General features: G+C 34.9%; 1 protein-coding gene and 1 long non-coding RNA gene across 4 annotated transcripts; one reads left to right on the forward strand and one right to left on the reverse strand.

Moving 5' to 3' along the window:
- Nucleotides 1-6,279: 6,279 nt before the first annotated feature.
- On the forward strand, nucleotides 6,280-46,980 carry LOC145676178 (uncharacterized). 3 transcript variants are annotated; one of them, XM_081747084.1, is made up of 2 exons: nucleotides 6,280-6,426; nucleotides 43,126-45,734. In XM_081747084.1, exons 1-2 carry the CDS (start codon nucleotides 6,407-6,409, stop codon nucleotides 44,066-44,068), a joined length of 963 nt encoding a protein of 320 aa, XP_081603210.1. In that variant the 5' UTR covers nucleotides 6,280-6,406; the 3' UTR covers nucleotides 44,069-45,734. The 3 variants fall into 3 exon arrangements, with proteins under 3 accessions (XP_081603210.1, XP_081603211.1, XP_081603209.1); XM_081747085.1 differs by lacking the exon at nucleotides 6,280-6,426 and adding an exon at nucleotides 33,560-34,507 and having other exon boundaries at nucleotides 43,126-46,980; XM_081747083.1 differs by lacking the exon at nucleotides 6,280-6,426 and adding an exon at nucleotides 33,560-34,487 and having other exon boundaries at nucleotides 43,126-45,710.
- LOC145676179 (uncharacterized) lies at nucleotides 18,602-28,234 on the reverse strand. The gene is made up of 3 exons (XR_014129313.1): nucleotides 26,510-28,234; nucleotides 21,251-21,419; nucleotides 18,602-19,298 (listed from the first exon to the last, which is right to left on the reverse strand). It is a non-coding gene; the product is annotated as an uncharacterized LOC145676179 (long non-coding RNA).
- Nucleotides 46,981-72,089: the final 25,109 nt, after the last annotated feature.

The raw sequence follows: 72,089 nt of genomic DNA on the forward strand, positions 1-72,089 counted from the left end.
ACATTTAAACACGAGCATAGGCAAGGACGGTCATGCCAGGTGGCTTGCGAATTAACAGAGGCAACGCATTGAGAGTTGCCTGTTATTATTTATTATACAACGTACTTTACTTTATGATAGGAACAACGAGGAAGGCGTTACTTGTTGTTATTTATTCTACTAAGTTCCCTATGTTGTGAGTATATTTATTCTACTCATTTCTTTATTTCCTTGTGTAAAAGACTCCTAGTAACCTCTGAATGGGGTCGAGAAGAAATCGAAAACGAAACATTAGTGTCGAATATGAATTATTTTTGATGTATAAAATGAACACAGATACTCCCAAAGTCTACTTTCTATCCTCAAAAACACTACATGAGAAATAGGGTGAAAAGTAAAATATCACAAATGACCGAGGAAACTGTGAAATGCATAATTTGGAAGTCTGAAAAACAGCTGACTCGGTGAAAACGCTTGAAAAAACATTAGCAACGTAGTATCTTAGTCACTGTGAGTGCACTTCGATTAAAGTTTGAGTTCTATGGCGGTTGAGTGTTGGGAAAAATATTCCAAAAATAGATTATCTTCTGGATTTTTATAACTGCACATTCATTGAAATGCACATCATAAGGGGAAGGGGATTCATCCTATCTTACTCGAGCGAATAACGAGTATTTCAGTTAGTTGTTCATATAATGGAACCGAGAGTTAATCATAAAATTAGTTGATTTGTGTTTTAATGAGCTTGAATTTTTTCATTCACAGTTGACAGCAGGCCGGTAGCCAGCCCAAAAGATGTAGGGGGGCCCGGCTGAAGTTAAGTGGGTCCCGATCAAAAAATATTATAGTTCATCACCATATTATAGTTCATTTGCAAGCCTGCCGCGAAAATTTTAGGGGGGTCCGCAAAAATTTAGGGGGGGGCGCCTAGACCCCCCTGGATACGGGCCTGGTTGACAGCAAAAATGTCAGTGAATATTACAGATAATATGTTAATTCCTGAGAGTCAGCTACGACTAAACATATGACATATGTAATGAAAATATGATAATTTCTAGGATATAAATACAGTACAAAACCTCAAATCCGAAATAATTGGGGCTGAAGCCTGTTCGGATTACCCGGGAAATAATATTACGTACTTATTTCGTCACTGAATTGGCGGTAAAACAACGACTGAGGTTAGACAGGGTGGCCCAGTGGTCGAAAGGGCAGTGACCTTGACTGGCGAGTGTATACTCGTGTCCAAAATGATTGGAACAACACCCGTCAGCCACTTCAAACGACGTGATGTTCATGCTACGCTGGCTTGGAATTGCCTCCGCGGGAAGATTTTCTAATCTTCGACAGTTAAAGATAACTGACTTCAAGTGAAAAATCAATGTTTGTTTAATCTTGTGTTGTTATTTTTCGTGTGAATCTTAATCCAGTTAACCTAAAATGATTTCATTGTTTTGGATTTTTTTAAATACGTAAGTAAACGTAAACTATTTCCTATTTTATCTAAACTTAACTGTATTTTATAACGTTTTGAATAAGCATTAAGTCTAAATATGTTAAAACCTTTAAAAAAACTAAATTTGTCTGATTAAATCTATTTTTTTTTTCCAGCTGTAGTTATTTTTTCCCCTGAGAACGTGTTCGGATTTGCCGGGTTTTCGGATTTCCGGGGTTCGGATTTGAGGGGTTGTACTGTAAATGTAATTGAACGCTTTATAAAATTTATCAATTCTCTTCCACAACTTAACCATAAATAATTTGTATTATTAAAAGCCTGAATAACAGTATATGCTATGCTGCTTCAAAATATAAAATTTCTCACTAAGATAGCTGGAAGATGATTTCATTATCACATGACGTAATTTACGCTATTATCCATAACCGATTTCCAAAATAAAATGCTATTTCTTTTTCAAAGCAAAGAGATTCAGGTATATATGAATTTTTGAGACCAATACAATTAGTTTATTAGTAACCTATTGTAACATAAAGATATTTTAACTATAATGACACGGAATTACTAATAATAATGTATATTTCATATACTCTTTGTCTGCTTCTTATGGGAAGAATTTATTTTATAACAAATAATTATTAAAATTGATAAAAAAGTATTAAAAAACAATTTATATCATGTAGATTGGAATTATAGAAATAAACAAATACAATAAACTTTTGGTAACTGTGAGTTACCAATATTATATGTGCGTGAATATGTGCGACAAACAATAGTAAGTAGTGTAGAACACTTAGCAATTTGAACTTCAAGATATACAAGAAGAAACTACTGTAATAGAAACATCTGTTCGTTACGAGACGAGATTGCAATTTCATGATACCTTTTCGAAAGGAAAAGGGGTAAAATATTTATTCCGAGCAAAGTTAATAATAAAAATATGAAATTGTAAATTAGAGCTAAGTGAAGGAGGTCTAATTTAAAACTTAATATTTTTGCATAAACAACACAGAAATTTATAAATTTAACTAAAAGAAAAGTACACAAAAAAGAAAGATACAAGTCGATAGATTTCATATCTTATTAAGCGTAAAAAAGTGATATAGATGGTTGTCAATCCAAATGCGCACGGAATGTAGAAAACTTTCTTTCTTTCCTAAACTAAACGTAATGTTGTCCGTTTGTACGCTAACCCTGTCAAGGAATAAGATGAAAGTAACGCTGCACTACCAAAGTGCTTATCGTGCGTTTTTTTTTTAATTTTATCATAACGAAGGTCAGGATTTACGCTCATCCATATAACATTCTTCAGGTCAGTGAAATCTATCGATTGGCCTGTTTCATATAACACAAGGAGCAGTTGATAAGGTATATACTGTAGAAAGCAATAAGTTAAAAAGATAAAAATATATACATACGTGATGACACGTGTTCAAGGAACTTTCTGAGAGTCGCGGCATCACGTTGGTAGATGCTTATACTAAATAATTTCGGTATTGGCGGAGGTTCCACAATTTTGACTTTGCAACGATGTTCCGTGGCAATCTTCATCATGTCCTGCAAGTTTTCCAACAGACTTGTCACAGGTAATTGCTGTAATTAAAAGAAAGTTGTTAATAAGGGAAATAAAATTAAAATAGGAAAAACTAATGGGCCAATTTATCTCAAATCAACCAAAAGTAAAAGCATTTTAAAAATTCATGGTGTCTTTTATTGTACATTGAAAGACATGTTTGCGATAGGTATTTCCAAAAATAAATTTTTTCCAGCCCTTATAGATAATTAGCAATTAAGACTAAAAGTCAAAACTTAAAAACTGCTGATTTTGTGTTTTATTGTTCATTTTAGTCACCATAAGAGATATGAAGCTTAAATTTCACATCCGCATGTAAATTTGTCTGAAGATTTCAAATCTGCGATCAGAAGTAATGAATGTTGTATAGCAGCATTTATGGTCCCAAGTCTAAGCCCCCGAATGAGCATATGGTGAAAGTTGCACATGTATGAAATTTTAGCACAAGGCAGGGCCGTACTGCAACCAAGGGGCCCACCGGGAAGGTACTTTCTAGGGGGGGCCACTCACATATACATACTGCCTTCTCCCCCATTAATTACTGACAAAATTCTTACCATAAAATATTACATGAGTCACTCCTATCTAATTCATGGACCCTTTTGAACGCGTTGATAAAGGGTCAATCCTAAAAGTTTTTGATGGGGCCCCTGTTGTTATTTTCCCACTTCAGGGGCCCCAATGGTCTTAGTCAGGCCCTGTATATTTTCTATACGGAAAACAACGGTGCTGTGAGATGTAAATTATTATTTAATTTCAAGTTATGGCATCATTTGAGTCTTGAATTTAGCTGAGAACTTTATATTAGCAAAATTATGAAGCTGAGTTGGAAACCATAAACATTTCAAGGGTTGAATTCCGAAAAATGTGAAATTGTTTTTCGCAACATAATGAGCTGGCAAATCTGGTCTGATATTAGCTGACTGTATTGCTGGTACTAGATATGTTATCATTAGACTTCGGATTTTTGCATTTTTGCATGTTTTTTTCTTAATGTGATATTGATATGCTCTTTAAACAGAAATTTGTTTGAGGTGTTTTGAAATAAAATAGCAGAGTTCTATAGTGCATATTTTGGAGATAAGTGCATGTTTATGTCGTTAATGCATATAAATGCGTATGTAAAGATACAACCAAATTGAAAATTTTTGACGTCCAACAACTTTCCTCATAAATGGAATTTCAAGTTTGTAATATAGACTCAAGATCTTGAAATGGTTCATTGTTGTTGTTTAGAATATCTTCCAAGGTTATATGAAAGGAGAAGAAGAAAGGGGTGAGTGATTCATGCTTCCGGTAATGATGCAAGACTGTCACCTTTTTGAAAGAAGATATAAATAACGGTGTCAAATCAACTACAATAAAATTTCCACGTCACCCATCTCATAAATTGTGTGGTCCTGTGACAGTATAAGAATACCAAAAAAAAAAAAATTCCATTTAGTTGCAGTGCGACATCTTCAAATTTGAATTTTAACTACCTCAGAATTTTATCCCATTTTTGACCACCCAAGAAAAAAACCCTGTACCATCCTAATAAACGAGGGAGGACCATTTCAAAATTTCGGACACCTCGATCATATTTAAATTCAAATTTTAATTAACTCAGAATTGTGTAGAATTTTTTAGCATTTTTGTACCACGAAGAATAAATTTTGTAGAATTGAAATAAATCAGCGACGGTCATTTAAAAATTTGGCCACTTGGATCATCTGTAGTGACATATTTTCAAATTTGAATTTCAACTATGTTGGTGGTACAAAAATCTAAAAAAAAAAATAGGGAAAATTCAAATCTAGTTAGAATTCAAATTTAAAGATATCACACTACTGGTGATCGAAGTGGCCAAAATTTTGAAATGGCCCTCCTTTCTCAACTTGAAAGGTACAAAATTTTTGATGGTACAAAAATTTACGGAAATCGAATAAAATTCTGAGCTAATTAAAATTCGAATTTGAAGATGTCGTATTACAGGTGATCGAAGTGCACAAATTTTGAAATGCCCCCCCCCCCCCCGTTCATTAGAATGCAATGGAACAAAATTTTTTCTTGGGTGGACAAAATGGACGTAAATTGGTCAAAATTCTGAGCAAGTTAAATTTCGAATTTGAAAGCGTCACACTAGGTGATCGAAGTGGCCGAAATTTTGAAATGGCTCTCTTTTGTTAATTTGAATAGTACATTTTTTTTTCTTAGGTGGAGAAAAATTGACAAAAATTGGACAAACATGTCGCACTACAACTAAATGGTCCAGAAAAATCTTCTAGAAGTTATCTTTTGAAACAATGGATTGAAGTTGAGAGACGTTAACAATTTTGCAAAGTGTATGCTAAACAAATAATATTTTCAAAGTAAGTAAGCTAGTTTTCAGAAGAGGTAATTTTTATTTTGTTCGACAGCAAAAGCTCAAACTTCAGCAGCACTTTTTTTTTTTTTTTTTTTTTGCCTTCTTATATTTTCACAGCAGTTTCAAGTCTGGTAAGGAGTTTATACAGCAATGAAACAACCCAGATGTGTGTGTACGTGTTTTCATATTCGACAGAGTTCATTCCAAAGAAAACGTTGAAAAATGTATTTCAGAAAGAAAGAAACAACCCTTATTAAAATTAGCTCTAATTTGATTAAAATATTTGCTTTACAAAATCTAAAACTTGTCACAGCAGTTACTTTCCGAGATAAGTTCTTAAGTTTTTCTGTAAGGAGTTTATGAGAGCATTTAAGTATAAGCTTGTGTTGCTTTGATACGTACCTCGGTTTCTCTAAAGGGAACTTTCCTACTAACAAGTAACACTTCCGAAGTGTAACACTCTTATTTTGATAAAATTTGGCAGGTAGATACTACACATGAAATAAACGAATATGTGTTTTTTTTTCTGCGGAAATCGCTTTTAAAACCCAAAATTTTGAAAGCTTATGACCGAAATGCAAGAACAAGTAAACCGAAGTGAATGAAATTGTGCACAGATATTACAGACGGAAAATGAGGGAATACGGGTTACGTATATTCCCGGAGAAAACGGTTGGGTGGGACACGGACCCCTTGAGACATTTCTCTTAAGTTCAAGAAAGAAAAAAAAATCAAGAACTTGAAAACTCTCGATCAGCTGATTAGTTAAATAAACTTGTATATGGAAACATTGGCTCTGTAGGTCAATGTCAGGGTTCCGATATTCGTTTGTTCGAAGTGATTAAAACGCCATCTATCTTTTGTAATCTACTCGTACTTATTGCGTTTCCATTAGATTGGAATATGAGGTAAGCAGAGATAGGAGCCTAGAAATTGTGTCCGTTAAATTGATAAATAGTTAAATGTGATTTCGGTATAGTGATTGGATATTAGTGCTCCTATACGGAAGGTAGCCGGAATAATATTGTAAATTTATGTAAGTGCCATTGATATGCAGCTCGTCAGGAAATTGTAAGTACTAAATTTTAATCTATTTTTTTTCTTTCCATTTCGGCCCAACTGTTACAACTTTTTGGTGAGTGGTATGTCTTTTGTCACTAGATTAATGTATAAATTATTTTTGGGGATTAAATTCAATTTGTGTAAATATTTGATATATCAAACCTTTCAAAGTATAACCAGTAAATTTAATTTGGAATATAAAATTAGTGGAATGCGAATGTATGAAAATTTCCGGACTACCATTTAAAAAGGGAAAGGGTTCTAGTTAATATTGAGCAATGTTGTTTTGTGTTAGCACAGTTATATTGTTATTGTTGAATTTACATATATATTGAAGAAATTATATAATAAATTGTTCGAGTTGAAGTAGATTTATAATTTCCAAGAAAAAGGATTACTTGCCCAATCTATTCCGCATTAAGGGGAAGCCTAAAATGCCCTTTCATAGGTAGTGGATTACTTGGTAACAAGACTGCCGCTACACCCTCCAAACCTTTGATCACGAAATAGCAAAAGTATTAGTAACAGTATGTCAGATGTGTGTAAACGACATGAAGAATTGCAACGAAACTTTGTTTATGTACAATACGCAAAAAATAAACTAATAATTTTTTTTTCTGCGGAAAAACTGTTTTAGGAGAGCAAAAGCTCCCACCCAAAGTTTTGAAAGTTGACGCCCGAAAGACAAAAATAAGTGAACCGAAGTAAACGAAATTATACACATATTGTAGACACAATATGAGGAAATACATGTTTCGTATTTTCCTGAAAAGAAAAAAAAAACTGTTGAGTGGCGGAAGGAGTGCACCGAAGCAAATTAAATTGTATGTAGATATTGGATATGTAAAATGTGGCCATTCGTGTTTCACAAGTGCCTCTATCCGATTTCTTCAAATTTGGCAGACCAATTACAAGCACAAACAGTATATCGTATTTTATAGTATTTCAGGAGGCACCTTTAACTCTTACAATGTTTTTCCGCATAAACAAAAACAGGTATCGATTTATTTCCAGTTTGCTGTTGATATGCCAAATTTGATGCAAAACGGATAGGGACACTAGAGAAATACGAAAGGCCTTATTTTATATAGGGTCTATGTAATATCTACACATAATTTCATTTTCTTTGGTCCACTCCTTCCTGCGCTATTACGGTAATATTTACTATTTTTCGGATGGGCCCTAGGCTCCAATATCTGTGCACAATGTTATTCAATTCGGTGCACTTCTCCTTGCCTTTTGGGCCCCAAGTTTCAAAATTTTGGGTGGTGGCTTTTGCCCCATAAATCCTTTTTTCCGCAGAAAATTAAAAAAAAGTATTCGTTTATTTTTTGCGTATTGTCCCTACACAATGTGTCGTTCCAATTCTTCATGTCCTTTAAGCACTTTTGACATACTGTTATTAGCACTTTTGATACTTCACGATCAAAATTTTGGAGGAGTCTGTGTCCCACCTAAACTGTTTTCTTTTTTCTTTTCAGGAAAAGAAGAAACCCATATTCCCTCATTTCATGTCTACAATATCTGTGCACAATTTCATTCACTTCGCTTCACTTCCTCTGGCCTTTCGGGCCTCACATTTCAAAAGTTTGGATGGGGGCTTTTGCCCCCATCTCCTAAAGCCGTTTTTTTAAATAAAATTTAAAAAAAACGTATTCGTTTATTTTTTGACTATTGTACATACACAAAGTTCGTTGTAATTCTTCACGTCCTTTACACACATCTGACATACTGTTACTAGCACTTTTGATATTTCGTGATAAAAGCTTCGGAGGGGTCGGTACGCCACCTAACCGTTTCTTCCAGCAAAATACGAAACACGTATTCCCTTATTTTATGTCTACAATATGTGTGTACAATTTTGTTGACTTCGGTTCACTTCTTTTTTGCCGTTCGGGCGTCCACTTTTAAAATTTTTGGTAGGGATTTTCCCCCTAAAACCGTTTTTCCGCAGAAAATTAAAAAAAACACGTATTCGTTTATTTCATGTGCAGTATCTACCTGCCAAATTTTATCAAAATCGGAATGTTACACTTCGGAAGTGTTATTTGTAAGTATTCTGTTATGTCTTCGAGAACTTTATCTTCTTCCCATTCATGCTCCGTGTCTCGCTGAAATCACTTTATTCCATTTAAAGTATCAATATTATACAGTGTAAATTATTGCTGTTTGAAACAGAGAATGTTACGGTAGAATAAAATATTCTAGGGTTTACATATAATTGGATACAAAAAGTAATTTCAAGTGAATTTATTTTCTTTTAAACAAGAACATAAAGTTTTTGAATACAGCCTTTTAATACAGTAACAATTGCCTTCAACAGACCCCTTATTAAACGGAAATTTATTTTAATTGGAGATATTTTACAGTCCCATGAAGTTAAAGCTAAAAAAAATATTTTAAATTCTCTTGATTAGGCGGAACCTGTGTTGAGAACAATGAATGTTAAAATACATTTTTACGGAATTTTTCAAGTTCCGGAATGCAGCGTTTAGAAAACTTTTAGACATTCTGTGAGAGGTTAGGTATATGAACTACGTTATTTGTAAAGGTCTTCGTTTACTTATTACTCTACACATTTAACCTTTAGTCCACTGCCATGTAAGGCCCTAGATACGGTGCGAGTTTTTGAACGAAGTGCAATTTACATAGTTATTTTCAAATACCAATAACTCGTTCTCTAGCTGATCTAGAGACATGGAACAATTAGGGCAATATACACAATAGATCAAAAGGGATCCAGTAGTACAAAGAGGAGCGCTGAGAAGGGCATAGCATCTACTTTTTGTCTTGGCCTTTGAAACCGTATGTAGGCTTTTTTTTTTCACTGTAAGTTTTATGTGTATTAATTCGTAGCATAAATAAATGCTGTAATTGAATACGGTAGGCCTATGTACATTCTATATATGTCCATTGTATGTATGTGCCTTGTTTAGTTTTTAAGCACAGATCTATCTCCGTTAACTCTAGAACATTTAAGGGAAATTTTTGCGTTTCCTGTTCAATTTTATTAGGCGGGTTTCATTATATGGTTTTAAGCCAAAAATGTTTATTTATTCCTCTGAGTATATTTATTTTTATTCTCAGATACTTGGCGCATTCTTTTTTATTTGCATACTATATATATATATATATATATATATATATATATATATATATATATATATAGGGGTCTATATAAAAGGAGATGTTTTTTAATTTCACATACGGTACTGGCTGTGAACTGTTTTTAACTAGAAGAAACAAAATGTGTTCAAGTGGCCTTGTACGCTTGCAGAGCTGAAAACATTACAAGTGACTTTTCGTTTATCAATACTAATTTCTGTTCTATTTCAAAGATCATAACGAGATTACAAGAGCGATAATTAGGACTTTGTAGTGCATTTGAGCTGTTTGATTCAATAACGAAACAGAAGCCACCAAGACCAATCGGACAAGCATTTCTTTGAAACTCACATTCAATAGACGCGAAAAATCTATGCATAAAATTCTTGTTTAATGTAAATAAAGTGTTCCTGGGAACAACGTCGCACGAATTCCAGATTTACAATTTTGATTCCAGATTTCCAGATTTACAATTCCGGAAACTACACAGTTGTGTATTGTAGCATGAATGCATCATAGTTATACACCAAGTATATGTATTTCAAGTAATACAATTTTTTTCTCTGAAGATAATGAAATTCCTCATTTAACTTTAGCTTTTGATTTGTGCATATTTACAATTTTTAGTGCATATCTGCATATTTTCAGTGCATGTTTTCGTGATTTTTAGCGCATATTTGCATGCATAATTTGCCGTTTTTTAGTGCATATCGGTCCGAAGTCTAGTTATCATACAGTCCGTTACTCCCGTATACAAGGAATGCGTGACGTGTGCCTTTTGGTACATATACCGCTACTTGCGATACGAGTACCCACTAAAAATTTCGCTGTCCATGGCCCACCGGGAAATTTCTTAATTTTACCGCCTGGCCAGTACGCTCCTGGCACAAGGGTAAGAAAAGCCGATAAAAAAGAAGAAGAGGAAAGAAAGAAATGAGAAGTAAAAAGAGCACACACAAACACATACACGTCCAAGTGGAGTGTCTTGTTCGACGACGGTAAGCACGGCTCTCCATGGAAATTAGGAACGTCTCTCAAGGAGGAAGGAGGTGAGTCAAAGATCGACACAGAAGAGCAGTCGCGAACACGCACACAATTTTATGTACTCGACATATGATTTATGTGAACAAAAGGTGTAGAAGTGGGTGACTCATCAAAGCACAGGGCAACTGCTATAGGTATGAACGTTTTATTTGAAGAGAATAATACATGTAACACAAAAACAAGGACTAACAAATGATTTTTCAAAGTATCCATCCTAAAAGAGGAATACAGAGAGGTTTAAATTTTCCCCCTAAAAGTTAAGGCGAACGTCGTTACTTCACTTACAGAAAATAACTGTGGCGTCCACCAATTCCTTAAAAGAAATTATAATGGGCAAGTATAGGCATGGGTACGGCGTGACGTCATGCATCCCCTACATTTTCAGATTCGCTGTTACCCCTGCCAAAGAATAGTGTATCTCCAAATACTTGCCGTTAGAAAAATGAAGCTTGATTAAATAAATCTAAATTCGAAATGAGAAGGGTCTCGATACATGTATCCTTAAGTATATAGCAGTGTAGTATGTAACATATATATATATATATATATATATATATATATATATATATATATATATATATATATATAGGAACTGTACCAAAAGTGGGCCCCCATTTTGTTTTTTCCATATATCTAAGAAAGTATCAATCAGAAAAAAATGCTATTCAGGCTGAAAATAATATGATATGTAATTGTTTTGCTTGTTTCTTCCCATCACAATCAAGGCAAAAATGGGTTGAGAAAAAATGGATTTTCATATGGACTGCATTTTCGGCATTCGAAAAAACTGTTCCAAAACCGGGCCCCTTTAAATTTAGATAAATTACCCAAAGCGAAAACCTGTATTACTTTAAATGAGTTACGTATTTAAGCTAAAAACAACATCCTAAACACTGGGGATTGAATTAAAATGAAATATGAATGTTTAAAAGACATTATTAGAAGAAATTGAAACAAATTCCGAAAAGTAAAGAACACATTAAAATTGAACTTAAAACTTAAATATTCCACATTCTAGTGACCAAAATGCAATCTGAAAATATTTTTCTTAACTCCAGCACAACCTTTCAAATAGATTAAACTTATAAACTGAAAATGTCTAAACTTAAATATTCCACATTTTACTGGCGGAAATAGCAAATCAAAATGTCTTTTTTATTTCTTTTTTAAACTCCAGAACAATCTTTCATATAGACTAAACTTGAAGACTGAAACTTTCAAAACTGAAATATTCAATATTCTACTGGTAGAAATAAGAAATCTAAACATCTCTCTTTCTCCAACCTACTTATCCTAAAAAAAAAAAAAAAAAAAAAAAAAAATCCTCAAACTTCAGAACCAAAAATTCCAAATTAAACGTGATAAATGAAATGTTTCACAAAGTTAAGATTGCTAATACTGGCAAAAGTCACAAATATAAATGACTTTGCCAGTCTCCTCACAATCTACATGGGCCCACTAAGAGCACATGACACAATGGACCCACAGTTCAACTCTCGTATAACTCGAAAAATTTTCAGTGCAGAACATGCATGTGGCATCGTCATCCGTGGACGATGTTTTCCCAGGTGGAACGTTTAAAGTTGAGAATATTGTTGATGCTTCCTTATATCAGAGATTGAGCCACAATCAGAATCGTCTTCCTTGGCTCTTCCTCTCACCTTCAGCTGTCTTTTACTTTCCTGGATCATAGGATCTTGATAATGACTTAACACTGCCATGCCCTCGACCACGATATTGTGTTATTAGTTTCAGCTTTGTTTTGGGCATTTTGGTCCTCTTTAAAATTGTAGATAAATTGCACGAATTATGAGAATTTGGTATGAAACATATCTTTTACTTTTGCACAACATAGTAGGGGCTCGCTTTAGGATTGACAAGGGGGCCCACTTTACGACCATACATGTTTTTACTTTCGCTGCAAATAATTTGTCAATCCTACGTCTAAATTACTAGCTAATTACATAGAACATACCTCTTATCATTAAGATTAAATAAATACATAGTTGGCTCACTTATCTCTTTACTAACTATGGAAAACAATGCTTGCTCGTCGGAGCTTCAAAACTTTCCACTGCATGAAAACTCGTCAGATGTTGATTGCAGAACAAAGGATTAACTGATCAACACAGGAACTAGCGCTGCATGCAAAGTAACGTTAAACTACAATTCAGCTTATTTCTAGCATTCTACGCCAATACCCGGAGCAGCAATTGAGGGGGCCCGCTTTATGGACCCGGGCCCGGGTTTGGTACAGTTCCTCTATATATATATATATGAAATAAATTTGTATGTCTTAACATGTACTCTAAAGAACTGATGACCGTTAGAAAACAAATGAGGGTTTGCATATGTATACCTGCTGTGGGTGACCATGCAACTATCATAAAATGGACACTTATATTATATAAGTTTCTGAACATAAATTCTCTTTTTACTAGTGTTCGGCAGAACAAGAGTTCATGTTTCATGGAGCATAATCGAATGCATAGGTATGTGATAATCTGATAATTACAGTAGAAACAGGAAGATTGTTTAAATTTTTTATTTACATTATTGATAATTGCGGTTGTCATTATAACTAAGAATGATATTTCTAGGAAGTGTTGGTTATTGGCGTACTTCGATATTTGTTGTCTCTCGTTGTACCTGTATTGCAAGTAATCGACGTTGAGAGTCACGATGATAGTTACAAGTAAAAAAAGAAAAAAAACTTGGTATTAGAGTCCCAATTTCGTCACAAATTTAGGGATAGTAACATGTCTGTGTGGTATTACTCCAAAGTTTACATCATTATGAAATCAGCGACGTACAAAAAGTAAATCTACGTAAATTAGGACAATACAAAGAAGTTTATGAAGTTAATTACTTTATATTTCATAACGATAAATGTTACTAAAAAAATCTACTCCTTCATTCCAGCTTACTGCATGTCACTTAAACTTGGAAAAAATATAGGAAATAAAGTATTTTTGAAGTTCATATGGTGCAAGTAAAGTATCTGCAAGCACATCTCAATGGGTCAACAGATCTGTAAAAACCATTTGTGTGAAGAGAATTTAAAGGATTATCGCAAATTTTACATAGGTTTTGGTATGCATGTGTCAAAAAATCATTCCAAATCGGTTTATCGTACAACTTGATAACGTAAGATAATTTGGACACGAACGATCAGAAAAAAGGGGGGTATTTTTTAAGTTATTATTGTTTCTTTTCCTTTTCCCCAATTTAAACAACTATGTACTAGTTCTTTTTATCCTCATACCTAAGTAGAAAAAACATCCCGAGGCATGGATATGTATTTTATTTTTCATTTTTTTCTTTTTTGGAAAATTATGCTAGACCCATACACTAATTTAATATAAACTAACCTAACAAAAACGAACCGGACCTAACCCAAACTAACCTAACCTACCCTAAACTAACCTAATGTGAACAGAAATTAGCACAATTGTAACATCTTTTAGAGAAAAGAGCTATAGCCCTTCTGCTAAGCATAGGCCGAAAAAAAATTCAAAACATGTGAAATTAACTTTTTTTTTGAAGACTTTACTTCGAAAACGTGGTAACATATCACGTATGATCATGTAGATGCTTCCAAAAGACTGAAATGATCATAATACCATTTACGTATAACAATTGTTATTTCAAACCGTTTTAGAGCTACAAACCATAAGGGTAGTGATTGTTATATTGCTTAAAATGACGTAGTTGTATTAAATTTTTATAATGATTGTTGCTTTCCTTTGCATCTATAGCATTACCATAATAGTTTTTTGTGGTTTTAAATTACAACAAATCGCAGTTTTACATTATTGTAAGCAGTGTTCCCCACTTAAATAAATTGCTACATATTATTCTAAATATAGAAAAATAGTACAAATAACGTAGGTAAACTGCAAAATATTTTCAAATTACTCGTAAATTGTTTTAGGATGCAAAAATGTTTTCAAAAGTCGACGTTTGTCATAGTTTTTGGGTTACTTGTAATATTAATGTCAAAGTTTTCGTTCCAGTAATAAATGTTAATGTAAATTGTTACTTAAATGAAATATAACTGTTACCTTTTCAGTAACACAAGTTGTTCCGCCTATGTATTAAGTCTGGTGTATGCTTTAGATTAAAACCGGGCTTAACAAAAAGTTCTAATTATGCTAGGGCGGCTAAAAGGAACGTGGAGTTACTAATGATAGCGAAATCTGAAGCACGTGTCGGTCGTTCTTCTGTACCCACACAGGGATTCGAACTCGGTACCACGCAAACCAAAGTCTGGAGTACTAGCCGCTAGACCAAATGGGGGGTACTTAACATTGTGTTGATTTAAATCATTTAGTCATTGTTACCATATCCGAAGATCAAAAAGTAGTGTGTCTATGCTCCATAAGTAGCGAATTTGAAGTAGCCCTATTTGCAGACCACATGTGTAGAAATGAAAAGGTACATGACATCAGGGATGAGCAGGAGGTAGGTCCTGCGGGTCCAAACTCTATCCTCCCTTGAAATCCCGACATTTCTGTAAATTTTACCTAATTTTATGGGCGATTTTACAAATTTTAATACACTTTGTCTTCATATTGAATTTGAACTACCCCGAAAAGTTTTGGACCACCTCCCTCGAAATAAATTTCTGCTTACGTCTCTGCATGATATCATTGAAATTCTATGGTTAATCAAAGCAGAATAAAAAATATTTCATTTTTAAATTGTTTTATACTTCTCATAAACGACTGCGAACAGTTGTATGAAGAGTGAAATAAGATTTACGAAAGGAAACAAATTATTGCTTTGTCCTATTTAGTTGAGTAACAATAACACTTTGGCCCCCAAAGCTGATTTCGTCGCCAACGAGGGGAGACATTTTTCTAGCATACAAACATATAGGTTTGCAGTATCAATGACAATTTATTTAAATTATAGCACTAAATTTTTCAAATTCTTTCGTATTATCCGTTATTCAATTCTGAGAGTAGAAATTTTGTAAACCGGACTAGTTTTCCGAGGCCTTTATGGGTGAGGATGCCTGAGCACTGTCCCAGTTGCTCCTGCCTAGTTACGACACTAGATGTATGCTTATATACGGTACTGTATTACGATATTATAAACTTGTATAAGAAACTAAATATACTTAAAATGAGACGCGAACTATGCGAAACATCGGACTTTGAATCTAACTTACTAGGTAATCCAACCTGAGACCATTTATAGCAAACACAAGAGTCGTAGCTCACACCACAAGGTTCAGGAACTTCGGGTTAGAAAGTGTCAATAAAGTACGTAGATGTGAGCGGTAAATAAGCATTTGATCAATTTGAAACAAAATTTATTGTAGTAAAAATGAATCCTAGTTTTTAAGATAATGAATATTATATTCTGTTTTTAAAATGACAGTCCAAGCAGAATATATTGGATAATAAACAAGAAGTAGTAAAACTTAAATTTCGGGATAATTTAATAAATTCGTGCTGCTACGTGATGCGTTATCCGTTAGGATGAATTGAACAATTTTGATTCGAAGGAAGGACATAAAGTACTGTATAATACTGGAGTTAATTAAATATAGTTTAAAGGCAGTACTTTGGCTATACCCAAGCGGCACACCGACGTCGAAAAGACGTGGTTTTTTTGGTGTAAAAGACCGTAAAATACACCGAACATGACGTGATTTACACGTCTTTTCCCACGTGGAAATGTCCGGGAATATGACGTGATTTTTATGACGTCTTTTACACGTCATAGAATATGACGTGATTTCTATGACGTCTTTTACACGTCATAGAAATGACGTGTAAATCACGTCTTTTTTACGTGATTTTCACGTGTAAATCACGTCTTTTTCACACCTTTGATGTGAGTTGGGGGGGGGGCGTTCTCGAAATGAGGCGGCGAGAAGCAAAGGGGTGTAAGTGACATTTGCAATAAAGTATGGATGTCTCAAAAATGGATTCTGCACAGCTAAATATACAAACTGGATGGTGAAGCTCGTCGCAGTCCAATAGAAAGTCTACCCATGAATGCTCTACGCCGAACTTCATTATACAGTTTGTATATTTTGCTGTGCAGAATCCATTTTAGATACATACATACTCTATTGAAAATGTCACTTACACCCCTTTGCTTCTCGCTGCCTCAAATGTCATGGAAGTCTGACAGGATTGTTCAGTTCCAAATGTCAAAACCATTAGAAATTGATGTGCATCCGCAGTTTTGACATTAGGAATTTCAATCCCATGTACTACCTCGATTATTCGCCACACTTTTGAGGCTATTTATCAGCCCCTATTCAACCGTTTTGCACCAAAGTTAGAGGTTAGGCCACTAGGGCTACCTAGTTTTGGCCCCGTAAATTTTGAAATAGATCGGTTGAATAGTGGTTGAAACAAATAACCCTGAAACTGTGTCGGATAATCGAGATTCTACTATACATAGATTGAGATTCCTAATGTCAACACTGGATACACATCAATTTATGATTATTTGGACATATGGAACTGAATATTAATAATAATAATAATATCTACTCTAAAACACACAGCTTACAACACATTTTTTAAAAAAAATGATAAAAAAGAAAATGTCATACTTTTTCTTTCTTCTTAACTGCGTTTTTTTTTTTTTTTTTTTTTTTGACAGTTCTGAACTGATCTCTGGCCGCAACACTTTTCTTGGGTTAAATAAAAAGTCTACAAATAACAACTGGACAACGTTTAATATAAGGAAAAACAATAATGAAAATAAATTTAGCCTCGTGGCTGCTGCTTGATTTTTCACCATTGTGTTGTAATTTGCATAATAATTTACAAGCTCCTATACCAGATAAGTAAGACCACTGGGTTATTGTAATAAATAACAGATCAGGATAGACCCTAAGAACCCTAGATCTTGCCACAGCGAAATGCATCACCACTCTCTTTCGGAAGCACACATTGGGGAACGTCAAAGTATTGTGGTCTATTTGATTGGTCAGTACCAAGATTTTGGAAATTTCGGTTCTCCGAAGGTTCGTATTATCTATGGATTGGGGATTTCCATATCCAATTGACCACCTCTAGTGTTGTTGATTTCTATTTTTTTAGTATTTGGATACTAGCCTATTGAATAGTACATATTCGCCTCTTAATGTGTGGTATATTTACCTACACATTAAGAAACGAATATACAATAGCTGTCAAGGAATTATTATATACCTAATGCAACAGGAAAGAAACGGCAGTGCTTGCTCCACGAAAGGATAAATTTAAAGCCATACATTAAAAAGAAAACCGAGACGCATTGGATCGACTTGAAAAACAAAACAAAAAAAAAAACCTCGAATGTAAGACTCACCCTTGGCGAAAAAAAAAACCTACATAACTTAAGAATGAGAAAAGACTAATAAACATGGTAAAAACAAAGAATGAAATGGAAAAATAAAGGAACATTGTACTTACAGTCCTAAGAAAATGAAATGAAATGAATTTTTTTAGTTTTACGTCCCACGCTTATACCGGTTAGGCTAAAGGAAACGGTGATAATGAGAAATGAATGAAATGGTGGAATGGAGAAAGTGGGAGGAAACGGGAGAACCCCGAGAAAACCCACGCACACGGTGTTTGTCCACTACAAAGTTCACTTGGAGGGGGCTGGGATCGAACCCGGAACCCCAAGCAAAAGAGGTGAACGCTCTACCACTGAGCCACCGCGGCCCTTAGTACTAAGAAGAATCCACTCATTTCGTCACTGGAATTTATTCATGTGCATTTCCTAGTACCTTCTTCTTAATGAAATTACGGTACAACACGTGCTTCCATAAATTTTATAGCTATCCATTATTACGCTAGTATGCGCACACATACACACAAACACAACCACCCACATCCAACACACACTCACACACACAAGAACAATGGGTTTTATTGACAGTGCAAAATTTAGGACTAAACTTTTATAACTCCAATTTAATACACCTTTATTTTGAGGTGAAAAATCGAAAAAGAAAGTACATCTTAATTAATCTCTGAGGGATGAAAGCGAAAACACATAACCATTAATTTGAATTCTACATTTATTAGTTATAGTACAATGTGCACGTTTTGTCGTATAAAATAATATTCATACTGTTTGTAATGCAACAAGAAACACTGATTGTCTATATTATTTGTAATACAAACAAGAAATATGTAGACAATGCAAATCTGTTGGTTACAATCTAAAACTTACAGAGATCTTTTAATAATATAAAATAAAAAGAATAAAATTTTCCTATAAATTTCGTATGAAGGAAAACACCTTTCATAGTTATTGAAAGTACAGAAATACAGCATAATATCAAAAAAGCCTCACGTGCTTAAGTAGGTTAAAAATGGGGACTGCGGTAAGTATCCCACTTCTTTATCTATTATACCAGTAGCAGTTTCTTCCATCTTTTAGTTTTCGAAAAAGATGCCTTTACATTGATTTCCAACAAAGCGAGGAGGAACAGGTCAACATGTTTCAAGCATGCCGAATCCTTTTCATCCTCAAACAACAAGGCAGATGGAAGTGAATATCTTTCTACTAACGTTTTGAAGATTTGTGGCAATTGTTCATTTGAAGATCTTTATTTTTACTCACGAATGATAAGTGTCTTTAAGGCTAGTTTGCACAACGTGAACTTTGCTCTTTTTTCCGCGGGAGTTAAATTTCATCGCCAGCTCTTTGGAAACCAAGCATCAGAGAAAGGTCCCTTTTCCTCCCAACGATGACAAATAGGAACACTGAAACAGAAAAAAAAATCATGAACAATCATAGTGCAATTTTTCAGGTGCGGAGAAAATTAAAAAAAAAAAATAATTACAATACGTCATGTGCAACTACAATCAATACGCAATAAAACGATTAGTTACTGCACTCGCTTGCATGAAGTCACTTATTCTCAAAAATCCACTTTTAACGGCCTTCCATACAGCGAAATTAAACTACCATTAATTTTAGTTATTCTGTAATAGCTTAACTTTTGATTTTATTGCAGCTGTTAACTCTGATTGTTCAGGAGGATCAAACAAGTTGGGGGATATAAAACTTTATATATACAGATACATGACAAATAATTCTGAAACACTCATAGAAGCCTACATTACGTATGTTCTCATAATATAAAATGCCACTCTAAGACCAACTTTAGGATGTGAGCTAAAAGTGACGATCAAGTATATTGATACGATATTACAACTGATGAAAAAAAAACTTTGAGTTTTACGTCCTACAGTTATGTCGGCTAGGCTAAAGGAGATGGTGATGATGAAGACTGAATGAAATGGTGGAATAAGAAAGTGGGAGAACCTCGAGTAAACCCACGCACACTGTGTTTGTCCACCAGAAAGTTCACTTTGCGGGGACTGGGATCATAACTGATGCAGACTTATGCAGTAAGAATAGTTTTTATGGTATGAAAAAAGGAACTTTCTAATAATAAAATAATATAGCTACTCATTTATCAAACACAACTAGACAACGATAGAAATTACATGTATTATCTTTCACTACTGCTATGTAACCCCCAAAATGAAGTCAAAATTCCGCATTTACATATCGTGACAGAACTGCGCTATCGGATGCAGCAATCTGACAAGCTGTACACAGGTGGAACTAACCAGAAAAGGTATCCTTCTACTGTGATAAGAAATTTTATCCTGATTGGATACGATTTGGTAAGTTAAATTTATGATGCAAGACGAAACATATATTAGCATTTCAAAATATTAAAAAAAAAATAAAGTGAAAATTACAAACAAAATGGTGTATAACTTATGTATTCCGAAAAATAAAAAAATGTGAGCAAACGCCCCCTCACTTGTTACTGGAGTATTTTTAAAAAATAAGACTTCTAGAACCAGAATTCCGTCACAAGCAGTAAAGTGAAAATCGTCACATTATTTGTTCTGAGCAGGGTTAGAAGTTGCGGCAGTTATTATTATTATTATTATTATTATTATTATTATTATTATTATTAATAATAATAATAATAATAATAATAATAATATTAATAATAATAATAATAATAATAATAATAATAATAATAATAATAATAATAAAAATAAAACTTCTCTTTGATGAAAATTATATTTTACCCCTCTGTTGAGAAAAATATTTTCGGGAGTAGTACTTTTACCCATTCAAAAAAAAAAAAAAAGCGCGAACACTATAACATGTGATACATTCCATAGCTTTGCTTATATATAAATAAGTCAAATAAAATAATTGCTGAAGGAATAAAAATTAATAAACAAGGAAATCTTTAAAAATCTAAAATAATAAATAAATAAATAAATAGAGTGTATCTGAAGAAGACGAGGGTAGTTGCTGAAACAGTTACATTTAAATAAAATTGGCGCAGCTGTGGCTCGGTGATAGAGCGTTCATCTCTGGTGCCTGGGACCCCTGGTTCGAGCCCAGCTCACTTCAAGCGGCTTTTCTTGGAGTTCTCCAATTTTTTCCCACATTCTTCATTCCACCATTTAATTCACTTCTCATCATCCCCGACTCCCTTAGCCTCAGTGCCTGATCGTGGAACGTTAAATTGAATATTTCGTTTACATAAAAGTATTGCCTTGTTCAACAATTATTTTATTTTAGTTAAGTACTAATAAAATATTACTACTTTCTTTCTTTTCTTCTTACTCGGCATTTTCTTACATGGGTATTATAAAATAACATGTCAAAAACTCACCTGTCGCAATTTTGGTATGTATGTCATCCTCCACAGTGATATTTCTAGAGCAGCTCGACGAGCAGAAAAGGGTCAGAGTTACGGCTTTCAAGTTCAGTTAAGAAAGATTCCGTGCTAGGTGGTCTGCTGTTGATCAATTCATCATTTGTAGGAGCATTGGCCACACGCTCTGGAAAGTGGGAGTACATGCAAGGCTTATTTTGGCAAATAACATGTATTTACAACTAGGCTTATTACAACGACTAAATACATTTAAGATGAAATGAAGCAGTTTAATTTCATGTAAACAGTAAAGTGAGTTTTTACTGCATTTTGCATTAAAAAAAAAACTGAGAGCTTATAGAGGAAAATGAGTTGACAGGAAAATATCAGCCATAAATTTAACATGCTTTCTGTTCTGCATATTTTCAGCGTAAAGGACGGTGTGAAGAAGAGTCTGAAATCGTCTCAACCTCGGTGCAGGAATGGTCACTTCTTAAATGGAAAGATACGTAAAATAAATATTGACAAACTTGTGGACAGATAAATTTTATGGATTATTGTCTGCCCGTTGTTAACAAGAACCAGGGATCGGAAAATCTTTGAGTTTTACGTCCCACATTATGCCGATTAGGCTAAAGGAGACGGTGATGAGTAATGGATGAAATGGTGGAATAAAGAAAGTGGGAGGAAACGGGAGAACCCCGAGAAAACCCACGCACACGGTGTTTGTCCACCACAAAGTTCACTTGGCGGGGATGGGATCGAACCCGGGACCCCAAGCACCAGAGGTGAACGCTCTACCACTGAGCCACCGCGGCCCCATAAGAAGCAGGGATCGGATTTGAGAACGGAGTGAGAGCGTAAAATATCGCATCTTGAACACAAAGAACACAAATGACTACCTGCGTTTTCGAACGCGGACATTTTTTGACCAAAAACACCAAGACAAGTAATTTCTTGCTATATATTGCTTCATTTAAATTCTGCAACGTGTAAAAAAAAATATAAATATATATCTTACATTTATAATACAAGCTTGAAAAAATCAAGAGCTCCAATTCTGGGGTAGGTTTTATTTTTTTAAAAATAAAAAATATCCTACTCTGGGAGGGGCAGCAAAAATGTAAGCCCCGAAGCAATGAGGTATGTTTTTTTTTTTACTGATGGGGATGCAGTGCCTGTGGTAGAGCGTTCACTTCTAGTGCGTGGGGTCCCTGGTTCGATCCCAGCTCGTGCCAAGTGGGCTTTGTGGTGGACAAACACCATGTGCCTGAGTTTTCTCGATATTCTCCCGTTTTCGCCCACTTTCTTCATACCACCATTTTTCACATTTCATTATCACCATCTTCCTTAGGCTCGGTGCCTTTCCTAGGGCGTGAAACTAAATATTTAATTTCATTTCTTTTTAATGATGAGGAATGGTGTTCTACCTGAAAGCAGGTTTTTGACCCAAAGAGACTTCCATTCTTAATGCGCAGCCCCCAACCACGGTCCCTTAATAAGACATTTGGTTTCCTTTGAATCGTTTCACGATTAGCAGTGGAAATCATAATAATCATATATAGTCATGTAAGGATACTTAATTGAGCTGGAATATATTTTTTTGAACTTCAGTGGCAACATTGATAAGTATCCATCATCACATGCTGGCACTGGAGTAAGTACTGTAATCTAAAATGCGAGGTAGCTGTCTACTCAATTAATAAACAAAATATTCGAACAGTCAAAAACCCGTTACATTATTATGATTTCCACACCGAATTCTGTAGCACAGTTACGGTAGCCAAGTGTCTTGTGAGGGTGTGTAGGGCGATGCTTGCAGTTTGAGAGTGCTCTCAACTGGAGTAATATCCTCCCACTGATTATACACATATACAAGGGGGGCACTACTTTAGCCAACGGGTCTACCAAATATTCATCGATTTTGTGGATTTTTTCACTAAATTTAAGACAGTAGTGCTACAAAAGGCTAAACAAAACATAACTGAGTGAGCGAAGGGGTTAGAACTTCCATAGGGCTCGTTGTTTCTAACTCTGAAGTCATACACGATTGGCATTGCAACAATTGCCGAGGGTCATTTCCCAAAGGGGTTCACTCGAGCAGTCGGTTCTACCTAACAGGAAATTCATAAGTAACATACGATGTGAAACATATTTTTGTGAAGGAATGAAAGTGTGAATGTAAGTAATTAATGTCAGTACACAGCAAATTGAAATGAATTTTGGGCATTACTCGGGCAGACGGTTCTACCAAATTTTGACATATTTCTTACAGTTTCATATCAGGTTAGAACAATGCATTTCTTTTAGCAGAGCATTAACTAAATCAGAAGCTCCATTAGTGCTTGCAGATTGACTTCAGGCCTCAGTACAAATACAGCGTGGACGTAATGCGTAAGAATTTCAGTGAATAAAACATGAACCAATTTATATCAACTCCCCACTAAAAAGCAGGAATAATATATAACCGAGTCCGGGTAGGAGCACAGCAACAGGGTCCGAGCGGCAGCGACGGGATGCGTCCGTAGGGAACAGGCGCGTCAGCGACGGGGAATATACGTCTAAACGAGAATAGTGGAACACCACACTTACATATACAATACTTTCACTGATCACTTAAAATTCAATTCAATATGCTGTACACTAACAGTAATTACTTATATTCACACTCTCATTCCTTCATGAAAAATGTTTCTTATAATATTTTACCTATAAATTTTCTATTTGGTAGAACCGTCTGCTCGAGTGAAGCCGCATTTTGAGTGATAGTGAAAGCATTGTAAACGTAAGTGTGCTTTTCCACTATTCTTCTTTACGCGTATAGTCCCCGTCGCTGACGTGCCTGTTCCCTAGGAACGCACCCCCTCGTTGCCGCTCGGGCCCTCTTGCTGTGCTCCTGCACTGATTCCAATAGAATGCATTTGTGCTTTTTAGTGGGCACCTAGCAAAAGTTGTTTCGTGTTTTATGCACTGTACTTAATATGCCACGCGTCGGGAAGGTTCTAGAACACAAGTCCCCTCATATAGGTTAACTGCTAGATTGGTTCTTTTCTGTACCAAAGTTTTACATTTAATTCACATGTATTGTTGAACGAGCGTCGGCGAGTGAAGGCGGGTTAGAGCCCCGCACGGCACGTTCTTTTCTGTCTTTGTTACAATTAAGTGGGAAGGGGGACCTGTGTTCTAGAACCTTGCCCCATCCGTCTACTCTATATTTATACTAACCCCCGTGAAGGCAATCTGCAAGTAGTAATGGAGCTCCTCATTTAGTGCATATTCTGCTATAGGAAATACAATGCTCTAACCTAACCTGAAAATGTAAGAAATGTATCAAAATTTAGTAGAACCGTATGTTCCAGTAACGCCTCCAAAAGCATACATTTACTGTCATCTCGTTGTTTCCTTGTATTTAGCAATCTTTCGCCTTGGCAAATAGTACCACAATGCGTGCAGTTTTTATTATACGGATCCATAGTATAAGTAGTAGTAGTAGGAACGGGTTAGAAGAAGCCCCGCGGAGGTTGGTTGGTCCTGTTCTCGACATGAAATAGGCAAACTTTTCGTACATTTTACAATCTATGGATCTGTATAGTAAAACTGCACCACAGAATGACATACTTTCCCATGCATACTCACTCCCATATACGGTGTACTGAGAATAATAAAACATACATTATCATTTTACTACCTTCACTATTAATATTTTATATAGTATTCTACCTAAAATATTTAATTTGATACAGGCGTCTGCAAATGTTAACCTAATGGAGGTATCCTCGTTCTTTCTACGGCATTTTAATACACTGTAATAAGAAACCATAGGCAACGCTGTATGAGGAGCTAATCTTCAATTACAATTACAATACTCAATCTGCTGAATTTTACACAGAATACACCTAGATAGGAATAGGATAGGAATTATACTTACTTGTCTTAAAGCTGGCCTTTATCACAGGTGCCTTTAACAAAACACATTATGTATATTCACTCATAATACCATCAAAACACGATTCTGCAAATGGCTCACGATTCCCAGAATGCACTGCTCGCAGTTACAGTCGGGGAACGTCCGCGCTTTTTAGCACCTAAAAAAGACGTCTCTTTTTGGTGATGTTCGACACGTGATTCTTTGTACCATTCTGGCACGTGATAAACACGTACAATTTAGGTCATGTTTGACACGTCATTTTTGTTACCATTTTGGTACGTGATAAAGACGTTCCAAATTTTCAAAAGACGTCATTTTGAATTCGAACCCCAAAAAAAGACGTGTTTATGAGGTGACTGTGCTACTTGGGTACGAGACAAAGTCTACTGCTGAAAGTGAAATATGGGTTATTAATAGGGTTTTATGCCCGGTATGATGTACATGCTGATGATTGAACATGAAATACACGCATGAAAGGCATTAACGCTTGCAAATTAGCTATGAAGACGCACATCGTACCATAATTCTAAGTCAAAAATGAAGGCAAAAAAGAAGCGGAAATGACAGACTGTACAATAATACACTTCGAGACTTTCGAGACAAGAGAGACTTGGTCCTCGAGATCGAAACCGACATCGACACAAGCATCTATTAACAGAGTCGAGACTGAGACCGAGAGGGCGGTTTTTGATTCGAGACGATATTCTGACCGAGACCGCTATTTATCAAACGAAACTGTACAAAGTCTAGTCTCGTCTCGTCTAGATACCATCCATATGGGACACTATTGGGCCCACATGAAAAATAAGTTTTGTGGCTGGAGTGTAAGATGGTATCATCTAGTGTTACTCATTGAACTAAATGCATTGTGGGATATGCAATAGTATTCTGTATCTACTCCTACAAACTAAAGTACCTACGTTACTTACATTTTTTCTACATCAAAACTACGTTAACTGCATTCGTCTACAAATCAGTAAATGGTGGAATACGCCCTTCTTCCAATGAATCATGCAATTATCTATAAAATGTTAGTTACAGATATGATAAGAGAACGTATTGAAGGCAAAAGTAAGGAATAATACGACGACTTTTTTTCGCTCTCGTCAAATGGGGTTTGTAGTAAAGAAGCACCATATTCGTGGACTTTTTCGCGGTTTTTCCGTAAAATCTGGTTCTTAATCACATCATTTTGTTCATGATCATAATCAATGTATCTTAGCCTAGAAGATTAATCGAAATGAAGAAGAAATTAACACATTTTAATGCTAATTGTAACATGCTAATTGTAACTGCAGCAGTAAGGTTATCTGAAGGTGCATTATAGTAATGAGAACTCGTAGTCTTACCTTAAGAAAATTATTGGTGCCCACCATAATTAATAATGATTTATTAGCTGGTGGATCTTCCTTCATTAGTTTTAATACAGCGCCTGATGTCGCTCCACTTTGGCATAACCCAACTCGTCGGTCACCACTTGCTGTGAAAGAAATACATGTTTAATTTAAATAATAATCCTTAAAAAATATATTTTATTTGTCAATTATTGAAAACGAACATAATTCTATTTCGATATTTCTAAATTAGGATGATTTTTAGAAGAGACACTTTTCATGATGGTAATAACTTTAACATCTATTACTAAATTCAAATTCTTCGCCAAATGTATCATTAATGATATTATAATACGCACATAGTTAAAAATTTATGAAGCAGTAAACTACAGACGCACGCTATAAGGGGAATGGTGTTCGATACTCGTTTATTCCAGCTCGAGAAGACCAACTAATAGTAATATTGGGATTCGAACCTTGGATCTCTATAAAATCTCCTTTACATCATCATTCAAATGCACAAATTAATAAAGTGACGTAAAAGACTGGCAATAAACAAGTGTCTTCACTCCTCCACGGTCTTAGAATTCGAGCGTAGCACTAACTAGGGACATTTGCCGTTTACCCACCGTCGCTGCTGCGTCAGCTTCAAGGTATACCAGTTAATACCTGTAAAAGAATACAAGGTGGGGTGGCCATTTGAAATTTACGCCAGATGGATAGTGGGAAATGAAAGTAATATTTGTTCTCCACTGTTTAGAAGTACCTTACCTGTTGATAAACACTTTGTGCCACATGCACTTTAACTTACACATATGAAGCGCTAAAAGAAAATAGGACTTATTAAACACATTTGGTTAGCACCATCATCATTTATAGAAATGATAACAAGAATTTCACATTTGCACTATATTATCATTCAGATTTCACTGTACGTGTTACATATGATTCAAAACAATAACATTTGTAAGTTATGAATAATATTATACTTAAACGAAAAGATGGCCCAATCACTACGATGTACGGACCGATACGCAAACGAAATAATACGCGAAATTTCGACCGAACGAAAATAATGAATCGGTTGGTGGCTACGCGGTTTACTGCCGACACTTCACTTCATCATTATATAAAGATAAGGTGATTTGATGTCTTCATGGTACGGCTCACAGTGACACTCCTCTCTGCGTTTGTTCATTCAAAAGTCGACCATGAATATGAGATGAAAATGCATCCCTTACACAACAGATTTACAAACTACTAATTTTGGTAGTGATGCCATTAGAAATATTCCGTGAAACTTATAAAATAACTTAAGATCACATGATATGTAAACTATACTAAATGCTTCACTTTATGTCAGCGTTTCCCATGTTCGAGAGCTGATGTTTTTGCGTTTGTCTTCCTTTGAAGGTGATGACGCTCTCTTCTCTTCTTCGCGCGACACACCGTTGCCAGTTCACAGCGCAAGAATATACTGACAAAACTAAAATATAGTTCGTACAGAGCATTGAGTTCTTGCATTATTATAATGTTAATAATATATAATGAATGGTTCATAAGTTGATAAAAATCACATTAAAAACACTGATTGTTCGAATAAGTTGTACAATCGACGATTATTGATAGACCTTTCATTGTCACGTAAAAATCTGTCATCGTCATGAGGACTTGTGCGTGGGCGTTTCTCTCGAGGGTAGCAAAATTTTTCTTCTTAATATGGACTGACGGGAGGAAGTAAGACTGTCTGGAAAAGTGAGGTACCATTTGGGTGAGAAATTCCTGAGCATTGTTCTCCTTCAACTGTTGATTAGTCGCATTTCATTTCCAAGAATTGACGTTGGAATAATACGAGGGTTGGTTTAAAAATTCATGCCAATTCATCTTGTTATAACGCTACCAAGAAGCAGCAACAAAATATGTAAATAATATTGATTTTGTTTAATGTAAAGTGAGATTATGTGAGATGTACAACTATAGCTTAACGTGGGATACAACATTTACTAACGTTGAGAATCGAACTAAAGTCTCCTGCGCCAAAGGCGACTACAGTGCCCTGTCCACGTAGTAACGAATGATATATATGTAGACTATAACCTAACAATTTAGTTAAAAATTAGGTAAAAAAATACGAAAGCATACCATCTTTCCTAATATGAATTTGTGATTCGAACTCAAAAACGCGAAGCATTTGGGAGTCTCCAACTCCCAAATAATTACGAATTACCGCGCACATTGCAAGGTGAAAATAAAATGTGTTGAGATGAGATACGAAGCAAACGAAATGATGTTATTTTAGGCACTATTTAACTGACAATGTCATAGACTTACGATTGGTTGAATTATACCTACTGTAATGATGTGGGAGGGAATCTTTCTATCGGCTACGTCCGAAGGGAGTGTCTCTGTAACATGTGTTTGGAGCTTCAGTTATTACCACTAACCAAAAAGAAAGAAAGAAAAAAGGAAATGAAGTGTAATAAATCTCCATCTTAGAAAAGAGGACTAACAGAAGGAAATATAACTGTCAAAAGAAAATAGTATCTGACAAGCAGTCTAACAACTCACTAATATGAAGAAAGAAGGACTAAGATTTATATAAAATAATCTTGAGATGTTCAGTATATTTATGATAAAATGTACAACAACGTGTATTATATTATCACAGATTCCGATTATATTATCACGTTAACTTTATTATTTGAAAGAAGTTAGGGAGGTAAGGAAGAACAGTGAAAAACTAAAACAAGCCTACTCCGGAGTATAAAGTTATTCGGATCTTTAAAGAATGACATTAGTAATGGTTGGATGTAGTTAACACGGTTTCTACTTTTTATCGGCAGCACTGATACAGCAGTCATCTCTGATGACAGATCTTTCTCTGTCTATATGGTTATGATACACCTTTTAGACGCGAGAGACCCGAGTATGATTTCCAGTGATAGCTCATGAGTTCGGATCCCATTGTTAAGAAATATAATGTGTAGGTCCAAGTCTCGTATGGCATCACTGCTGAACGGAACTGTGAACTGTATTAAATGAATATAATCTAACGGTTAGGATATCTAGCGTTATCATGTTTGATCGCAGTCTGAGTTCGTGTACAACATTGTTTTAGTTTCTTTTGTCGAGGTTGTCCACCTTTCTTCCACATTATCATTCCACAGATTCGTTATGTATCATTCATGTTCATTAATCATATATCTTATTTATCCTGAAGGACATAATATATAACGTAGAACTTGAAATTCAGTTTTATTTCATTTTTAGAATTTGGTGCCCAATGGGTACACAACTTATGATAAAAGAATTAAAAAGTCGTAGGGTCCAACATTTAGTAGTAGGCATCACGTCATATAGTATAGATTGTGAAGGGCATTAATGAGAAGAGTGCTAAATTAAAAGTTCCCTAATGTTGCAAAGTATGAAAAGTAATCAAAGGCACATTATTTCCTCTGTTAATTGAAGCATAATTTATCGAGGCATCTACTATAGGACTCGATTGGCATTTGTGTGTCTGTACATACACATGTTCAACGAGAACTATTGTAAAAGTTACGGAATTTTCATAAAACTTCAAATGTGCCTTGATTTCATTTTCCATTCCAATGAAATTTATATGGATATTAATTTATCTCCTGGTATACATCTTTATATTTTTACATTTGTACTAGTGCCTTTCACGTAGTGAATAATTAATTAATCAAATGAAACGAAAACTGAAAATTTACTATCTTTTTGAATACCATATCCTTTATCTTGAGTTCCCTCCCTCCGATCGTAACTATCGTAATTTCATAGAATCAATAAGCACACGATTTCACATCCATACTATAGTTATGTTAGAGCAGTTTTCATGTTACGAATAACTAATTATTGAATGAAAACGAAAAGTCTAAACTTACGGTTTTTTTTTCGAATAGTTTATAATATATGCTATATATGAATCTCTAGTTATCTAGTTATTTAGTATGGCTATCTAGTTAAAAAAAATCTTGTTGGGGATATATTTTATATAAAAATTGGAAAGTATGTGTTCCTTCAATATTGACTAATTTCAACTGGAAGCAATTGAAATGATTAGACAAATGGATAGAAGGACAGACCAAAAAAAATACAATCGTGTCGCATAGAAAAAGCTTCAGAGGCGCTCGCTTCTAAGATGTACGATTTAATCTTATAAGTGGTTTCAATAATTTGTAGTGAAATGAAAGACAGATTGTTATGGTTACTTTAAAAATGACATTTTTAGATTTGACCAATAATAATAATAATAATAATAATAATAATAATAATAATAATAATAATAATAAAAAATCGACAATTTTCATAATGGGATACCGAAAAAAATTAACATGTACTGTACAAGTAATATTTAACCGTACATACTATTGAAGCATTAATTTTCTTTCCTCATTCATTTGCAGAAACAGGAATACAAAGTAGAAACTGGATACAGTTGGCTAAGGGTAGAAGTCAGTGGAGAGCTTTTGTGAACGCGGCATAGAATCTAGGGGTTCCATAGGCCATAGAGAGAAAGAGAGTTTAATGTATGTTGTATGTTCTGACATATGAATTGGAATTGAAGGCGAAGACACTAAAAAAAAATATACATCCACAGATAAAAACAGCGTAAAAAATGTAGTTAAATACTATGGAGTCATAATACAAAGCTACCTATTTGAACAAGTACCACAAGTTAGTCCTTAGATTTCGCATTTGTTTTTCTTTATGCATATATCCATTATCACTGACGTTCGTGTTCGAGAAGGACGCGCGAGCAGGTTGTTCAAGCTCGCTTTGCTCTTATTCGGAGTAGATGTAATGCTACCTTGTGCAGGTCACGTAGCACAGGTTGGTACAGCCTCTGCACTTGTCTTTTTTAATATATAAAAAGTTTGAAAGTGTACTATAAATCCGTATGCAGTTAGTGGGTAGGCACCAAGAAAATAAGAGAGTAAAAAGCATTAGGAGCTAAATAGTGAAAGACTTGTAATCAATGGCGAACCTTGAGGGAAGTTACAAACAGTAAAAATTAAATTTTTATCACTTCAAATTAAGATAAGAAAATTTACCCAACTTACTAACCATTGTATAGTACACGTAATCAAAACATTACCAAGTTTGTTAAGTTGAATTGAAACGATGGAACTAATTTTAACCGATGTGACTTCCTTCTAAATGCACCATTGCTTATTACTTTTGTTGGAGGCTTTCATCATAACCTGTTCCTAGTAGGGTATTGGCATACGCCAAGAAAAGTTGTTTATGACGCATGATGACACTATTCTCTTGAAGGAGTGAGTCACTCTTATATAAACTTAACCGTATATTCTTAATCTGTACGAAAATAAATGATATAATGTCACGGTCATATAATCTACCCAATGTGCTGCAAGCTCATTACTTACTCCAATATGTTTATGAGTAAAAGTGTTGACAACAAAAAGCGCCCGCATCTGTCCTTCTGCGCCCCCTAAGGATGTCTGACTACTTTTATAGCATCATCTACCCAGTAGGTTAGGTAATAGCCCATAGCTAAAGACTACTAATAAAATAAGGCATTAGGATACAAACTTTAGGTGATCTACACTAAAAATTGGTCGCACCAATTTCGCGATGAAGAAAATTGACATTTGGTCGACTGTTCGTTTTTATAACTGGCAAAGAAGTGTTTTTCTTGAAAATTGTATATAGAACAATGCGTAAACGTCGTTTGAAGTAGTGGGTTCTTATTCATTTTAATACATATCAAAGCATATATAAGTAATCACGTAAGGAACTATTTTAAAAGCTAAAAAAACTGTCCAAACCTAAGGGCAATTAACGTAATCCAGTTCGTATGCCTATCACTACTCTTGAATGAGTTAACATTGGTAAAAGTTAACATTTTACAAATACAATAAACGAAAAAAATAACTAGTGCAATTTAATTTACGGTGGAAAACAATAATGATATCAAAACAAAAAAAACAAAGAAAACAAACCAACCACTTTTCGCTCATTGTTACGTATATCATTATTATTATTATTATTATTATTATTATTATTATTATTATTATTATTATTAATATATAAAGTCAGTGGTAGATCACGCCTTCAACATGTATACAACAGTGGCTTTAAACACATTATAAATTATCAATGGTCTTTGTCAGGTCGGACTTTATATTTGTGAAGAAGAAGAAGATGAACTAATTTTTTCAATAAGCAATTATTCTGTATCATATTAAAACCTGATCGTATATTTGATTGCAAGTACCGTCTATAATTGCCGAGAGAGTATGTTTGAAATATCGAGTAGAGTGGATATTATGGCGAGTGCGTGTGTCCTGTGATGACGAGAGTTGTGTGGGGTTTTCTATACTTATTTACTACACTTACATACTTTTTTCCCTTTACACGTTCATACATTCTTTTCTTTTTTCTACACTTTTTCCCAGTCATTTTACACTCCTCACTTTTCTCTACCTCTTGTTCTGTGGAACTTGGCCTTTAGCCCCCTTTATCTGTTCGAAATTCTCTCCTTATTCTGACCTTTTCCTATTGTACCATACTTCTCTCCAAAAAATCACAGAAGAAACAATTAAAGAGAAATCAAGAAGAGCAGTTTGAAAGGAATATACACATATAAGAGGCGTTATGAGAAAATAAATTATAATTATAAAATAAATTATGATTTACGAAGCATTTTACTTTTCAAAGCCAGGTCAGGGAGCCTTGAAACAGGGGTAAGATTGAAAAAAATTAAAGAAGTGAACGAAAAATGTCAATTATGTTTTAAAGAAGATGAAACATTAGAACACTTATTGTTAAAATGTGAAGAAACCCTAAAAATCAGGGGAAAATGGAAATGGATCGATGAAATGATAAAGGAAGGAAACTTGGTTAAACTAGCTTGGAGGCTAGGCTTTAATGTAAATGGAAGAGAACTAAGTGACAAAGAAATAGAAAAAAAAACAAAGTACTTCTTGAATTTTGGTGGAAAAAGAAAGTGGAAAACTTTAAATGAAAAAAGAGCAGTACTTACTTTCTCTTTTTTTCTTTTTTTCAGGAATCAATCTTCCGAAGAGAAGGAAGGAAAATACCTTGAACCTGAACCTGAAATTTGACTTTTTTCCCGATTGCGATACTTGTTTTTTCACGTATTTTCGCTTAATCATATTTACTACTTTCTGTCTGTTTTATGACTTTGTAACATCTTGTTACTTTTTATCATTTTTCAACTATTCTAATCTTTACATTTTACACGTTTAATTACCTTTCTAAATTGCCGATAGTCTTGTTCAATACAGTGATAATGTTACTATGATAAACGTTTGTGATGCCGACTACAAACAAACAATCAATTGCCGAGTGTGCAATTGTCACTGATGAAGAAGAATAAGAGGAAGAAGAAGAAGATTGGAAATATAAAGTTGCTTTTGTGAACGTACTTGTAAATCATTTCATTACCACTGGCAACGTAAAATATAATGGGAGTATAAGAACAGTGTTAAATTCTTATTATTTTTCAATTCACAATGGCTGGTAAGGCGTCTGTTAAGTTGGAATTGATGTGCAAAGAAGAAATTGCTTATGACTTACCTCATGATGATCCGCTCGAAGGGAGAGGGTGGAAATACGAACTAATGAATGACAACAAAGAGTTAATATTATCTACAACGGAAGGAGAGGTATCAGTGGACAAGGATACAGCTATGTGCTCTTTGGATGTGAAACTAAACGTTGATAGGGTAAAACCAGAATCAGCACTAGAAGAAGATCCTGCATTTGAAAGTAATATAGAAACGCTAAAAAAAAATGTGGTTCAGGAGACTTGTGCGTCGCATTCTAGTGACTCCCAACAATTAACAACAAAAAGTTTAAATTCAGTTCGGCCAGAAAGATAATGTTCAATTTTTCATTAACTAATTGGCTCAGATTGATAATACGGTTACATGGCTCCGGAAATTTTGTTGGTTAAAAGCAATACTTCACGAGAAATATTTAGGTATGGGAGATATCATGAACGTAAGTAGGTAGCCTACAATTTGGAAATGACATGGCACACATAGACAAGCTGTATACCAAATAAAAATAATAACAAGATTGATACCATCCATACAATTCTTATGTAGTTCATATCTTGATAAAATAATTATTTCTTTATTATTGGTTACACATTTCTCACTAATTGTTTCACATATATTAAATATGGGTGCTCGACGATATTGTTTTATTTATATAGAGACTTATGTAAAATAACAAATAATGAGAATGGTAATTATCCTAAAATTTTACAAATGTAAACCTGTGATTTTATTTAAGATTTAGCTCAAATGGGTCTAGCTTGATTTTTTTTCGGCGGGCTTCGAAAGACATAAGTAAAATACAAGATAAAGAATATTTTAACCAACAATGGATTTTCATTATTTGTAGAGGTCCGTACATCAGTCCATTTCATAGCTGCACTCATTTTTTCAAGGAAGTCGATTTTTTACATTCCCAGGAATCTTTTTTAGTGTATGGACCTGCATCTCTCAATATGGGATCACTTTAGGGACTTGGTGAACGTACTTAATATATGAATTATTGTAAAAACAATGCTAACCATCATTTGCTAAATGGCCGGTAAAAATAAGATTGCTATGCAGATTAGAGCATTACGCAGAATGTGGGTAAACAAGGATAGCGCAAAATTCTGTATTCAGGATGACTTACATGTCTTACGTGTACAATGTGTTCTTGTACATTCCTAAGTATTTTATAGGTAACATCCTGAAATGCTTTCTTTGCTTGTATAATTGTGTTCCAAAGTAACACAACACATTAGGTACGTAACTTCTTAATTATATGGATCCCTTCATTCCGAAACATTTTCATAGTTCCGTGTTATGATTTGCCACACTAAATTTTGATACTTCATTTCGCTTACATTGGTTAGTAGCTACCTTGACAAGGGATTACTTTGCACATCGGGCATTACTTCGCACAAAATATGAAGAGAGTTTCACAGTCCTCCGTCGGTAAAACCATGAACTGTATACACGAAGTTTCAACTACCCTCTACGATAGAACATGTAACTTTATTTTCGTGTTAATGTTGGGGGTCAGCATCAGTTTTAATTACAGGGAGGGTTTGTTGTTGTAGTGGTATGGAGAGCAGTCACTGGAAAGACCGCCAAATTTTAAAAGAATTTCCTTGAATGTTAAGTCAGTTTCGTTATATTATACAACTTAACTTGCATTATACATCGTAACTAATAACCGTTTGAACCTTTTAATACAAACAAATTAGTTAAACGGCGGTTAGGTCCTACGGAGCGCCATTCTGTGCGTAATTAGATGACAACACAGTTTGTAAGTCATTCATAAAAAATACAAGTATAATGAATTGGATCCTAAAACCAACGGTGTTGACGATCTCTTACAGTTCAATCTTGCAGGGTCCCTGACGATTCGAATGAATTGCTTCTACCGTACGACCTTACATACCACCCTAGTTGCATGCCTTCGGCATTCAAGTCATGACAAATCAGGGTTAATTTCCGAACCCCAATTGGGCTGTCAACATTCAGGCCTTGAGGAGGCATTTTAAGAAAATAAATCCACCCTGGGAGGAGATTTAATGCTACAGCCCCACATTTCATTTCATCAATTTTTTTAATCATTAGTATTACTTCAGGCCCGCTCGTACCTACAAAATTGGTAGGTTTACAAATGTAACCTTTTAAAGAGCGCTAGCTAATACTTTTGTGTGGCTTACAAGCAATTGCACTTTCTTTATTGAGAATATCACATCCGAGAGCATTTGTCACAATAGTGAAACACAAGATAACAGTAATATTAACTTGTTCATTAAACATTATTGTTGTTCAGGGCCTACTCGTACGTAGCAATCTTAATATGTTCTGATAACATAAACCTGAATTTTACCATATACTGCGTAACTGACGTAGGCACTCCGTACTATCGATACATCATATTATCCGGTGTTTATCGTAGTAAAGGGTACCGTGGAATCGTAAACGGGCTTTCCTTTTTCTTTTTCTCGAGGCCGGTTTATGATTCCGGGCACAAGAATACAACAGTTATTTTCAAACATCAGAAAGTATAACAATTAATTTACTTTCTCTAAATCCAAATCAAAACTAATTATTTTCTATAAATCCAAATCTAAACTAATTATTATATTAAAATCTAAAATCTGAACATCAATTTTATTACTATTACACTTTTTTCTAATTATGCCAATTATTAAAAGTCAGAACAAAATTTTGAAATTATATTCAATTGCCAAATCTGCACATTAGCTGGGACCAACCAGGCGTCGCACTGGTTTCATTACTTTTATTTTATAACGAAAGTAGGGATGTCCCTAGGGGATGAACTATATTTTAACTTTCAAATCTTTTTAACTTATAATATCGCTTTCTCTGAAGTCAATTAACTTCAGGTATCATTAGTCACATTGAATGCACATTGACTTTTCATAGTAGAGTGTATATATATATCGAACGACGAACAAATCAACGAGCAACTTTATCAAATTCAAGGTTATTGTCAACTACTTTCAATATTATACTAAATTGTGTTTAACTTACAGTATTTTGACAGCGACTTAATCTTACATTAAAAATTTCGTATATTTTCCCATTATACAAACCTAACATCAGACGAAAAAATTCACTATCTCAAGAGCACATTTTTTTAATTACCCAAAATTTAAACTTTATGATTAATTGTAGTTATTACTAGTACCTCTCTAATTATGTTCATAATTATCTCTAATTGTGTAACATGTCTAAATGCTTGATTGTATGGGGACAACTAAATGTTAATAAAAACATAAAGAGGAATGATTTAAAACTCAAAACAAGATTTGATAATAAAATTTTATTATGAAGTTTGGTTCCCAAAACTGGAATGACCTAAAAAAAAAACACAAAACTTAAACATCCTAATAAGAATTCGATACTGAAAGTCCGCATCCAAAACGGGATAGCCATACTTTTCAAAAGTGGTGCGGTATTATTACAATTTCAAAGTCCAAAATCGCGTTCTAAATCAATTACCTGTTTAAAATTTCCACGCTGTCCTTCCTTTCCTTTCCACATTCATCTCTCATCTCCAAAAGCTGTAAGGATGCTATAAAACATGACATCTAAGTGAACGTTCCTGATTGTAGAGCGATATTGATGGTTTCTTGGACTGGTGCGTCAGCGGCGGTGGGCACACATTTTGATTCTGAAAAGTAACTTTCAAAATTCGTGGAAATTATAAAATAATAAACAATAATCCTTTTTTCATAATCTAAAAGTTTAAAAGTTCAAATTCGGTATTTCTGATTTCTCATCTCTTCCGGGGTTTAACCCGAGTTCGGGTGAAGTTCACGCTTTTTTTGTGCTAAGATTTTAATTTTCCATCTGTGCCGGTTGCGCTTTTAAGCTGTAATATAGCACTTTTACGTGTACTTTTCCAGTTAGTTTGTTTAATTTCGGAACGTTTCTCCTTTTTACAGCGTATTTACTAAACTTCCACGTAATGACACGCCTTCCTTTACGACGTTTGGATTTACGCTGCATTGCGATACCTGTCATAAATTTCTTTTTAGGTTTGCGCTTACTATTACTATATTTTTCCTTTTAGTTTACCGTACAATGTTCGTACGTGTTTTCGCTTTAGCTTTTTAGTGCTCTTCGGAGTCGATGTATACTTCTTCCGCATGTTTGACTCGAAATAACCTCGCCTACAGCTCGACTTTAATTTGCATGTAGTTCGTTTTTGACCGAGTTTAGTGCGTTGCGAATTACGCTTACCAAAGCACTTTCCTTTTATTATCAACTTATTTCCTGCTGCACGCCTAATGTGTGGTTGTGCGTGCTGAGAATACGCTGTACGTGGAGGTCGACGACCATTGTTTTCATCATGATCAATCAACTTGTCTACATTTTGAGTAGCACTACACTTAAATTTTCGCTCTTTACAATTTCGCAATAGTGAAGTACTAGCTTGAAAATTCAAACATTTCAAACAAAACTGAAAATTAATAAATGTCGCATCTGATGTACTGATATGATCATGTCTGCTCATTTTAACTCTACTGATTATGCTCCTTGAAATCGAGTTTACGTGATTAATGTATTACGAAAACTCAACTGGGTATCATTGGCCATCTTCTTTTTCTTCTTAACCTTAGTGTTGCATTTCGGTTCTATAACGGAAATATACTTTCGACTGCGCGTGCTTTATTGGAAGTGTTACTTTTACGCTTGTTTACGGTAAACATTTCCGACCGATAAATTATGTACGAGACCTTCACTACGTAAGACACATTTCGCTTGGCGGGTCTATTGTGAATTTGAAGTCGTTTCCTTCTACAATATTCAAAGCTGATAAAGTCGGAATGGATTTGCAGCACTAAAATGCAACTTACCTTTAGACATACACTGTTACAAAGACAAGTTTGAATTTGTTAAGTCGCGCAAAACCATTTGCCTGTGACACAAAACCGACAACACTGTAACTTCGTTATCACACAAAATCATCAATTGAACTCTCAAGCCTTCCCTGGCTTTTTCGAGAGGGCGGATACGCGCAACCTGAATGCTACCGCGTATCACGTGAGAAACATCGGTATCCCTTGCCGGCAAAACAATTACATTAGAAACAATTGTCTACAGGTACGCGTAACGATTCTTCTTTTTCGCTATCTCTACACTGCATATTTCCTTTTCCTGACTGTAATTGACTTTCTGATTTATTTGGCGCATGTCTTTCACAACGTGGGCCGGCTCGAATTCAAGAGTATTTACGGTTTCTTTTCCGCCTTGCACTCTTTTATTTTGTTGGTTTGCCTACACTCAAACTGTGCCGTTCGCATTTATTCATAGAACGCAGTGAGACCTTTCTTTCATTCCACTACACTATTTTTAAACTCAGCAGTTACTGAATCAACATGATTGGCCGCGTTAACTAATTCAGAGCGTACTTCAGTTAAGGAGTTATTGGCTACTTTAATATTATTACGTAAACTGTCTGCTTTGGCATTCGATTCGCTCTTTCCTACTCTCCCAAATCGTTTCTGTTACAGGCTGTTGAGGTACACCTACTGATTCATGTATTTTTTTTTCCTAGACATTAAATATTCATTACCATTTTTGAGTAATGGTTTCTAATTGTTTCTCTAATTCCTCTGTCAAGATTGCTTGAAATTGTTCTAAAACACTAGCCTCCATATTGATATGAATTACGAGCAACTAGTTCAAAGTACAAAAATCTAAATGTCTGAGTTTAATACGAAAATAAGAAACATACACTTAAAACATGAAACACTAAGAATTTTGATATTACGACCATTAACAACCAATCCTTGTTTTTACAACTCAGGTTTCATTTTGCGAAGTGCTTCAATATAAAATTAACACAGATATAAACTAGTACCATATATAAAATATTTTCTATAACTATTCTATTAGGCCTTGATTCCATTTTGTACTAATACACAATAACACACACAACAAGGCCATGTGATAATATTTGAAAAACAGTATTACTTGACAGTTTCTACACAATAACTGTGTCTTCACCAGACTTCCACTCCTTCTGGCTGCTGGGAGTTGGTCATCACTTGTATATACTGTCCAGAGATCAATTTTAATTATGTTCCTCCCCTTCTTTAAAAAGTAACAATTGTCTGGCTTTCACTTTCACTTTTTAGCTGCACACGTGTCCAATTAAAGGTTTACTTTTTTCCGCTGGATGCGTCCTGTCCTCTATTTATCCTTATTTTCCTTGTTATTTTGTTTCTCTTTCTTTCTTCTTCCTTTTTATTCCTTCTTCTTTAAGCAGAATCTTCTCTCACTCCTTATCTATCGAGAATCCTGCATTCCAGTTCATCACCTTGCCTCCTGCTTTCATAATCTCTCTGGCTTCCTTCCATTTTCTCACCAAAGCTCTGTTCTCTACTTCTATGACCTTTGCTCCTTCCCACCCTATCCTGTGGTTTGTTTCTTTCTGATGCTTGGATATCGCATTGTTGTCCATTTTCAATCTTACATCATCCTGGTGCTGTTTAATCCTTTTTTTGCATTTTTTTTGTTTCTGCTAAGTAAATTTTGTTACACTCCTCGCATCCTACTCTATATATTACTCCCCCTTCATCTTTGTTCGCTATTGCTTTTCTCTTTTTTCTTCTGACTCGTTCTATTATTATGCTTCTTTTTTTCCCTGTACGTAATAATTCCTGCTTTCCGAAACATTCTCTATATGTTCTCTGTTTGTTTGTTCAGTTATTGTGTTGAAACTGACACGTGATACTGTTTTTTTTACATATTATCGCATAACCTTGCTCAGTGTGTTATTGTGTATTAGTATTAAAACATTTACTCTTATTCATAAATGCACATGAAGGTGCATAGTGTAAAACATGTATGTATGTGTGTATACTCAATCAGCTGTTTGCTATCCAGTCACCTGTACAAAGAATTAAAAATCAACAAGAAAAATTTTTATGAGCTACATTAATCTCTCTGTTGCTCTCAAGGTCAAAACATATTTACTTAACTTACATGAAAAATCTACATTACTTACTTCTTGTTTTTATCTATCCGTCTGCTTTATTTTTAAATAATTGTGTTCGCCGAGGATCTAATGGAAATTGACTGTCGAAACTAGGCCAATCAGCTTCAAAACTCAACACGTTATCTGTATAACAAATGGTATTATAAAAGCAGTTGTAGGAAGATTGCTATAATTCAATCCGGAAAACGGTCTCCTTGTGGTTGAAATCGTGTTTTTTGGTAGTTGTTAAATTCTTGTATTATAATCGTAACCTTCACAGTGATTTTAGTCTTTTTCCCAAGATTTGTCACTTGTTTATTGCATTTATCCCAGCTTTGCGACGGCAGTGTGACGTTATATTGAGGTCTCAAATATTCAGTAACAATAATAATAATAATAATAATAATATAGGTAACAAATTCCGTATGAGGACACATTGTATTAAAGCCTGTAAAATAACCCGTAGCGTAAGCCATAAGTTACAAAATAGTCGGGATTGGAAGGAAGTGTCTCGACCAACAGCACATACCCTCTCGATACGTTTCTACAACTAGCTACATGTTTTAACGGAAATTTTCCCTACAACTAGCTAAATGTTATAAAGGAAAGTTAAATGTTATAACGGAAAGTTTCGAGGTAATTTTCGTGTAGAAAGTAGCGATTCTGAACTCACAAGAGCCGTAATTACAGTGGTTTTTAAGTAATGGTTATGCTGGCTAAGCTACAGAAGATGTCGAAGAGGTTTCGGGAAAAAGGTTCCGTACCATCATGAGACACCTCTACAGCTACTCAAATTTAAACGAAAGATTTCCGCTAATATTTCGTGTAGAATATATTCTAGTGTACGTTTTCAGGAAAATAACTGAAAAAAAAAGAAGTGAATATAATTGAAAACTAAAGCTTGTAATAAACTAACTTGTGAAGTTTGCAGATGTAATTATAAAAGCTATGCTACAAAAATGTATACACAGACCATAATTCTGTGAGTTCTGAAATACAAACTAACAAAATGATGTATAATATTCAGAGCAATTGTTGCTTATAGAGTGGCGTACACTATTTCTAGAATCGAGATAAGATGAGAAATGTTTACGATAGTTTTGGTCTCGTAGCGATTCTCATCTCCAAAGCATGACAATAGTGTGAGTTAACCTTGTCCCGTCTCGAATTAAAATGTTTCATCCCGATTTTGTTTGGTTTGTTTTAGAATCGAGATGAGAAATTCGTCTTTTCATTAACAATATTACACAAAACCGATTTTTTTTTGCCTAATATCACGTTTCTGCTTGTAATGGTATGACCTGAGCGATAATAAGTTTTTAATTTTTTAATATTCTTCGAGATAATTTTTATTATTATTAGTATTATTCCTGAAAATTTGATAGCTCAAGTGCTGAAACAAACGAGTATTCAAATACTTGAATGTAATGAAGCGTGTGTTATCGCCGATCTACTTCCATCAAAATTCCTAAAGTAAAAAAGAGAAAAAAAATGCTTGACATGTATTCGATCGAAGAACCTCGAGATTACTGGTCAAGCCCCTAGACCACTGAACCACGATCACTACCCTGTAAATGATTCGTCTTTTTCTTGTTACTTTAAGTTCCTCTGCCTCAGCTTGGAAAGTGGTATATAATTTTTAAATTCGTTTCAAAAAGCGTTTCGTGTTCCTCTTATGATGATATAAGTGAATGGTACACTTTCTATTAATACGTTGAGTTGTTCTTAAACCTTTGGATCGCAAGTTCTTTTTTCTCCACACGAAACTACAGATAAGACAGATTTAATTCTCATACTGTGCATTTGTGTCAAGGCAGCCGACAATACCTGGCCATACGCTTATGTCCACCACGATATAAATGATAGTTTAATTTGATATAGTGAAATAAACTACAGCAACTTATTTTGAGACAATAGTGATATGGTACTCCATTTAATATTTCTACAATATTTAATGTAATAACACATGTAATATAGCGTAACTTTGTCATGTAATATAGCGAATGATTATATGTTTTCTTGCTCATTATCTCATATATGTAATCATTATCTCATTTATATTTCATTGTTTGTTGAATTTCTTACAGGCGCGATAACATCTTTGCTTTCCACGGAGAAGGGAATACGTTTACTACATTAAATAATGAGGAATCTGATACTTCGACGCAGTTTGGCAAAGGATTTCATCGATCACGTTCGACAACAAATATGGTGACACAGGAATGTGAAAAGCGTCATACGTACCAAAATAGTGATAAACGCTCTAGTCAAAGTTCAACTATGTCTAGTGGTGAGTTTGTGCATTCAGGACACATGTTGATCCACATAGGAGAAAAACCTCACACGTGCCAAGAGTGTGGCAAGGCATTTAATCGTCGTTCGACTTTGGCTATTCACATGTTAATCCACACAGGAGAAAAACCTCACACGTGCCAAGAGTGTGGTAAGGCATTTACTGATCGTTCACGTTTGGCTACACACGTGTTAATCCACACAGGAGAAAAACCTCACACGTGCCAAGAGTGTGGTAAGGCATTTAATCATCGTTCGACTTTGGCTACACACATGTTAATCCACACAGGAGAAAAACCTCACACGTGCCAAGAGTGTGGTAAGGCATTTAATCATCGTTCGACTTTGGCTACACACATGTTAATCCACACAGGAGAAAAAGTTTACACATGCGAACGGTGTGGTAAGGCATTTAATCGACGTTCAAATATGGATAGACACATGTTAATCCACACAGGAGAAAAACCTCACACGTGCCAACAGTGTGGTAAGGCGTTTACTGATCGTTCACATTTGGCTTCACACGTTTTAATCCACACAGGAGAAAAAGCTCACATGTGCCGAGAGTGTGGTAAGGCATTTAATCATCGTTCAAATTTGGCTACACACATGTTAATCCACACAGGAGAAAAACCTCACAAGTGCCGTAAGTGTGGTAAGGCATTTACTCGTCGTTCACATTTGGCTACACACATGCTAATCCACACAGGAGGAAAACCTCACATTTTCCAAAAGTGACATCAGGCATTTAATAAACGTTGAAGTTCAGGTGCACACATGTTAGTCCACACAAAAAAACTTACATGTGCCCTGCGTGCGGGAAAGGATTTAGACTAAATTCAAGTACTGATGAGAAACCGGTTAAAAAATTTTTTGGGAATAAACCTTAAGTAAATACCCAGGTATTTATCCAAATTGGGTAAATATACGGGTTTTTACTTTTTCAATCCTATATGTGATACAGACATTTTTCACAGTACGTAAAAGTAATTTAAAAGTAACAGTAGATCCAGTAGAAACTAAAACAAATGTCAAAGGACAGCAAATTTATTATTTTCGTAATATAAATAAGTTACGTGGTCGTTCCTGTTTCGATAATAGTAACATAAAACAAGTATGTTTCTGTAGAGAACTTTTTAAAAACTGTTGACCTTGAAAAAAATGACAGTTATTTTTACTGTAATTAAATAAACTAAAATAGAACATAGATCGCGAATAAGTGTCTTTTTTAATTTACATTCTACAAATGACTATGTGCGACAAGTTTTTAAAGTTTACATGATTTGCAATATATTTTTTCTGTTACATTATGCATGCTTTAATAACTACAAATAAAACAGTAGGAGTATGAGTATGAGAGGGAACTTTCAAATTTACACTACTATTGCTAGCTACACATCAAAATGTAATAAAATTTGAGCTATCTTAAACCAATATAAGGAAAATGTATTTTCAACATTTTGCATGAAATTAGCATTCTTGGAAACAAGAGACATAAAATACCATTGGAAAATGGGCTTCTCATGACGATTACGTCAGTTTGTTTAATTAGTTTCTGATTGGATGGCATGAGATTCATATGCCTAATTAAAATGATTTCATACTTTAATTTAGAATTCGGCAAAATGCCGTTAGATTGCTCTGGTTTCTAACATCTCATTTGACAGCAGCATCATCCACGGCATTTCTATCTTAAGCTAATAAAAGAACAAATGAATTACAGAACATTCAAGGATTAACAGCGTTCTCGAAATATTCTAGCTATACACTTAAGGGTAAAACGTTATCTCGTTTTGAGGTGACATTTCTACCAAGATTATTCATCAGCTTCATCGGGTATATGGAATGAATATATGGCATCATCACCGCTGATGTCTCCACCTATCTCGCACACGGAAAAAGTGTCATGTCATTGTCTTCGTCAAGGGTTTTCCTTTCTTTGGTACCATCTTTACTTCAAGTGTTATTTAGAACCCCTACGTCTTCTTAATACGTAATCTTGCAGTTTGTAATAAATACCTATTTTTTGTGTAGGAAAATAAAATTTCGGTAATTACCCAATTTTTATTTACCTACCCAGTGGGTAAATACCAAGTCCCATCTCTACGTCCAAGTTTGTCTGCATTTATTTAATTCACACAGGAGAAAAAGATTGCACATGCTAAGAGTGTGGTAAGGCATTTAATCGAGGTTCCAGTTTGGTTGCACACATGTTAAACCACACAAGTGCCAAGAGTGTGGTAAAAAATTTAATCAACCTTGAAGTTTGGCTACACACATGTTAATCCACAGAGGAATAAAATATCAGACATGCTACGAGTGTGATGGCGAATTAAAATATCGTTTAAGTTTGGTTACACACATGTTAATCCATACAGGAAGAAAAGTTCACGTATGCTAAGAGTGTGGTTTGAAGTTTAATCGAAGTCCAACTCTGGCTACACATGTTAATATGCATTAATATGCCCTGAGTGTGTTATGTCATTTGATATACGTTGAAGTTTGACTAGAGACATTTAATCCACACAGGAGTAAAACATCACACATGTGAAGAGTGTGGTAAGGCATTTAATCTACGTTCGAAATTGGCTACACACATGTGATACCAGACAGTAGCAAAATCTCACCTTGCAAAAATCCTAGAATAGAATTTATTCAACGTTCATACGTGCTGAGCCACACAGGATCAAAACGTCACACGTAAGAGGTGTGGATGACAATATAGTCTACGCTCAAACCTTGAAATGCAGTTGAACACAAGTCAGTCACCAAAGAGATGGAAAGAGCTTGGCAAGGCATTTACTCAAGGTTCACATATTGCAAAGTAAATGATAATCCACAAAGGACAAAAATCTCACACGTGCTGAGAGTTTATATGAGATGTCGCATTCTGTTGGAGGAATAGAGATGATATAATCTAAGCTGTTATTCTTACGCGTGCTATGAATATTGTACTATCCCAAATTGAGTGCTTGAGTAGAATAGTCGATAAAGGGAGGTTATTTGTGTCTGACGTGATCCCATGATTACTGTAGATCCATATAAGCTCAAGTTATAGTCACCAAAATGAGAAACTTTGTCACCTTCTGACAACATCTGGAAATGATTCGTGGCATCTTTCAAGTAAACTTTGAGCATTGTTCCTATATGGTCTGAAGAAACACTCGACAAAGATTGTTTTTGGACAGACTTACCTCTGCTCAAATAGGTTCACACTCACGTACGAGATCATTCTGTGCTCTGCTGACCCATTAATTTTAATACTACAAACAATCCGCCTCTATGGTCTTGTGGTCTTATTTCTATGTAGAGAATTGGCTGAGAAACGACATTCCACTGTTCCTTATCGATATTTTCAGACATGTTTTGCTCACCACTAAGCAGCCATATTTACGGCAGAGTCTGTAAAATTGTTTGTAACACTTTTGAGCAGCATTCTACTGTACATCACCACATTAAACGCAGAATATAAAACATCTGATATGGCACACTTCTCTAGCGTGGGATCACGTTGTCCAAGTCACTCTCACTCTTTTCTTGCCATCTGAGTTGAACATTGTAAATTATTTTAATTGAGTGTTCTCTACCAATAAATGATAACGATATTTCACTCCATCTCCAACTGTCAAACGCAGGCTGTAGCCGTAGCCTTACTACTGAGTTCACAATGGAAAGGATAAAGCATGGAGATAACACAAATATTTTTCCCGAAGCAGTAGCTCGAACTTTAACTTTTCTACGGTTTGATGCCGTCTTTTTGCATTTAATGCATAGACGATCCTAAGTACATACAAAGATTTGTTACTGCCAAACTTAACATACAGATCTACAGTATGGATAGCTTCATTATTCAAATCTATAAAAAAACTGTTGACCTTCTAACCAAAAGTTTTCCACATACCTTTCATTGTCCGATTACCTAGTCCCACTCTGGAGCTATACCAATGCATAACTTGTCCATATTACAGTAATATATCGAAAAAGTAAATCTCATCTATATCAACAAACGCTTCCAAACTCAGCACCCTTTATTCATGCAATATATACTACCTCACTTTAGACCCCACACCAAATCGCTATCAGCATACTCCTTGTCCCTAAGGTTTACGCTCTGCCAGTACACTCTACCCTCCTGAAATTTATTGTTCTTAACCGTATAGTGGTATTGTGAAAAAAATTTTTATGAATGCTAACATTTTGCCTCCTGGACCCAGGAACATTTTTGTCTGATAAGATGTGAACTAGGATTTAAATTTGTATTATATTTACAATATTAAGTACAAACACCAGACAGTGGATACGCTTTAAGCAAAACTGTACATTTTTATTGAGGCAATACCTTTCTTGTTAAAATTAAGTTCGATATTTATGTGACTATTTTATTGCTTAAATACCGGTACTGAAAATAAAATATTTATTAACTAGAAAGAAGTAAACCAGGATTTCTCCTAATAGCGGTATATTCACGTTTCAATTCTGCAGCAGTCTCCACACGTCATTTTTCCGTGACTTAGGCAAATCCACTTACAGCACTTTTGGCAAAATATCTGGCCCTACTGTGTTTATACATGTAACATCGTCCTCGCTTTCCTACATGATTAGGTACAGAAGCATCTTCTAGAGACAATCCGAAAAACCTTGCTGTGTTCGCTGAATGTATAACATTACTATTAGTCGGTTCTACATTTTAGAAGTGATAAAATCACGTTATTCGCCATCGTGTAGTGTTTCTTTCTTCGTCATATTCAGTAGGTATCTGGTCTACTATGTCCACCCGACCTTTGTATCGTTGTAAAATGTGACGATATCTGGCTTCCTGTTATCTCTGGTACTCTCATCTAATTTGACGTGATTGTGCATACTTGAGATCAGCACTAAACACTGATTTTTCTTAGATGCATACGAACCAATGGTGCAGTTCTAATGAAAACCAAATACACTACTGTATTCTTTCCTCCGTTTGACATTCACAAACGCGGGGGCAACTCTCTTGTTTTTACGAATTGTCCCTATAATAGTTAACTTACTGTCTCATTCCATTTATTTAACCAAATTGCAGCTTGTAAACCGATTATTGTAAAAAGGTCTCTTTGCAAGATGAACCATGAATCTGTTGACACAGTCTCTTCATTACTTCCTCAGGCTTGTTATCTATCTGGAACGGGCCTTCTGGTTGTGTCCTCACATACACTTCTGTATTTGTTGTGTAGTATAATGTTTCACCAACAAGAATAAAAATTTTAATTCCATATTTTGGAGGTCTTTTAGGCATATAAATACGAAATCCACATTTTCCCCGGAAACCGACAAGTGTCTCACCCAAAGTTGCTAACATACCAACTAAGAAAACTGTTGTTGCAGTTGTTTACACATAATTCAAAAAAAGTCACGAATTGGGGATATCTGGGGCTGAAGGTTATATCTGATTATGTTATTCATTAGCATCTTCCACTCTTTCATCCATCCTATCCTGCACAGTAATCACTTTCTGCTCAGTTTGGCTTCTCCGGTTCCCATCATCACATAGAGATGACCCTACGCAAAAGACACATTCATTTGTCTGATTAACAATACACATGTCTTAACTTGTGCTTCGCACCTCCCCTCATTCTCCATCCTCGTTAACCCTTTACACATTTTTTTATTTTCTCTAATTGTATTGTATTTATATTGAATCAATCTGTCTATATTAAGTTGTGTTATATATGTTTACTTACATTATAATGCTAAGGATCAAAGTTCCATACGCCCATTTTTCTTTTTCTTTTTTATTTTTTGGTAGTTGTTATACCGTATAATTGTAAAATTTCGATAGAGCACAGATCTCTACTTACACTTTGTAAATAAATTCTTTTCCATCACTCACGTTACAGAAAGCGTAACCTTCTCTTAGGTTGCTAGTTACTTTGCTTTGCCGGTAAAACGTAGTGCATTCAAATACTTTCTCAGCTGGCGCACATGTAGTGAGGCGTAGCTGCCAAGTCTAGACTCTGTTTATTGCACTCATGTGGGCGCACAGTGATACTAATTCATTAACAGGCGACAGGTTGCAAGAAATTGAGAGTTTTCACGAGCGTACTGGCTGGAGTACACAAGTAGTATAATTTTTGATCATCATTATGATCATTTTCACTCTTATCCTGTTCTCATCTCATAGTTTTGAATACTGTTTCAGTTCGGTTATTTTACCCCATATGATAATTGACGATGGAAAGTCTTTCATACATCCTTTGAAGATAAAATTTCCGTTGTGGCTCAGTTGTAAAGCGTTCACCTGTGATGCATGGGGTCTCGGGTCCAAACCCTGCTCCCGCCAAGTTACCTTTGTGGTGGACAAACACCGTGTGCTTGGGTTTCCTCGGAATTCTCCAGTTTCCTCCCGTTTTCTTCATTCCACAATTTCGTTCATTGCTCATCGTCACTGCCTCCCTTAGTCTAACCGGAATATCCGTGGGACGTAAAACTCAAAATTTCATTTCGTTTATTCGTTTGGAGATAAACGAGATGCGGAGAAATCGAAGAGACAGAGCATACACTGAACCAAGTTCCCAGAGTTCTCGTTCTCCGACCAGTGGCAACCACCAAGCATCATCAACGAGTTCACCACCATTTAAGAAGCATACAAATGCAAATAGCATCTCGAGATCCGACTCTGACTCCAACCAGCTTGTCCTGTTTTGCAGCCTGTCTACAGCTTGCTACAGCAAAACTACAATCCAAAGTACTTTAGTTCGAAGTTTTTACTTCTCTAACTTCTCCAGTATCGGCAACGCAAAGATATTTCGCAAATGGTAGAAACCAAAAAATGAATTCATCATTAAATCACAGTCTGCTAACTTCGCAAAATAATTCGTGACAATCCAGTTTCGAAAGGTTCAGGAAAACTAAAACTTGAACTTCTCTCAACAACATCCGACACTAGCAACCTCAGCCACATACCATGTCAATAGTAGTACGAGGGGTCCCTCTATCTATAACACTTGATATATAGGCTGAACTTCCTGAAGTGGGATACACCTTTAAAAATGCATCCGTATTCGGAACAATCAGGGACCAACGTACATAGTTCGAATTCTGAGAACATCACAGGATACTATCAACGACCTTTTGCATAAACAAATCTTAATTTTCAAGAAGAGACGCCGATTTGAACAATCCTGCTCATTACGACCAATTCCTCTCCCAGGTAAACGCTGTCAAAAAAACAAAGTACATCCTACTAACAGGTGCAACCTATGAACCTGTTATCCTACAAAGTGGTGCACATTGTATTGTATTGTATTGTATTTATTTGGTCCTTTTTTCATACATTTAGCACTGTATTGCAATGCATATGAAGTGGACACGTCATTTATATATAAACACAAAAGTAAAAAGAACAATAATAATGAAAATTACACACACTAGGTTAATAATTAAACATTACGCCTTACATCTTATCCATTACATTTTGCATATTATTAAAAATAAAGTAAGAGTAATTATTACTTGCAGTGTATGTAGAAATCCTTGAACATATATCAAATGCTAAAAACAAACAGCGACAGTGGTTACTATAGATAATGTAGTTTTTTAAAGTTTTTTTTATTAGCAATTCATGTATTCCTCTATCGAGTAAAAGCAATGCTTTAGTAAATATTTCTGTAGTTCTTTTTTAAATTTAGCAACAGATTTTTGAGTCTTTATATCTTTGGGAAGTTTATTGTATAGCATGATACCCGCATTTACACCCTTTTTCATATATACGGTTCTGTGTTTTACAATGGAAAAGTTTTGTTTGTTTCTTGTATCATGATCATGTTTTTCTTCTACCCGCGTAAGAACACCTTCTAAATGTCTCTTTACAAATATCAGTAGATTTAAAATGTACAAACAAGGTACTGGGAAAATACGAAATTCTTTAAATACTGGTTTGCAGTGATCTTTTGGGTTAGCAGCCGCCATCATTCTTATTATTCGTTTCTGTATTGTAAAAATTACCTTGGCTTTGTGTGTATTTCCCCAAAATATAATGCCATATGTTAAATTTGACTGGAATAATCCAAAGTAAATTGTTTTTAAAGTAGATTAAAGTAAAGTACTTTAATTGCAAAATAAATTTGATTTAATTTTTTACCAAGTTTAGTTATTTGTACATCCCAGGAGAGATTTTTATCTATCCAGATTCCTAAGAACTTAGTGGAGTTCACATAGTCTATTCCGTTATTTTCAATTGAAATATTAACAGGCTGCGTATGTTTGTTGCGGATATGATGAAAATTGATTGCTTGTGTCTTTTCAATGTTTAATTTAAGCTTATTTTCTTTAATCCACTGAGATAGTTTATGAAGGATTTCATTTGCATTACCTTCAACATCCTCATAGTTTATGAAGGATTTCATTTGCATTACCTTCAACATCCTCATTTGTGTTCCCTTTTACTATGATATTAGCATTGTCTGCATAAAGGGATAGTTCTGCTGGAGCAATATTACATGGTAGATCGTTAATGTATATCAAAAATAATAATGGACCTAATACGGATCCCTGTGGCACTCCACATGATATTTCTTGTTTTCCTGATGTGTAGTATGTAGTTTGGTTTGTATCTTTGTTACTGTATCCGGCTTTCTACTACTTGCTGCCGATTTTCCAGATACGATTTAAACCATTTGGACGCAATGCCTCTTATTCCATAATCTTGGAGCTTTGAAAGAAGATTTCTATGTGACACTAAGTCAAATGCTTTGGAAAGATCAAGGAAAACACCTATACATTTCTCCTTACTATCTAAACTTTTATGTACAATTTTTACAAAATTATATATTGCTGTTTCCGTTGATTTCCCTTTTAGGAAGCCATGTTGCTCGTGTGTAATTAGATCATGTTTAAGTAAAAAGGATGATAGCCGGATACTCATTATGGTTACTAAAATTTTGGAAAAAGTTGAGAGAAGTGAAATAGGCCTATAATTTTCAAGCTCTGATTTGTCGCCTTTTTTATAAATTGGTTTTACTTTTGCAATTTTTAATACACTAGGGAATTCTCCACTTAAGAACGTCATATATATGAGGAAACACAGGGAGTCAGCAAGTAAAATCGGGAAATATTGCAATATTTTAATAGTGGCAGACAGCCACGGTCGGGGTATTGCAGAAAGAATCAAAGAAAGAAATAGAAACAAAAATGTATTTGGTTTTGTGAAACCAGGTGCCAGTGTCAGTGAACTAATAAAACCAGCTCTAGTAACTGGGGAATCCATGCTTGATAAGGATGCTATTGTCATAATTGGGGGGTCAAATGATGTAGCAAGAAACGAGGGGAGGAACTTAATGAGCACCCTGAGAACAACTTTACCAACTCTTACACATACAAATGTAATAGTCGCTACGTTACCGCATCGCCACGATCTAATAGATTCCTCCATAGTGAACAAAGAGGTACATGAAACAAACACTAAAATTCAGAATATTTGCAAACGATTTAGAAATGTGAAGCTTCTCAATATAAGCAGATATCCAAGACACTATCACACGAGGCACGGTCAGCATCTTAATGGTACCGGTAAAAACTCCCTCGCCGAAGACCTAACCGATCTACTATCAACAATAGAGCCCATGAAAGCTCCTATAACATTACCGTTTCGTGTAAATTCCTGTCAAGCGGTTCAAGTAAAGGAATCGACTCCTCGGAACAACAACAATATGCAGGTGGTTAGTAACAATAACAGTAATGACAGTGATAACCGAAACACACGTCGAAGTGACCATAGTGAGCTACCGGCTAAAAAGACAGTTCACAAAGAAAACGAGGGTGAAATAACAAGTGACAATAGTGAAATATCTCCCAAAGGTGTCATTGTGTCAGATAAGATCGCGCGTGTTGTGGAAAATCAACAAGCGTCAGAAGTTGAGAATGGAATTAAAAAATGTTCAAGTGGAAATGAATCGACTTTGCAAACTAGAAAATCAGCAAGGTGTAAAAAACCAAATACTTTTAAAGATGATTTTTTATGGTGAATGAAAAGCCGGGTGAGTTAGTAATATACCATCAGAATGTGCAAGGGTTTACGATTGATAAAAGAAATATGTTGGAAGTGTTAATAAGTGACATTAAGGAAAATGTAAAGTTAATATGTTTAACTGAGCACTGGTTGAATTCAGACGAGCTGAGTATAACTAACCTTCCCGGTTTTAATCTAATCGCTAGTTACAGTAGATCTGTTAGGAATAGAGGGGGGTCTTGTATTTATGTCAAAACAGGTTTAGAAAATAAGGTCATAACTAAATTTAATTATCTAAATATAGAAAAGGATTTTGAATCATGTGTAGTAGAAATACCGTATATGAAGTTAATTATTTTGTGTGTATATAGAACCCCAGACAGCGACATTAATATTTTCTTGAAAAAGTTAGAAATTATCCTTGAATCTTATATTAAAACGGGTAAGCAAGTTGTCATAGTAGGTGACATTAATATTGACTTTTTAGAACCCAAAATAAATGGCCAGCTCGAGATTCTGTTGCAAGCATATAACTTAACTGCAGCAGTCAGAGTGCCAACCAGGTTATCTAAAAACAAAAACAGTGCAATAGATCAAATTTTACACAATACCGATCGTCTTGCCTGTAATGTCCAAGTACTAAACAGTGGGTTCTCAGACCATGAGGCGCAGATTTTTACAGTAATGCTAAAAGGTAACGAGATTACTAACGGTGCAGTTCATAAACGCGGTACTAGATTATTAACGAAAAGAAACTTTAATGACTCGAGCATACAACATCTAAACTGTCGTTTATTCAACGAAACTTGGGAGCAGGTTTATGCGGCTAATAACATGAATCAAGCGTGGGATAGCTTTCACAATATCTTTGCAAATTACTTCAACGAAGCGTGTCCCAAAAAAATGTACTCTGTTCCTACATCGACATGTAATAAAAAAACATGGGTAACCACCGGTATTAAAACATCAAGCAAAACACTAAGGTCTCTTAATATGGCGTATAAAAAAGGGAATTTATCTCCAGAAATGCAAGAATATTATCAACGCTACAAAACCGTTTATAAAAAGTTGCTTAAATTTGCCAAGAAATCACATTACTCAAATTATATAGACAATTGTAAAAACAAACAGGCAGCTATGTGGAAGGTAATAAACATAGAGTTAAAACATAGCATCAAAACGAAAAATGAAATTACTGAGTTGGATGTTAATGGGAGCAAAGTTACATACCCAGACCATATTGTAAACGCCTTCAATAATTATTACACAGGTTTACATAACCAGCACGGTCCTAATGATAAATCGCACCCAAACATTTGCAAGATAAACACAACTATCGGTACCATGTTTTTACGCCCCACCTCAGCAAGAGAGGTACATAACATAATAATGTCATTGAAGTCAAAGTGGTCTTCTGGTCTGGATGAAATACCAATTGCCATCATCAAAAAATGCAGCATTCACATCTCGGAACCATTGTCCTACCTCATCAATATGTCCTTTCAGACAGGTACCTTTCCTGAGAAATTAAAATATGCCAAAGTTAAACCGCTATATAAGAAGGGGGACAATACAAAAATCGAAAATTACAGACCAATTTCCTTGTTGTCTTCTTTTTCAAAAATTATAGAGAAAGCCTTTCTCAACCAAATTATACCATTCCTATCTAAGCATAATGTAATTTCACCTTCACAGTTCGGGTTTCAAAAATGCAAATCAACTGAAATTGCTATCTATAATTATATCAATGAGGTTACGGAGGCCCTGGACAAAGGCAAAAAATGCGTAGGATTGTTTCTAGATTTATCCAAAGCTTTTGATTCTGTCCCTCATAACATTCTTATCCAAAAACTTAACAGTTACGGTCTAAGAGGAGTCGTTAACTCATGGATTAAATCATATTTGCAAAATCGCACCCAAGCTGTTGAAATATCTTTTTCGTCAGACACAGCTGAATCAGCAACTCATAAATCTCAATTTAGAAGCATCTCTACCGGCGTCCCTCAGGGTTCGATACTAGGACCCATATTATTTTTGTTATACGTAAATGATTTGCCACATGACGTATCATTAGCAAGTACAACTATGTATGCAGATGACACAAGCCTAACAATAACAGGTACAAACTATGATATTGTCTGCGATAAAATTGACGAGACAACTCGTAGTTTAGAAAACTGGTTTGCCCAAAACAAACTAAAATTAAACACAGACAAATCTACAGCTCTAAATTTCCATCACATTCAAAATAAGCAGTGCGTAGAAATTGATATAGCGCTAAATAATCATAAAATCATGTACTCAAAGTCAACCAAATTTTTGGGACTCTGGCTAAATCACAACCTCTCCTGGGAAACTCACATATTTTCACTGGCCCAAAAACTCAATAAAATGCTCTATGCATTAAAATCAATTAAACATGTTTTACAATTTGACACGATTCGTAACTTATATTTCGGTCTCTTTCAGTCTTTACTTACATATGGCATAATCTTCTGGGGAAATTCTCGAAAAAGTAATATGTTGTTTGTAATACAAAAAAGGCTTTTAAGAACTATAGCAGGGGCCAAAATAAACGACCCATGTAGGCCAATATTTAAGGAATTTAAAATTTTGCCGTTACCCTCTCTTTACATGTTTCGACTGCTGCTCTTCGTCAAAAACAACATTGACTTATTTAACACACCATCAACACATAAATATGATACCAGGCGCAAGGATAAAATCCCCAGCAAACAGCACTTCACTAAGTTATATGAAAGGAATCCAATGTTTATGGGTTCTATATTGTACAATAAACTACCTCAGAATATTCGAAGGACAGAACAAAAAGGAGAGTTCAAGAGGTTAATGAAAACCTATCTGTTGCAGCACTGTTTTTATTCTGTAAACGAATTTTTAGATATGTAAGTGAATTTGTCTATTGATAGTTTTGGGTAGCATAGTAGTTTAATTCAATTGTCTATTGATAGTTTTGGAAATATATTGTTATGTAATGCTTTTATATCGTAGATGTAGCATAGTAGTTTATTTCAATAGGTATGTATTTGTCATTACTACGTGTTTTATATATTTGTACCCTTGACGAGTCTTATTCATACGCACGTAATCGTGCAATATGTATGACTAAAAAGACGAAATAAATGAATGAATGAATGAATGAATGAATATATTTAATGCTTTTCTTTACAATACTTGGCGGTATACCGTCTACGCCAGCTGACCATTTACTTTTCATCTTATTCACCACTTTTATTATTTCTGCATTTGTAACTGGATGCAGATACATTGTATTGTTGCAAGTTTTTGAGAATATTTTCGTGGGCATTGCTAGCTCACTATTGTACGTTTTTGATAAGTTGCTGTAATAATTATTAAATAGGTCAGCTATTGTACGAGGATCTTTAATTACGTTGCCATTTTTAATTACCTCTAAATTACCGTCATCATTACGAGTGTTTACACTTAACTCGCTTTGCACTAGTTTCCACAACGCCTTCGACTTATTATCGGATTTTTTTTTTATGATTTTGTCATTGTGTAACTGTTTTGCTGCTTTCAGAACTCCTTTATATATGTTCTTATATCATTTGTACTATGTCTCTGTATATGGTGATAGATTTCCTTGTGTTTTAGCCTTGTTAAGAAGTCCCATTTTTTTACTTGCTATTCTGATCCCTTGTGTTACCCAGGGTTTTGACTGTTTTCCTGAAGTTACACATTTTACAACAGGGAATGCTAGATTGAAATAGAATGTTATGGTGTCAATGAAGTAACTGAAAGCTTCATTGACCTGGTTATACAAGTAAAGCTAGTTCCAATTTTCTTCCCTGAGGAGGTGATTAAAATATTGTATATTTTCATCATTAAATTTTCTTTTGTACGTTACATTACTTGTTCTTGTATTACAAAAATTTTATTGGGAGTTACATGTATATCGAGTACTTGGGAAAGGTGGTCTGAAAAACCACTGTTGAAGACGTCTACTGTGTTGTAGTTAAGGTGTTTGCTCACTATGAACTGGTCAATTGCACTTTTGGAGCATTTTGTGATTCGTGTGGGAACTTTAACAACTGCCTCCATATTAAATGAATCTAGAAGAAGTTCTACCTCGTGTTTTATCGGCTGTAAAAAATCTATGTTGATATCCCCGACAATTACGACAGTCTTCTTGATTTTTATAAAATAATTTAGTATGGTGTCCTTCTTATTTATAAAGATTTCTATATCACTGTCAGGAGTTCTATATACACATACAATTACAAAGTTATAATCTACAATTTCTAATGCACAACTTTCAAAGTGTTTTTCTACATTTAAATATTTAAACCTAGTACATTCTCTCGTTTTTAGGTCCCTTTTTGCATATATACAAGCCCCTCCTCTATCTCTATTATGTCTGCAGTATTGTGCTCTTAGCTCAAATTGAGGAATGCCTAGGTATTCTAAGCACCCTGATTGTAACCAGTGCTCTTCTGTCCAAAAGTAGTTCTTCTAACATGCTCTTTTTATGAAACGTAAACCCTTGTACATTTTGATGAAAAGTGACTATATTATTGCTATTGTATTTGTAATCTAAGTTGTCAGACTGTATACTTTGATAACATGTCTGCACTCCAACAGTATCACTCTTACTAGACCGTAGATTTAATTTATTGGCAATTAGACGTTTATCAAAACTGAAATTTTCTTTACGGATGTCTTTGTTTTGGGTTGATGATCCTACCATAAAAAATAATCCGGACGATGTGTTGGAGGCTTTCTTTGTCTTTTTGATTTCCTATGTATATTGTCCTGATGTGATATAATTTCTTCAGCAGAAACAATGTCATTTGAAGCACCCTTATTTGCAATATTCGATTCTACACTGATATCTTCTTCATTAGATAGTATGGCATAATTTTGTCTTCCATTTACTACTCCAGAACAGATCGTTTCGTCGATTGACTTTTGCGAAAACTTACGGTTACATGACCTAGAAGGTGTGCTAATAATTGTTTTCCTGTTTGTACTTACAATATTACTAGCTTTTTGTTCATCTTCTACACTATTACTCGCTAACCAAAGACTGTTGTTATTTGTTGGAACTTTCCATGTTGCTAGAATAGCATGGCATATCTTCTTCTTGTTCTGGATATACTTTGCCAGTAGCTGGCTTACCTGTTTCTTACCTATCTTATTTAAGTGCGTTCCATGCTTGGTGAAACAGTTTCTTCCTAGATTTGAGAGGTCAACAAAGGTTACATTAGGCTGACCTTTACATATTTTTTTTCGAATTTTCTATTCGTTGATTTAATTAAATCATTTACGCACGAGCTTTCGATTAGATCATATCTAATTGGAATGCCTATTACAACTATATTACAAACTTTATCTTTGAGTAATGACAGAGCACTGATTAAAACTGAGACAGAATTTTCACTTCTATTTGAATATACATCATTAGCTCCCCCCATTATAATTAATGTTCCCGTTGTTTTTGAGTAGAGACTATTAATTGAAGGATCCTTGAGTACTTCCTTCATTGGAGCTCCAGGTTTTACTAAACTGAAAATTGTGTAACTGTCATCCAGCGTATTGCTTAACATTTGAGCAATGTTTCTACCATGACTATCAGCTAAAATTGTAATAGGACTTTTAACATACCTTAAATCGGATCCTTCTACAGAACCTGCAGCAGGATCAAGCGACTTGGAAGAAAAGTTCGGTGTGATACCACTACACTTTAATTTTACAATTGAATTACCCCCTTTATTGTCAGAGCCCATTTTCATTTCACTCATTATATTTTCACTTGACTTTCTCATATTACTACACGCACTACCAGTACTCGTTTCAGCACGTACATTTTTCACAACTAAACTATTGCTCTCTTTACTCTCATTTGGCATTTCAACTGTAGCATTTTTAAATGTTTCCTTCCTTGCACTTCTTCTTACACTGTTAGCAATAAGCACTTCATTTACTTCGTTTCTTTCTTCCCTTGCACTACTTACAGGTATGTTACATACACTTTTTGTCTTAAACCAATAGATCTAACGGTTAAATTTACACTTGCACTGCTTTTGCTGTCAGTCGAACAACAGTTTGATTTGTTGCTATTCACTTGATAAGCACTCCGAGATGGTGTGGTTACATAATTATTTTCTCCTGATACATCTTCCAGAGCTGCGAATCTGTTTTGCGTCGGTACTTCTCGTGAAACACTGTGCAGTCTGGAATTACTGATGCATTTTTTGTGAGAGTTAATTTCCTTGTGTTTAGGGAGGATATTTTTTGATACTTCTTGGTTCTTTACACATGTTTGTTTGTTGTTACTCGTTTTGTACCGGTAACTGCTGGGCACTTGCATTTGTAACAGCTGGACATTTGTAGACTGCTGAGTATTTGTTTTGCTACCACTTCATTTCCCATTTGTTCGTTTCTTGAGTCTGCTACCACTTCACTCCATAGCGGACTGCACTCCCTTGTACGAAGGAGTACATCTTCAGATTTTTTTTGATAATGTTGGTTCGACACACCTGCACATTTATCGTTTGTCAGCAATGAAATAATCTTGCGTAAAAAATGTATTTTTTTTCAATCAGCTCACTTATTAGTTTATTTTCAGATGATTCACCCAAGCACGATTGATCGTCATTTGTTTTCTGGTTACTAATTGCTGCTATACAATATCAACATTTTGATTGTTCAATATCGTTGTCTTTGTTGCAAATATCCGAAAGTTTAATATTTCTATTTAAAGAACTGCACTTCAATTCACAATCAGGCACGTTATCATTTCTAAATATACCTACTTCAGCCAAACTTTTACAGTTTTTAGGAACTTCTCGTGCTCCAGCTACAGCAGACGCCGCCATGTTGCCAACTTGTCCTATGTAAACTGTCCGAATCTGCAACAAGTTCCAATCTGCAACACTTGGTATCAATTCCTGCCTCCGACATACAGCTACAAGTGCAAGTCTCGGCTTGCTCCTGAAGAATTCAGGCCGAAACTTGTAGTACCACTACTGACTCATTATGTTCAAAATCGAAAAGGTGAGATTTCGTAAAACTAATCAATTTCTTTATATGCATAAACTATTAGCATTTGTCACCCACACACTTCAAAACGTTCATCTTTTGCACAACCATTAATATAAAAACACGTTCAGCACTCAGCTCGCAACATTCTTCACCTCGATTTTCATGCCACTTACAGTGGTTCGTACGTGCACTTTCATGTATCTCCACCCGAAACAACTATTTAACTTCATAGTGATCATGTATCTAGTTATTTGACTATGACTTTTATTTCTATTTCTCAACATTCTCTTGTACTTACTTCATAAACTCATATTTTAACAACTATTACACGAGGAACAATTTGACACATTACTTATCAGTAAAACGCATCTCACTCCCAAACTTAATTGCAAATTTACCGGCTATCAACTCATTCCACACGATATGAAGCTTCCGGCTCGATGCGTCACTATCGGCGTTACAATACTATTTTATCCTTACACAAGTAATATTTTCCATAAGTAGAAGCTTTGCTTTGTATATACTTAAACACAAACAAAATATTTGCTGAGCAAAACAATATATTCACATAAAAAATATTACATACGTGTTACAGTTTCGCTAACTAACATTTTGGCTTCATCGGACACTATGAGATACATGAGAAACGTGCAGTTTTATATACACACAAGAGCTGAGATATCTTGCTTCTGATTGGCTCCTGGCAGCAGCCAATCCACCAGCAGCCAATCCACTATCTGTTGTAAATTACACACACACATCAAAAGGACGATCTTAGCACAACTAATCTAAAGTAACAAATAATTGGCATAAATAATGAAATAATATTATAAATATATATAAATACACATAAATAAATAAATATATAAATAAACAGATAAACATACAATTACTCATACGCTTAAAAAGACGACACACACATACAGTATATACTAGTGGTAGGAACAGAAACCGGTTTTTCGGTTTCTGGTTTTTAGAAACACCAAAAACGTTTTTTCAAAATTTTCAAAAGACTGGTTTTCACCGAAACCGGTTTTCTCCAAAAGACCGGTATCGGTTTTCTTCAGGACCCGGTTTCGGTTTTCTTCATTTCCGGCTCGGTTTTCATCGCAACCGGTTTCGGTTTTCTCCAAAACCGGTTCTTGTATTCTTCAAAAACCGGTACGGTTTTTCTACTGAAACCGATTTCGGTTTTCTTCAAAGCCGGTTCAGTTTTTCATCAAAACCTGTATCAGTTTTTCCAAAACTGGTTCTATTTCTGACCAGAATATTTTTCGTTGTTCTCCGGAACCCATTTCCTTTCCACAGATAGTTTTATGTGTTTTCCAGAACAGTTTTGAGTTTTAGTTTTTTACTAAAACCATTGCGATGTTTACCGAATCCGGTATTGGTTCCTTGAGAATCTACATGTCTTAGATCTTCAAATCGGTTTAGTTTTCAATCAAAATTGGCTTCCGTTTTCATCATGAACTACCTTTGAGCTTCTACTTAAATCCAGTTTGAACTTTCATCAAAACCCAGTTGGGATTTTTGTTATAACGGTACTTTTTTTTATTAATATTATTATTATTAATAATAGTTACGCTTAAAAACATGTTTTTCCTTCGATTCAATATTCACTCTTCTGTAAATCTCTAGTTGTTTCGAATACAATTACCTTCCTTATTATCAATAGATTTTCAGAACCTGGATTTATTTTAATTAGACTCGCTTAACCTGCACTCTCTACACAGCGCATCATTCACATATAAGCATGAATCTCCTTTTCATTCCTCACAACATCTGTACATGTTCCCTTATAGACACAAATGAAAGACGTCTTGATAAAAATCGGCAAGGGGTACCACAAAGGAGAGATTTTTTCGATTATTTTTTCAATATCTCGCACCGATTGCAAGATTGAGCCTACTTCTGGTTGGAATTTCTAATTCATGTATGATCAGTGCGTTCTTTCTTCTTGCATGCAGTATGTAATAAGCAAATACATTACATACACAATTTATAACAATGCCACTGATATATGGTGTTCATTAGAAAAACATTCTAAATATAAAAGATTCTCCATCACTCTAGAAATAGTTTTCTTCGATTTTCATTATCAATTGGTCATGAAACAAACGCCTGAGAAATATACAACCACTTTATACAAACATGTTGTGTTGGAGTGTATAACTTAAAGAATGTGTTATTTTTTAAAATGTCAACACTTCCAGTGTACCGTAAAAAATGTATTAAAGAAATAATGGCCATGTTTTTAAATATTCAATTGGAACTGGGCCAATCTACACAAAATTTGGAATCGACCTGCAAAAATGAAACGATTCTAGCACTTGTGGTTTTCGAGATCTCATTGTCAAAAGATTGGAGACAAACATATAAATTGTTCTCTGCACACAAACATATAAACCTATCATTTTAATATATAGATATTTATAGTCACAAGTGATCAATTTAATGGGGAGAATACTGAAATGAAACACTGTGCCCTGTATGATAGAGTTGCGTAATATTATGTAGTAGATAGAAGAAATGGTAATACTAGTACAAAAATTGCTTGATTTATTGTCTCATCTACCGCCTTTTCAAAAATTACTCTGTATTGTTTCTTTGAAACAGCTCTTTTTTAGTACCGTCGTTGAATTAATCTACTATAGCGAATTTTTTTGGCTTGTTTGAGAATTGGATACCGAAAGTCCGGATAACTATTTACCAGTAAGAAATTGAAATGTATGTAAGCCTATTGGTGTTCATTTCCTGGACTCAGAGTATACAATTATTGTGTAAATCAATTTTTTCAAGCGCTCTGAGCCCTCATTCACTAGCGGTTCTCGAGCTCGACACAACGTAATATTTGCGTTTAGTTTGCGGTAATGAAAATAAGCATTAATAAATAGCTTTTTTCAGTTTTGTATTCTGCTGGTGTACGCACATTTTGATTTGCATGAACACAAATCGCTACCACGCAGTGATCTAATGCAGTGACACACATCACAAATGGAGTGTTATGTAGAAACTTCAGATTCTTAAGGATGATCCTATTTCGTTCCTGTACAGTTAATGGAGAAATTTTGTGTCTTCTTTACAGGTCAAGTTGCTATGATCAAAAATACAAGAATTTTAAACCATCTAAAATGTTCTAATTTGGGGGTCATAAAAAGGGGTAAAAGTGGATCTGAAACGGTAGGAGGACGGTAGGTAGCAGCATGACGTCACGCTTGTTCCCCCTTCCTATCTTTCTCCATTGTATTTTTTTTAGGAACTGGGCGACGCCTGCATATTTTTTCGAAGTCGGGACGGAGTCTCCCCGCGTTTAGAATCTATACTCTAAGTTGCCGTTTATATATATATATATATATATATATATATATATATATATATATATATATCAACGCACGAAATATTGATTTAACCTCTCATAGTCAAACAGTTTTGAACAATGGAATAACAAGGCTCCCTCTACGCGGTATTTTCTTCCTCATATAGGTATTATTTTCTCCCTTAGTGTTATTCTAGGAAAGTGAAGTGCATTTGATTTTAAAAGAAGGAAAATTAAAAATAATAAATAAGTAAAATAAAAATATTAGGTTCATTGTAGTTCTAAACTGGCTATGATATGCTATACCACCAGTTACAATATCAGATTTAATTTCTTGGGGACACAATCGAAAGGTGGATACATTTTATTTGAGGGAGTTATACTGAAAAGGTTAATTTCACATTATTTGCGCAATATTAATATATGCTACCAGTATGGGGTGAAGGTATAGCCTACCGGTAGCGCCCGCCTCCTTGGCCCCCTTTGACAATGTTACTTGTACCAGATTTGAATAACAACTCCAGGTAAGGAAAGTTCTATTAATATTTTATTTTGTTTAAAAGATGTTAGCTTAAAACTGTTAGCTTAAAACTAAAATATTGTTGTATTAAAAGATGTTTCGAAGTGCACAATAGCTAACATTCTTAAAATATACTGGTAATCAAATGTACGAAAATGTCATTTTCTGTAATATATAAAACAAAATCCTAAACAACGTTTTTGATAACGTATAACGTCCTTAAATGCACTTTATTCTAATTTGAACGTTTTGGAACCTAAAAGTCTTAAGCCTATAATGTGTCGAGCTTTTGATAGTAAACATTTGCAGGTGCATATGGTGCAACGATTGTCAAGGTCAACTGCGCAAACGCACTGAGCAAGCATTTAATATTCATTTCAGTGACCTGCAAGATAAGGGTGAAAGTAGCAATTAAGTGTTAAGCAATTAAGGTGAAGCAAAGCACAATACGTCTCGGAGTGAAGTGTGGAAATACTTTGAACGTGCCGAGACTAGAGAAGAAGCTAAATGCTTCTTGTGTAAAAGAAAGTACTTAGATGCAAAGGAGGATCGACAAGTGTTTTATTATCGCACTTGAGAACTAAACACGTGTCTTGTATTAATAAAGTGATTGCACGGAACACTGAATCAGAAGATGATGACGATTCTGGAATCTCTGGTTCTACAAAACACATCACGTTAAGGTAAGAAGATTTAAACACTTTTCTTTCTTATGTAATTTGATTCAAGGGATATATACCGTCATGTGTTTTATCATGTAATATTTCATTTAATATTTAACTTTCGTTATTTTGGACATCCGTTTGGTCTAGTGGCTAACAAGCTTGCCTACGGCACGCGTGGATTCGGTTCCCGGTGGGATACAGTTGAACGGAAAAAGTGGTTCAGATTCCATTATAATCAGTAAGTTCAAGTCTCCTTTAGTCATCATGGCATAACCGTGGGGCGGTAAACTGAAACAAATCAAAACTTTTTATTTATTTTATTTTACCTTAAAAGTGGCTTTAAGGGATAATAGGATTACAGTAAGGGCAGTGTTTAAATTCGTGCTAAAAAAGTACCAGATCCCTTCCTGGCTACCATATATATATATATATATATATATATATATATATATATATATATATATATATATATATAAATATATATATATAACGTGTGTGTGTGTGTGCGGTTTAGTCAAATCTTGTAAACTTCCAGGCATTTTCATATTAAATAGAGTTGGGAAAACTTGTGCAAACACAAATCAAACAAATCTCATGACAACATAGTATTTTAACATAATGTTTATGTGAATAATAATATCAAAATAGCTGAATTTACCTCTTATAAGACAATGGATGCAGTTAAGTCACAGTAGTTTCCATAAAGCTTCCTTCGATTTGTTTTCTTCTGCTTCGATTTCTTTCCTAGCAACTTGAGAGGGCGGTGTTTCTTCCTTGTGATATCCAGCGCTTAACGTACGGGAGGGGTTGCGGACAATGGCGGACCATTATTATTTATTGTCATTAAAGATGACACACTTCCAACCTATAGCGCGTTTCTAGTTGGCGTGACAACATTATTCATTACACTGAAACCCCTCTCACACTCAGCATTGCTGACTGGTATCGTTTGCCAACACTGCATTAGTACCTTCATTCTCCCCAAGACCTGCCTGCCTCCACTATCCTTAAAGTCGTGATAACTTTGAATAGTTTCTCGAAAACACAAAGAAGACAATTCACACAATTCTTTCAAGTCTTGTTCGCTATAATCAACATTAATATTTTCCGGACGGTACTCAGGGTAAATAATTTTCATCATTTCGGAGTACACAGTGTCCTTCTCAGTCAAGCACCTTCTGTTCATAGAAATGTCCTTTGTTAATTTCCGAAGCGTTTTTCCTTCCACTCATTTTCAAGGGAACTTCTTTAAAATATTTCTCTTTTATGGCTCTCTGTACTTCTCTCCAGTATATGCATCCTCTCTCTTTATGGGCCTTAAACACCTCGATTGTTCTGTATATGAGCTTGTTTGCCTTCGGTAGGGCTATAGTCTTTAACTTGCAAGGACTCTGAAAAGCTAGAAAGCTCACACAAGACAGTTGAAGAAAGAACTTCATAGTTTCTGTCACTATCCGCCCCCTCCTCCCCCAAGGATTTTATAGCTCAGCTATAGCCCCTGTTCAAAAACAAATAGAAAAAAGAAAATTACCAGCAGCGACCGGAGAGAAAAGAACCTTGTTTCTGCTATTTTCTCACTCCCCGGTTGCCTCAATAATGCACTTGAATTTTACATTAAGGTGAGCCACCGAGCTACCGAAACAGTGACAAAGGAAAGTTAAATTACGTATTTTATCAACATTATTTCAGATGCGGAGAAAATTTTTAAAAAAGCAACGAGAAAAGATCCGGGGCTGAGCCCCGGCAACCAAAAAAGTACCGGGGCTCAACCCCGGTGGGCCCCGGGAGGGACACTTCTGGATGGTACACTTTTACAGTAAATTTCCATATGGGTGTACCATTCAGAAGTGTTCCTTACTGTACATAAAAGTTTGAGGCTTCTTATATTGTTATAGCCCTGTGCATACTAACTAGGGTTGCCAACAGCCCGTTATTATATATTGCGGTTATTTTTATTAAGGTCGGTGACCAGTACACACTATAAACTTCTTACCAGCCTCTTTATGACCACTATTTTGAAATTTATAATCTAGAATAAAACATTACACATCCTAATTCTTGAACAGTGTCTTATTTGCAAATACAAATTTTCATTGTATTATACATTCGGTGATTTTTTTAAAAAACCTAGGGCAGTTCTTTTCATGATTTTCATTTTGAGTTTAACGTCCCTTTTAGCAGCGATGCTTATGAGTGTTCTTTTCATTTATTTAACAAGAAATTTGATAATTAAATTTTATTTTGAAACATTGTTTTCGACAATAGATACAGACAGGGACGAATCCAGAACCGACTTCTGGGGGGCGGTGGGTTGTCATACTGCTTCTTTTAAAGGCTCCAAACTTTGGGATGGGTTTTATTTATATATATAAAATAAGAAAGTTTTCTCTTCTGGGGGGGGGCGATCGCCCCGTTTGCTCCCTTCCCTGAATCCGCCCCTGGATACAGAAGTGTTTAATTTGTCATAATTGTGCGGCATAAATATAGCGTGAGATTTGTCCAAAATTGACACGTACAGATTAAGAAACTATTTTTTCATCTCTCGATAATTTTAAAGAAGTAGCAGTTACTGGTAAAAAGAAGAAAATGATCGATACGACTTCAGAACACAATGTATATATTACGCTTATAAGTGCATGTATTAAGGATATGCAGAATACGGGTCCTAATTAGAGATGCAAAAAAGCCGGCTTTTTTGAATCGATGTTTTTTTCACATAAAAAGCCGGCTTTTTTGGAAAAAAAAACGAGAATTTTAGAAATTTTGGCTTTTTTCAATTTCATGATTTTTCTATCTAAGTAGCTTTCTTATAGTGTATTCTATAGTTAGATAAGAATTCCATGACCTAAATGCCATATTTCGCTCTAAAATTCACCATCAAGATGGATGGAGCACATGTTTTACGAATTAAAGCTAACATGAAGAATTTAGTATTTGATGGCAATTTTAGAGGCTATTTAACTTTAGTTTAAATTTTGAGTTATCGACATTTTTTTCTTTTCGTGATCATTTCAGTTTGTCGTCTGTGTTTCATTTCTAAGAGTTTAGTACTCTAGCTTCTAGCGCAAAAGTTAAACTTACGTTTTTCTATATATCCGTCAAAGCGTACGTTTTTCAATAAATCCGTCTAACCGTACTTCCACATTTCTGTTATACTATAGCTGTGCAACGATTTTGCAATAATTTTCCGGATACAACCTTGAATACTAATTTATACAAATAATCAGTAGCGGATTTAGAAACGTACTTTGGGACGTGTTTCTCTGATTGTTTCATTTTCTAAAATGTCCTAATTTTATTTGGGAGGAGCTTGAAGTTTATGAGTATAGGCATAACTAATAATGTATTTCGTTTCGTTTATGTATTTAGCGATAGTCTTCCGGATACAACCTTGAAGATCATTTTATATTGAGAATCAGTGGCGGATTTAGAAAATTATTTTGGGAGGGTTTTTTTCTTACTAATGTTTGGTTTTTCTAAACATTCGTAATTTTTATTTGACGGCAGCTTAAAGTTTATGAGTACAGGTATAACTAATAGGTATTTCGTTTATTTTACACATTCCGTAATTTTGGGGAACAGGCTTCAGTCCGAAAGACCGCCCCCCTAACCTTCGCAAAACCGTCACTACTGGTAATTAGTAATAATAACGATTTAAAAACAATAAGAAAGGAAGTCAACCAACTCACAGTACACGCACTATTTCTACTTCATAGATGGAATGAAGATACGTTTTGTCAGAATGGTCGAATGCTGAGTTGAATCTCGGACTTCCCGATAGAAGTGCAAAAGCTCCACTCAGTCATGTTTGTTGTGCAGTTGTATTTATCTTAACTTAAATATATTCCGTAGTTCTCTTTTTTGGGGGGTGTTGGTGGGGGGGAGTTCCATAATGATATGAAGGGTGTGAGCCAAGAACATGATAACTAACAAATTTTCAATTGCTGAGTTATGCAGCGCCAGATAGACAGCAACGCATACCGCTTCGTTTAATCCCTCATGTATAGACTTATGTGAAAAATCAGCTTTCCCACTTTCAAAATGGATTGTGCAGCAGAAAATTTCTAATTTCTTAAAATAGTAAAATTATGGGTTACCATGTTCTTATCTCACACCCTTCATGTTCAATCCCTCTTGTTAAAAATACAGAAAACTTGAGGACTGAATAAACCGTGATGGTGCTTATATAAAACTGTAGAATTTCAAGAATATACAAAACCAAAAGCTCTAGGTGTGCAGCCTTTAAGTGTATCATATAAATCTAAGTATTTTTCTTATATTTTATTTTAATTTTATTTTGTTCCAAAAAGAGGGTATGGAATATTTTGAAGTAATAATACTACATAGAATTTTGCTACTTATTTGAGTGTTTTTTTAAAGAAGTATTTACTTTTAGGGTTGGCTGGTTTACACCAGCTGTTTTCTCTCTTTTCTTAAGAAAAATAAACAACTGGTTTAAACCGAAAAAAAAAAGAACGAAAAATGCGAATCGTGTGAACTTCATGGTGACGTTTCCATACATCAAACCAATCTGCATTAGTTTTATTTCCTTTTTACCTTTTAATCAAGGTGTCTCATGTTCAATTCTCGGTCGAACCACAACCCTTCTTTCATGCGTAAACAAAGTAGCGGTTCGGATGTAACTTTAAGCGAAAGTCTTCTCCTTGATAACCTTGGTATTACGTAAGGATGTTAAGCCTGAACATACGAAACGAAACTAAATTGTATATTTCTACATGCCTGAATGCCTGTTGTTTTATAAAGAAGCCAAGGTTGTTTAAATATACTGATATAAATTGACAAAATTTATCGATTGCCTACGTTGCTTCCAACATTAGCTTGGATTGTACTTTCAATGATATGTACGTACCAAATTTGTAATTTAATATCTCAGTTTTAGCGTACTGATTATGATACGTTGACCTTTAAATTTTACATGCAAAGCAATAACAGGATTTTTCCGTTATTGTTTTACATTTAGAGTAATGACGGGATTTTCCCGATGGCTAGGGCGCGAGTTTCTCAATTTAAGAAATTTACTAACCGGACTTCTTTAAGCTTATGTGACCTCTTCCAGCATAACCCCGTTGTTGTATAATAACACCAAGGCGAACAAACTTATTTCTGTCAATATGTAATATAAATACATAAAGCAAAATATCTAAACCAAAAAAAAAAACTGGTTTAAACCAAAAAAACCTAGTTTAAACTCCCCCCAAAAACTTTTTTTTTCATTTTCAAAAACAACCATGGTTCTTACCAACCCTGCTTACTTTTGTATGTAGGAGGTTAAAAAAATCTTATTATATACATTGGTTAATCCTTTGGAATTCATAATGTAAATATGTTGAGAAGTAAAAATTTGAAATATCTTTTCGAAATTCATGGTTTATTTTCGAGGTTTTATATTATTATCGGCATCAACTACTAATTAAATGACTTTTTGTGTTGTAGAGAAGCGAAACAAAATCTGGTTTATCAATTTAAAGCAGAATTTTCAAAAAAGCCCAAAATTTCCCAAGCAAAAAAGCGAAGCAGAAAAAACCGAGTTTTTTTTCAAAAAAGCCGTTTTTTTCCGAGCCCTTGCATCTCTAGTCCTAATGCATTTTGGTGGTCACTAACGCCTTCGCCTTCGGTGTGAGCGGTCCCGGGTTCGATTCCTGGTGGGGGCACTCGGTCGAAAAAGTGTAAAACGCTTTTTCATGCCACCCATCCTGATGAGGTTTTCCTGGGTTTTCCTCATTCACACCAGGCAAATGCCAGGGTGGTACCTAACTTTAAGTCCCAGGCCACTTCCTTCCTTTCTCAATCCTTTCTTCCTTCCCTTTTCCCGGATTGTGTGCTCGCCGAGGGACGTCATCCCTCAAAACGTGAAGGGCTAAATGGCCTTAAATGCCGATAGCCCAGAAATCTAAATCCTAATGCATTTTGTCCAGGATAGTACATATCCTTCCCATGGATGGGTTCGAAGAGAGAGACTTTTCACTTAGACCTATATCACAGAAAATTTTGAGCGGGTGCCGGTAATTTTTTTTCAGAGTTGATAACTATATTACTCACCCATTTTAATTTATGAAAGAAGAAGCATATAAGGGGATGATGGGTAACTTTATACGTTTGAAAACAGTTGCGCGTATACCTTACCAAAAAATTATATCCCTACTTTCATGCCCACTTGCAACGGGAGTCAAGGAGGACATTGCCCCCTGGATTATCAAAATTGGTTCGATCCCTCTGAATACATATCAAAACATATTTGCTTATTCACACACATTACTGTAGTAAACTTACGCCATGAGCGTAAGTAATTGTTTTACATGCAGTAGAACTTATATTGTGTGTTTCAAGGGATTTGTATTTGCAATTTTGCTTGTTTGTCAGCCTCCCTCCCTGGAAAAACACCGCGGGAGTTACTGCTTAAACTACTAGTGTTTAATATTGTGTGAGCAGTGATTTCATGGTGTGGCCTGAAGATACTGCACCAGAACGACGAAATTTCCGTGGGCATTTCTCTGATTGGGCTTAACCTCTGGAAAACCAGTATTTTAGTAGTACTGTACTACTTACACTCGTTGCTTATTCAGTTTCTCCGGGGAGACTCTTCTGAAATCGTCAATGCGTATGTGTGTGTGTGTTTGGGCATATACCATCAGTTGTGAGGGGAACAAAGACAAGGGTCGTTCAAATAGTTGCAAGACTCATTTTATTATAGAACGCTATTCTCACAAAATTTTATTTACACTATGCATGAAACACTCTCATGTGAATGCATTTGTCCCATCTACTTTTGGAAAATTGCATGGAATCAGTTTTCCGAAAGCTTGTTTCAGGTACCAATCGAAGACTTGTTGAGGCTTTGAGTTAGTGTTGGGTAAATTACTTGTAAAAATGTAACGCGCTATAAGTTACTTTACTTTAGCTTACTGCATATCGTTAACAGTAAGGGAACGTTACTTCCCCTAGAAAAGTAACTGTTACCCTATTTCGAAAGCAAGACAAGTAACGCGTCACTTTTATGTCCGGAACTTTGAATATAATCATATACAAAAAAACATTCTTTTCATTAAATTTTTCCTACTATTACTAAAACTACTACTACTACTTTTATTATTATTATTATTATTATTATTATTATTATTATTATTATTATTATTATTATTATTATTATTATTATTATTATTATTATTATTATTATTACACATTCTGATTTTTCCCGATCGTAATAAATGTTTAGAACTGTAGGTTGATAA

This window comes from Thermobia domestica, chromosome 18, assembly GCF_964235325.1.
Source record: "Thermobia domestica chromosome 18, izTheDome1.hap1.1, whole genome shotgun sequence".
NCBI classification, from domain to species: Eukaryota; Metazoa; Arthropoda; class Insecta; order Zygentoma; family Lepismatidae; genus Thermobia; species Thermobia domestica.

Bases quoted from the DNA above. Each gene is read 5' to 3' on its own strand.
- LOC145676178 (XM_081747083.1), top strand. From the start codon at position 34,435: ATGGCTCCGGAAATTTTGTTGGTTAAAAGCAATACTTCACGAGAAATA. The intron at 34,488-43,125 runs GTATGGGAGATA...AATTTCTTACAG, and splicing joins ACTTCACGAGAAATATTTAG to GCGCGATAACATCTTTGCTT.